Here is a 60,948-nt window from a genome sequence, read left to right on the forward strand (position 1 = left end):
CACCCAGGCAGGTGAGCAGGATTGGGCAGAATAAGTAGCAGGCCCTGGGTATGCTGTGGTGTGGGCTGGATGACGAATCCAAGAAACAGAAGGAAGGTGCTGAGGCCTGGGTGTGCCAAGGAATCCCTAAGCCATCTGTGCCTGCAGGACCGGGAGCTGAGACCAGAGGAGATTGAAGGTAAAGAAAGAATTCAAGGAGGGGCTAGTCGAGGTGGGGCATGGATGGAGATTAGAAGGGGAGGTTTGGGGCTGGGGCCTCTGCAGGGTCCAGGAAGGGTAAGAAGGTTATGGGGTGAGACTGGGCAGGGAGGGATGGCAAACCCTCCCTTCTTCGGCTGCCAACCCCTTGGTCTCAGTAACCACACTGGTCAAGGGCCTCTTTCATATTTGTCCTGGCTGTCCACTGTGGGCCTGGCCCTTCACTGAGAACCAGGAAGCACTGCTAACCAATAGATAAGGCCCCGCCTTCTGGAGATAGCTACAGTGGCAGCTGTGTGGGTCTGGAGAGGAAGAAATAGCAGAGAAGCCTCCCTGGAGTCGGTGACACTGAAGCCGAGGAGGGAAGAATGGAATCTCCCTGAGCTCATAGCTTTTCTAGCTTTCCTCCCCTCCCCCTCTCCCTCCTCTTTTTAATCACCTAGAGCAGAAACTGACACATAGTAGATGCTTCCCAAACATTCCATAAGAACAGAAATTTAAGATCATATGTGCAAAAGCCCTAAGACAGCAAATAGGAACTGAGGCTTAAGAGCAAGAAGGGACTGGAAGAAAGGGGACAGATGGGCTGGTCCCAGCTGGCAGCCAGGGAGAGTTTTGGAAAGGACTAAGCTCACTCTGCCTGGCAGAGCTGCAGGTCGCCTTCCAGGAGTTTGACCGAGACCGGGATGGCTACATCGGCTACCGGGAGCTGGGTGCCTGCATGCGGACGCTGGGCTACATGCCTACAGAGATGGAGCTCATTGAGATATCACAGCAGATCAGTAAGTGCCTCAGCCCGTGCCTCAGACCCACCCCACCCCCGCACTTCAGCCCCGGCCCAGACCTGAGGTAGCTGCATGCGCTGACCCAAGAGCACAGGGCATAACTGTCTTTAAAGGAGAGCTGCCTCCTAAGAATCTACTAGGAGAGTGGCGAGGATGACACGACCCCCTCCTGCCTCCCCCGACCCGTTTACCAATAGTGACTGAAGCTCAGAGAGGTGAAGTCTTTGTCCAGAGCAGGCTCGGGAAAGAACAGTGAGTCTTACGAGCCTGCTTGAGGATAATTCTCACCAGTAGCTGCAGATGACGCAGCCTCTGGTACCCAGGGATGAGAGCCCATCCAGTGCCATGAAGGAAGGGACCAGGAGCAAGAGGGAAGGCGGTGGGCTGGGGAAGGCAGGTCAGGTGCTAGGCCAGGGTCTTCATGGATGAATGCACCCTCAGGTGGTGGGAAGGTGGATTTTGAAGATTTTGTGGAGCTGATGGGTCCCAAGCTGTTGGCAGAGACTGCAGATATGATTGGCGTGAGGGAGCTTCGAGACGCCTTCCGGGAGGTGCGCCAGGGTGGGAGGGGTGGAGGGTGGGTGAGACTGTGAGATTGCAGGAGTTAAGGGCTGAGTGGATGTGGGACTCAGTCAGTGACCCCATGCCACTATCGATGCTGCCACAGTTTGACACCAATGGAGATGGCTGCATCAGTGTGGCAGAGCTGCGGGCAGCCCTCAAGGCTCTGCTGGGGGAACGCCTCAGCCAGAGGGAGGTAGATGAGATACTCCAAGACATCGATCTCAATGGAGATGGCTTGGTTGACTTTGAAGGTAACGCCTCCCCTGTTTAGCTGAATATGCCCTGAAGATTCCAAACCAGCAGTTCTTGACTTGTGGGCCTTGACCCCTTTGGGGTCAGATATTTATATTAGGATTCATAACAATAGTAAAATTAGTAACAATGGAAATAATTTTATGGTTGGGGTCCCCACAACATGAGGAATTGTATTAAAGGGTCACAGTGTCAGGAAGGTTGAGAAACTCTGATCTAAACAGACCCGGGTTAAACATTATTGGAGGATCAAGGAGGCAGGGCTATTATACTCCCTACTGGCGAGAGAAGAAATCTGTGTCAGTTCTCAGGATAGCTAAAGTACTTACTTAGGATAAGGAACTAGGGAGAGCCAAGATTGTAATCTGGGCAGCTGAGGTCCCTCCTCCTGGTTCTCAGATGCCTTTGAAGGTCTCCTCAAGCCCACTCTAGCCCACTCTTGAGCAGGCAGATCTGCCAACCGTGATGGGGTCAGGAGGGCAGACCTGAAACCTTGCACTTGTCCTGGCAGAATTTGTTCGGATGATGTCTCGGTGAGCTTATATAGAAGCTGGAGTGGACCAGCCTGGAGGACCACAGCCGCTGAGCCGCAGAGGATCCCATGTATTCCTGGAAACTCATTACGAATCAGACTGTGTGCCTCCTCCCACCCCTGCTGGGCATAGTGCCCTCTCCTGTCACCACCCTTAGCTCTCCCTGGTTCTCTGACAATAAAGCATTTTCCAGCTTGTGGAGAAAGAGTTTTTCCTACTCGTTTATCCTGGAAGTCTGGCATGTGACCCCAAAAGTCAACCCCTGGAGCTGGCCTTCAAACCACAGGTTACCTCAATTGTGAGTTCAGGGGGTATGGAGATCCCCTCTTCTTCCTCTCTGGATCCTGGATCCAGTCCAAAGGAAGTGATAAAAGGTATCGCTGAGCTAGGCATGGTGGTGCACACCTTTAATCCCAGCTCTCAGGAGACAGAAGCAGATGAGTCTCTGAGTTCGAGGCCAGATTGGTCTACAAAGTGAGTTCCAGACCAGCTAGGGCTTCCTAGGGAGACTTTGTCTCAAAAGCGAAAACAAAAACCACACACAGAGAGGAACACATGCAGGTGCACACACACACACACGTACATGCATACATCAGTGCTCTGAGTTCTGTGCTTGAAGATGTCCAGGACAGAGCCCTTCTCCAGTTCTGTCATGTATGTATTACTGCCACAGCCTGGGAGGAGCATTGCTCAGAGCTTTCAGGAGGATGGTAGCTAGCAGAAGCCCCCCACTCTGTGCCTCTGTCTGATAGCTAGGACTTCTTTTTTTGTTGTTTGTTTGATTGTTTTTGTTTTCCGAGACAGACCTGGCTGTCTTGTAACCAGGCTGGCCTTGAACTTCCCGAGCACAGTGGGAAGGGAATAGGACTGGTCAGCCCTGCCAATTCAAGGCCCATCTAATGGACAGTCTGGGTTGGGGGTCTTTTAGGTCAGCATAAAGCATAGGCCCTTCCTAGCAGGAATCAGGACCTTCCTGCCCTAACTAGCTGTCCTTTCCTTTACTAGTATCCCTAACCTAAATCTTCACTCTACTAGACACTCAGATCCCCACACAAGAGCCTTCACAGCTCTTGGATGCTGGGAAGCTGTAGGTCTCCATCCAATGCCATTTTTTGTTTGTTTGTTTTCGTTTTCTGAGACAGGGTTTCCTTCAATATACAATTACTGAAAATTGACTTTAGAGAATAAAACTGGGCCTAGTGTTAGTGGCACACACTTTTAAACCCAGCACTTAGGAGATAGAGGCAGACGGATCTCTGTGAGTTCAAGGCCAGTCTGGTCTACAATGTGAGTTCCAGGACAGCCAGGGCTACACAGAGAAACCCTTGTCTTTTTCTTTTCCTTTTTTAAAAAAAAAATATTTATTTATTCATTATGTATACAATAGTCTGTCTGTGTGTATGCCTGCAGGCCAGAAGAGGGCACCAGACCCCATTACAGATGGTTGTGAGCCACCATGTGGTTGCTGGGAATTGAACCTCAGAACCTTTGGAAGAGCAGGCAATGCCCTTAACCTCTGAGCCATCTCTCCACCCCCCCTTGTCTTTTTCTCCTTCCCATGTAGATTAGATCTATGTAAGTCTCTCTTAGTGTCCACATTGTTGGCTAAGTTCTCTGGGATTCTGGTTTGTAGGCTGGTTTTCTTTGCTTTATGTTTAAAAACCACCTATGAGTGAGTACATGTGATAATTGTCTTTCTGTGTCTGGGTTACCTCACTCAAAAAAATATTTTCTAGTTCCATTCATTTTCCTGCAAAATTCAAGATGTCATTATTTTTTTCTGCTGTGTAGTACTCCATTGTGTAAATGTACCACATTTTTCTTATCCATTCTTTGATTGCGGGGCATTCAGGTTGTTTCCAGGTTCTGGCTATGATAAACAAAGCTGCTATGAACGTAGTTGAGCACATGTCCTTGTGGCACGATTGGGCATCCTTTGGATATATACCCAAAAGTGATATTATTGGGCCTTGAGGAAGGTTGTTTCCTAATTTTTTGAGAAATCGCCACCCTGACATCCAAAGGGGTTGTACCAGCTTGCATTCCCACCAGCAATGCAGGAGTGTTCCCTTTTCCCCACAACCTCTCCAGCATAAGTTGTCATCAGTGTTTTTGATCTTGGCCATTCTTACAGGTATAAGATGGTATCTCAGAGTTGTTTGGATTTGCATTTCTCTGATGACTAAGGATGTTGAACATTTCCTTAAGTGTCTTTCAGCCATTTTAGATTCCTCTGTTGAGAAATCTCTGTTTAGGTCTGTACTCCATTTTTTTTTTGATTGTGTGATCTTTTGGTGTCTAATTTCTTGAGTTCTTTGTATAGTTTGGAGATCAGACCTCTGTCTGATGTGGAGTTAGTGAAGATCTTTTCCCATTCTGTAGGCTGTCGTTTTGTCTTGTTGACCATGTCCTTTGCTTTACAGAAGCTTTTCAGTTTCAGGAGGCCCCATTTATTAATTCTTTCTCTCAGTTCAGTGTCAATGTGTTCAAGTGTACTTCCCACTTTCTCTTCTATAAGGTTCAGTGTGGCTGGCTTTATATTGAGGTCTTTGATCCATTTGGACTTGACTGGAACTAGCTCTTGTAGACCAGGTTGGCCTCGAACATACAGAGATCCACCTGCTTCTGCCTCCTGAGTGATGGGCTTAAAGGTGTGTGCCACAGCAACCTGGTTTGTAGAGACATTTTAATTTAACACTCTCAGGTCGAGAAACTGAGAAGCCCAAGATCAAGATTCAGGCAGAGGCAGGAGTCTGAGGCTAGCCTCAGCTATATAGTGAGACCCTGACTCAAAAAGCGGAAGAAGAGCAGTGGGGGGGGGGGGGGGGCGCACCATTAATCCCAGCCAGCCTACCAAAACAGGGCTCCAAATTCAGTGAGAGAGCCAGGCAAGGTGGCACACGCCTTTAATCCCAGCACTTAGGAGACTGGGGCAGGAAAATCTCTGTGAGTGTGAGGCCAGTTTGGTCTACATAGGGAGTTCTAAGGCAGGATCACATAGAGTCTATAATGTTAATAATATTGAGGACGAGGAGTGTGATTGGGGAAGACATTGGCTGCCAACCTCTGACTCACACATCCAATAAATAAAATAAAGTACCAAGGCGTTGGGAGCACACTGGTCCTCGCAAGGTGGTCTCAGTGGAGCATGCAGGCACCCCAGTTCCCCAAGCAGCAGCCTGGAATCTGCACTCTGAGGTGCCAGGGCTGGCTTCAGCAGCCTCAGCACCACCCATCCGCAGATCCCAATTAATCCTTAATCCTCAATTAAGTGATCCCTGCTGCCAAGCCTATAGCCCCAGTCCCGTGGCTTTTCCAGACGCTGACACAGATGGCATCGCGCATGAGATGTCTCTGCAGGAACTGGGGGTGGCAACCACCAAAATTGAGGGGAAAGCAGGCAGGGTCCACTGCCCACTGTCCCCCAAGCCCCACCCAAGCCTCTGTGGGGGGATGGTGAAGGCCACCAGAGAAGCTCTTAGTCACAGCGTGTCTCCTAACACTAAAAGTGTTCATGGATCCCCCAGAGGTCATATGTGCCCCCACCACAAAAAGGCCTCTAGTCCAAATGTTCCGGTCCCAGTTGGAGTAGGTCTGGGTCAGGGTCAGGAGGGGAGCGAACATTAGGTCTAGGCCGCCCGCGTGGGGGTGGCCTGTTTGTGAGCCTGGGTTTCCCAGCTGCTAATTTATGTGTCCCTGGGAGCATGCTCACTGCCTTGGCCCTTGGCTTTCCAGGTCAGCAGTGGTCCACTCCCACTGTGCTCCTTCTGTGTCTGTGAAACAACTAGATTCTCGGCTTGCTGACTTCCTAGATGAACTTTGGTTTTTTTTTTTTTTTTGAGAGGTAGGGAGGGCTGAGGTTTCTCTGTGTAGCCCTGGATGTTTGGGAACTCTCTCTATAGACCAGGCTGGCCTTGAACTCAGATGTCCACCTGCCTGTGCCTCTGGAGTGCTGGGATTAAAGACTTGCGCCACCACTGCCCCGCTAGATGGACTTTTAAAATGTATGCACACTGAAGTCTGCCCATTGACAAATATTCAGTGTCTTCTAGTCACCCTGGTAGAATCTTATGAAATGGTTCACTCTCCTAAAAACACTGCCTAGACTTGCTGGCCCTGCCCCACCCCCAGACCCTCCTTAAGCCCAACAGCTAGTCTCCTGTCAGTCTTAGGGTACTTTCCCTTTTCTAGCATGCTGCACAATCGGAATCATCCATGCTGTAGCTTCTTCAGGCATTTCTTTCACTTAGCACCATGCACTTAAGATTTAGCTATGCCATTGTATGGGGCTGGAGAGAGATGGCTCAGCAGTTAAGAGCTCTCCCTGGCTACTCCTCTAGACGACCCAGGCTCAATCCTCAGCACCACGTGGAGGCTCACAGTGATCTGTAACTCCAGTCTCATCCCCGTTCACGCCCTCGGAGGGCATCAGGCAAGCATGTGGTGCACAAACACAGACATACATGTACGCAAAACACCAATAAATATAAAATAATTAAAATTAAAGAGATTTATCTATTTTATTTTATGCTAGATATATGATTTCCATTTGTTTCTGAATAATATTACATTTTATGAATACACCACAGTTAATTCATCTAGTTACTTTTTTTTTTTTTGAAACAGAGTCTGTCTATGTAGTTCTGGTTATCCTCAAACTTTCTGTATAGACCAGACTGGGTTCAAACTCAGAGTTCTGCCTGACTCTGCCTCCCGAGTGCTGGGATTAACGGTGTGTGCACTAAACCCAGCTGTTCCTGGTCACCGGGTGAAGGATGTTTTAGTTTGTAAATTATTCTTGAGACAGAGTCTGGCTGTGTAGCCCAGTTTAGCCTCAGACTCACAGCAATGATCCTCAGTCTCCTGCCGAGCTCTGGGATTACAGGAGTGTACCACACACCACCTCTAAAGTCTGAAGCTGGCTGCCTCCCCAAAGGGCCAGGTGTTTGTTGAAGGTTTGGTTCCCCAAACTCACAGCACTGCTCACCAGGAGTGACGGAAGTTCTAGGATGTGTCACCACCTAAGGTGAGGTCCTTAGTCCTTTTTTTTTTTTTAATATAATTTCCTTGTTGATTTTTTGGGAATGTCATATCATGCCTCCTAGTATTGTTTACCTCCCAGTCTCTCGCAAATCCTACCCTAATCCCCCAAGGAAAAGTTTAAAAACATTAAACTAAAACAAAACAAAGCAAGCAAGCAAGCAAACAAACAGAAACAAAACAAAACAAAACAAAAATCTCTTCGCTCCTCCATCTTTCCTGCCTCTCCAACACCTCTTTATTCGTCCTGGTGGCATTGGGAGCCATGTGTCACCCTTTTGTCCAATCAGCTCTACTAGCAAATGGTCATCACAGTGAGTCACTGGTCTGTTTCACCGTCACCACTAGATTCGCACCGGAACTCCTCTGGGATATCCCAAGGCTGCCCTAAGTCATGGAGAGCCTTCCACAACACCAGTCCCTTCACAAGCTCCCACAGGTCCTGGATAGGCAACCCAGGGCCATTGTGGCCACCGGCCTCAGGTGGGGGGGGCAGAGGGGTGGGGGGCAGTGACCCATGCCATCAGGATCAACTCCCTCAGCCTGGTGAGGGGTGAGGCCATTTCTCCCAAGTGCGGGGGGTCAGCTCTCTTGTGACAGGACCAGCTCTCTTCCTGTAGCGTCCAGCAAGAGGCAGGGAAGGGTGGGGCCAGCTCAGCAGGGCTCTCTGATTTCATCACACATGGTTCCTATGGCCCCATGGGATGACATGGGCCACAGACACCAGCTGCAGCTGGACAACACACCCTGACCCAGCTTGGGCCTGGGCGACACCATGGCCCTTGGTGGCAGCACAGGCCACCCAGATTAGCGTGGCTCCAGCGGTGACACGTGGACACCTACATGACCACAAGTGAAAGCCCAGACTCTGGCCATAGTTGTGGCCTTTGGTGGCAACACAAAGCCCCTGGCTGTGGCAGGACCATGGTCCCAGACATGTGGGCACTGTTCCTGAGCCATTAGCCTATTCGATTCTCCACCCAGGAAGTGAACAGGTGTCCTCTGACATCGGCCCCACCCAGGGTCAAACCACCAAGAACTGAAACCATGAAACACAGGAAGCCTTCCTCCTACCGACTGTCAGAGCAGTGGAAAGCTGATGAACAATGAACATTTGCCCGGCTGGAGGTCATAAACTGCCGTAGTCAGGTGCGCCTGCTTTGGGGACACAGACATGTTCAAGTCAGCTGGGTCAACACCCAGAAATACATTCTCTGGGTCATGTAGTACGACTATAATTTTGGAAGAAGTTGCCGACGGACCTTCTGCAGGGGCTGTGCTATTCTGCCTGCCCACCAACTGTGCGGAGAGCTGCTGCCGCCAACAGTTACAAGGGATGAGGGGCGATTCTCTAAGAGGCGGCTCCTTGCTCATCCATTCATTTTTTCAACATTATAAAACGTTACATGGCTGGGCAGGGGTGGCACACGCCTTTAATCCCAGCACTCAGGAGGCAGAGGCAGGTGGAACTATGTGAGTTTGAGGCCAGTCTTGTCTACAGAGCGAATTCCAGAACAGCCAGGGACACACAGAGAAAACCTGTCTCGAAAAACCAAAAAACAAACAAAACAAAAAATCTTTACAAACATAAGGTGGGTTGTAAGCCTAGCCTTTAATGTCCAAGCCAACTATCCATCCCTAAAACTTTACAAACATAAAATGGGAGAAATATACAGAAATACAAACCAGCAAAATGGCTCAGTGGGTGAAGGTACTTCCTGCCAAGCCTGACAACCTGAGCTTGTTCTCCGGGATACATAAGGTAGAAGATGAGAACAAATGCCTGCTCCCTCAAGCTGTCTTCCGATTGACCACACATGCCCCATAGCATGCGCACCCACACACACAATAAATAAACAAAATGTAATTTTAAAAAACTGATCCTAGCACTTGGAAGGCAGAGACAGGTGGATTGCTGTGAGTTGTGAGTTCAAGACCAGCCTGGTCTACAGAGCGGGTTCCAGGACAGGCTCTAAAGCTACACACAGAAACCCTGTCTCACAAAAGAAAAAAAAAAAATGAAAGGGACTTAGGGGTCAAGAGTACCCACTGCTCCAGAGGACCTGAGTTCAACCCCCAGCACCCACGTTGGATGACTCACAGCTACCCAGAATTCCAACTCTAGGGGATCTGACAGCCTCTTCTGACCTCCTCAGTCACTTGCTCTCACCTACACTTACACACACACACACGCACACATGCACATGCACATACAATTCCAGGCCTGGGGAAGGGTGCCCTTGACAAACTGGCCAAGGGGCTTTTCCATCTTCCCCCACGTGAGTAGAGTCTGCAATTTGGGTGAGCCACAACTGCCTGCTCTAATGTCCTTCAGACACTGTGTTCCTCAGCAAGGACCCCTCAGTCGAATTGTCACTGCCCCAAGCACAGATGTTAAAAGGACTGAATGTTTGTGTGTTCCCTGAAACTCATTGGCTGAACCCTTAGTCACCACTGAGGCCCCATTGTGACTGAACCTGGAGGTAGGTTTCTGAGGAAGTCATGAAAATTTAACGAGGTCAAAAGGCAGGGCTCTTATCTAGAAACAGTGTGGGGTCAGGAAGAAAGCCCACACCAGGAGCCCACGAGGCTGGTACCCTGACCTCAGACTTTTAGCCCCTAAACTGCACAGAATTAATCTGTGACTTAGACCACTCAGTCCATGGTATTTCCTTCTGTCGGATATTAGTCAGCCCAGCTGATGAACATATGGAGCAATGGAGAAGCAGGAAGTCTTAGCGTTTGAAAGGGGACTGGGACATTCATCAAAGGATATTTCACAGTGGCTCCTCTTCACACCCCCATCCACCCATTGGAGTCTGTCCCACAGGGCAGTCTTGCTGGCACACTTACGGGGGGCTCTTGGGTAACCTGATCAGCACTTTGTTTTTTAGGTTTTTTTTTTTGAGACAGGATTTAAGTAGGTCAGGCTGGCACTCAATTCATGATCCTCCAGCCTCAGTTGAGGTTACAAGCACTCACCGCCATGCCCAGTCCTTATTTTAATTATGTATTAGAGAATTCTTTGTTTGAGACAGGGTTTCTCTGTAGGAGTCTGTTCTGGAACTCGCTCTTGTAGACCGGGCTGGCCTCAAACTCACAGAGCTCCACCTGCCTCTGCCTCCGGAGTGCTGGGAATTCTGAAGAGGCATTCATTAAATGCCATTATTATTATTATTATTTTGTTTGTTTTGATTTTTTTCAAGACAGGGTTTCTCTGTAGCTTTGGAGCCTGTCCTGGAACTAGCTCTTGTAGACCAGGCTGGCCTCAAACTCACAGAGGTCCGCCTGCCTCTGCCTCCCGAGTGCTGGGATTGAAGGCGTGCGCTACCTCCGCCCAGCCCCCATTATTATTTTTAATTGGAAGTTTTGGGGTTGTTGGTTTGTTTGGTTTGGTTTTCTAGACAGGGTTTCTCTGTATAGCCTTGACTGTCCTGGAACTAGCTCTGGCTGGCCTCGAACTCGCAGAACTTCCACTGCCTTTGCCTCCTAAGTGCTGGAATTAAAAGCAATCACCAACACTGGTTTGTTTTTTAATAGTCTTTAAAAGGAAATGTAGTTGACTGGGAGTTGGGCGCATGCCTTTAATCCAAGCACTCAGGAGGCAGAGAAGATCTCTGAGTTCAAGGCCCATCTGGTCTATACAACAATTTTGGATTAGCCAGAAGTAAATAATGAGAACATCTCTCTCTCTCTAAAATAAAAAATTTTAAAGGATGTATTTTCATGTCTAGTGTGCTTTTCCTGAATGTATGCAAAACACATGCATAATTTTTAAATTTTCACTTGTTCGTTTGTTTATTTAGGTTTTTCGAGACAGGATTTCTCCGTGTAACAGCCCTAGCTGTTCTGGAACTCGCTCTGTAGACCAGGCTGACCTCAAACTCACAGAGATCCACATGCCTCTGCCTCCCAAGTGCTGGAATTAAAGGTGTGCACCACCACCGACCGGCCCATAAAGTATTTTTTGATTTAAAAATGAATCAATTTAAAGAAAATAGGACTAGATGGGACCCAGGTGGGAGTTTTATTAGCGGATGAAGTTAGAAGAATGGGTAGCACATAGCTCAGCTCCATCTACTCGAGGCCAACTCTCATCTCTCCTGCTCTGCCCACTTCCTAGTTTAATTTCCAGGGATCATTGTCTCCATGTCTCAGATAAGGAAACTGAGGCATGTTAAGGCAAGAAACTCTGGCACGTGCCTGTAAAGCCTAGCATTTGGGAGGTGGAGGATCAGGAGTTCAAGGCTATCCTCAGCTACACATGAGTTCGAGTTCAGACTGGGCTCAATCCCACCCAACCCTCCAAAAAGAGAGCCCCGGGAGAAATCGCTATTGAGGGGCTAAAATTCCAACCAAGGAAGGACCTTGACCCAGGTCCTGCTCGCCCCAAAGCAGTCCTTGATGCCGGGACGCCCTGCCATTGTCTGTGGAGGACTTAGGGTGCAGGTCTCGAGGGATGTCGTTGGCTGCCTTGCACCCAGGACCTGCCTAAACCTAAGACTCAAACCAACACAGAGCGATGACTTTGGCAAGGGACCCGTTGTCATAGGAACAAATGAAGGCCTGAGGCGCGCGCATGCGCACATCCAGAAAAGGGGTTGCTGAACCGGTGAAAGGTGACGTAAAGCGCCCGGGGTGGGGCGGAGGGCTCACACTGTAGGAGCTGCAGCCTTTCGTGCCCTCAGCAGAGGAAAGGCGCGAGACGGTGAGGACGGAGAGTGTCCGGCGCCCGGCCACACACCACCGGAGCGAACGGCGAGGACCACAGTGGCCCCGCTGCCGAGGCCCCGCCTCTCGGGCCTCGGGACTAATCGGATTGAAAGCGCGCCGGCCCCGGGCCCCGAACTCGCCAATTGAGGAGGGCGGCAGTCACCGCCCAATCCGGGGCAGACAGGTGCGAGGTCCGGAAGCTGGAGGCCAATCAGCAGCGGTTGCGGCCTGCGGGGGCTGGGCTCAGCCAATGAGGCGTCTCGAGTGACAGCTGAGCGCGCCAATCGAGAGTGAGGAGCGGTCGTGCCCGCCCGCCCTTCCGGCCGGAGCTCTATTTACCAGGGGCGTGCAGCCTGCTTGCCAATCAGAGAGCGGCTGAGCGGCCGGACAGCCAACCCCGGAGGAGCGGTCGGCTGGCGGCCGCCGTACCCAGGAGTTGGGATGTCCTACAAACCTATCGCGCCCGCCCCCAGCAGTACCCCCGGCTCCAGTACCCCCGGGCCAGGCACTCCGGTCCCTACAGGTGAGGCTCCAACTCCACCCTTGCTCCCCTTGCCCGGGCGGTCTAGGTCCCGAAGAGAAACGGCTCGAGTTTTGCAATACGCGGCCTGCTAGGCGAGCCTTGCTCGGCCTCAGTTTGCTGGCCTGAGAAGTGGGCGTGGTCACGTAGCGCTTGTAGGTGGAGCGCAGCGGGGAGGAGTGTGTCTCTGAAGTTGTTCGGCTTGGAATGAAGAAGCCTGCCTCTGGAGATAAGTCAGGCGAACGGTCCAGGCTTGGAAAGCTGTGACGAAGCCCTTGCCACACTCTGACCTCTTACTCTGCTTTTGCAGCCGGAAGTGTCCCATCGCCGTCGGGCTCAGTGCCCGGAGCTGCAGCACCCTTCAGGCCACTGTTTAACGACTTTGGACCGCCCTCCATGGGGTATGTACAGGTGAGTGTGGCCAAGAACTTGCTTTTGGTGGAGGACAGGAGATCCTCTCGGGGTCTGAGGTAACTTTTCTATTTTCTTTGGGCACAGGCGATGAAGCCTCCGGGTTCCCAGGGCTCTCAGAGTACCTACACGGACCTTCTGTCTGTCATCGAGGAGATGGGCAAAGAGATCCGGCCCACCTATGCTGGTAGCAAGAGTGCCATGGAGCGCCTGAAGAGAGGTGAGGGAAGCCATAGTCCCTCTGGTTCCCTGCCCAGGACACTGAACGCTAAGACGTTTCGTTGAGAGAGTTTATCTAGAGTCAGTGCGGACATCTGGGCTAGCCTAGATTAGATAGACCAGAACCTTTAGAAACAGACAGGTGCTTCAAAATGAACTTGAGTCTGTTTCCCAGAAGGTGCCAGGGAGCTCAGGATGAATGTGAGGGTTAGCTAAACCCTTAATCTCATCCTCGCTGAACCAGAAAGGGGGTGGGGGAGCGTCTGCTCTGAAGGGTGGGAGTGGTGGCTGTGGAAGGCTGCTGAGACCCTGTCTGTGACCTCTCTGTCCCCACCCCACCTCAGGCATCATCCATGCCCGGGCGCTGGTCAGAGAGTGCTTGGCAGAGACAGAACGCAACGCCCGCACGTAACAGGAAGCACCTTGGCCTTTCCGTCAGGACCTTTCCGGCCACCGCAGAGCACCTGCTTCTCCTTGGCCTTCACCCCAAGTTGCTTCCTATCCTGGGCTTCCTGTCCTGTGTCCCTCGGTGGGCCTCCTCCAGGAGCCAGGTAGCAGGTCTTCCTCCAGTTGGCTGTACAAGCTGGACTCCTCCTCTGCACGAGTGAGCAGAGAGGCCACCGTGAGTCCCACCCCTGACCTGCTCACAGTGCTGATCCAGCTGGAGCTTGCTTCTCTCTGCGGCCCCACCACATCGCACTTACTTCTTAAGTCTTAGTCCAGGCCTCCTCCCCCTCCAGCAGGAGTGCAGGTCTCCCTGCCTCGTCTCTGGGGCCACAGCCGACTTTTTTTGGTGTGTCTTTTACTAAATATGCCCTTTTTATATAAATAAAAAATGATTTGGAGTCATTCAGTTCTGAGCCTTTCCTCTGGGGAAGCCTGTGTGGACCAGGCAGGAGGGGAAGGGCAGAGCCGGAATCGGGGAGGCTGCTTGAACCTAGTTTTCCTTCCTACCCAGTCCATTCCACCTTCTCCGGCTCTCGCCCGCCTTCCAGCTGGGGGAGTAGCTGAAAGGCCAGAACCCCAGCGGAGGGGAAGCCTGCATCGTGCGGTGCCACCAGGGGGCAGCGCAGGACCTTGGCTGCCTTCACAGCTGGAGGCACTGTGGGGCAGCCACAGCCTGGAGGGCCCTTCCTCTGGATTGGCAGGCGTGCCTGGCAGGGTGAAATACCAGTTCACATAAGCCTCTCCCTTGAATGCCCTAATGCCCCTACGCTACCCTCCATTCTAAGTTGTCCTTGGAAGGCACGAACTACACCAGGCCTCTCAACTCCTCGGGGAGGCAGTTAGACGCTCCCTTCCCCCAGCACCTTGGCTTGGTGCTGCTATCCACTGTCCCGACAACTTCCACCAGGCTGGGTGTGGCTCCATGAGCCAGACGCGGTGTCTTGGCCTTTGTATAGAGTTGGGCAGCTCGGATGGGCGGCCAAATTTGAGAAGCTAGCAGCCATAAGTAGTGAAGGACTTGGGCTCCATTAAGAGGATGGCCAAGCGAATTGTAGTGATAGAGGCCTCTACCTGGGTGTGTAGCTGAGTGATCCTGAAATCCCAACCCTAGGCAGAAGCAAGTGAGAGCGATAAGTTTTTGGCTGACTTTGGGGTGCAGCGTTTCCTCTACCCTGGGACCCATTCATGTCAAATCCCACCTCTTCAACACACACACAAGGGCTGCCCTGGCTGGGCCAGGGTGGGAAATGAAACCGAGAATCTTTTGGGTGTCCAGACAGCACAGAAGTAAAGGACTGTGACTTTTGGGTACCGGCTTCTTCCTCACCTGGTCTACCTCTCGGAGAAGGAAGGCAGGGGCCTGTTCTGCTATGCCGCGGGCGGGGCTGCCCCGACCCTGCCGGGATGGGGAGGGCCTGCCGGGCCCAGGAAGGGGGCGGGGCGGCTGCAGTGACGCGGCGGGGAGGGACAGCAGGGGCGCCGGCGGGCAGACGGGGGAAAAAGGTCGGGGCTATGGGCCGGCTCTGCGCCTCCAGAGGGTCGGGCTCCCTCTGGAATCCGAGGCCGGGGCTGGGGGCCCAACGGACTCCCACCTTGGGGCCGGCCGCCCCTGCCCGGGCCGGGTGAGGGGCGCCCGCCTGAAGCTAGAGGTGAGTGGGGACGTCGGTGAGCGGGCGGGTCAGAGCGCGCCTGGAGACTGGGACGCAGGGGGAAGTGGGGACGAGGGCCTCTTGCCCGCCCGCCCGCTGGGTGAGGTGTGGGTAGGAGGGGTGTCTGCTACGGAACTGTGGCGCCGGGCCGGGACGCAGGTGGGTAGAGCGGGCCTCCCAGGGCCGAGGCCGGAGGGATACCAGTGGACCGTTCCTGCACCAGCCCGGAATGGGCAACCTCGTGGGAGGATGATGGGTGGCTGCAAGGACGAGTGGAGAGCCGGCGCGGACCGAGGGTACAGTTCAGGACCCGGGTATCCACTAGAGTGGTGAAGGCAGGTTTGGGGGGCGTAGAGGGGTTTATTTGGCACCGAAAGGTTAAGTTAACTTTGGCAGAGGCACATGGGGGCCGCTCCCAGAGAGACACCTTGGGGTTACAAGGGTTTAAGTGGATTTCTGGGAGTGGGGTACACGGAACCCCACCGACTTCGGGGATGAAGTGAAGGGGGCGGGTCCCTAAGGTTCTGGTCTTAGAAGGCGGGCGCGGCTCGTGGATGCTCTCTGGGGAGGGCGCTGGACACGGCCGCGGTGGAGACGCGAGGCTGGCCTTGCGGCGTGTCGGCCCGAGTCCGCCGCTGTAGGGGGCCAGCGTCAGTGCGCGGTTGCCATGACGACAGGCGGGCGGGGGGCGGGGGCTGCGTGGAAAAGAGGTCAGCTCTGAGCCTCGTTGCTGCTCTGGACTCCGGTGGCGCGGGAGGCAACACTGCGTTCGCCTCTGCCTCCCCCGCTGTGGGCTCGGGCATGGGGTTCCGCGACCCGAGCCCCTACGCGGGCGTGCAGGGCTCGGGACCGCGCATCACCACCCTGCACTGACGGGCGCGCGGTACCCTGCGCTAGGAGGAGAGGAGGCCGCACGCGGTCAGCCGAGCATCTTCAGGATGCTCATCAAGGAGTACCACATCCTGCTGCCCATGAGCTTGGACGAGTACCAGGTGGCCCAGCTCTACATGATCCAGGTGAGAACGGAGGGGAGGGCTGTGCCTCATGGTGGAGTGAAGCAAGAATTCGCAGGCCGCAGGGGGATAGTTCTGCTGGATCTCCCCCCCCCCCCCCAACACACACACACACCAGTTCCGTTAGTGGGTTCTGCCGCCCAGAAGAGGAAAACAGACATCCTTTGGATATTAAAGCGGAAGGGAGGGACAGAAGGGCAGAAGGGCAGGAAAGGCCAACGGGTGCTTTCCATCCATTAAATGCCCAGCCCGCACAGCCTGCATAAGGTCTCCTTTAATCCTAGGAATCTGTAATCCGGTGGGGGAAGGGAAAGCAGTCTATGAGGACACTGGGGAGCCAGGGACGCTAGGTGGTAGGTAGCTTAAGCGGGAAGGGGTTCTGGGAAGAAGTGTAGAATCCTAGCATTCCCAGGAGATCAGAAAGATGGCATGTAGATCAGGCCCCCAGGCTGTGGCAGGGACTAGATGGTGAGGAAGGGCATCTTCCTTGGGCTGTGAGAAAGATGCTGGATCAAGGCAAGCTATCAGGACTTCAGGGGGTCTGGGCCAGGTGTGTTTCCCAGACCGATGGAGTATGAGTCTAGGAGTAGAGAAGGCCACAGCCCACCTCGGTGGGGTTGACAGAGCTTTCAAAGGACAGCTGGAGGCTCTCTCACTGTGAAGGATGTCACAGGAGCTGGGAATAAGGTCCTGAAGGGAAGGGGACAAGTCGAGTCTGAGAGGAGGTGGTGTTGCTACTCCTGAGCACATTCGTCATGTTCTACTACCGAGCTGGCACAGACGTTTCTGCTTTAGCCTCCCGCCCTGTGCACACACACACCACATGTTCGAGCCGTGGTCATGCTGTCCTCTCGGTCAGATCTCCCGTGACCCATCTTCTCACATCCAGTTCCCTGCTCTTTACTCTTGGCCGCGCCTGCCTTTCTCAGAGCACACGCTTCCTTCCTGTTTCCTGTTTCCCTTTGCTAAGTTGTGGCAGGTGGAGGTTCTGTTTGTCAACAAATCCCAGTTCTCCATCCCAAACAATTAATGACCAGATCAAGTGTGAGGTTGCAGAGCCCTATGGGAAATGGCCAGAACCTATGATCTCAACCCCAGGAAGTTGCAGGGACCTGAAAAGACCATGCAGGCTGCAGAGATAAGAGCACTTGCTGCTCTTGCAAAGGACCTGGATTTTGCTCCCAGCACCCATATGGCAACTTACAATCAACTGCAACTCCAAATCCTGGAATCCAGCCCCCCTTTGGGGCACCAGACATGCATTGTTGCACATAAATACAGGCAGGCAAATGCTCATGCACTCAGAATAAAATAAACAAGCCTTTAAAAAAAAAAAAAGAACTATGCAAAGAACCAAGCTGAGGACCCCAGGATTTAAGCTAGAGGCTGAGTTCCCCATTCTCTGTCCTGGGCTGCAGAAAAAGAGCCGGGAGGAGTCTAGCGGTGAGGGGAGCGGTGTGGAGATCCTGGCCAACCGGCCCTACACAGATGGGCCCGGAGGCAGCGGACAGTACACACACAAGGTGTACCACGTGGGCTCCCACATCCCAGGCTGGTTCCGGGCACTGCTGCCCAAGGCTGCTCTGCAGGTAGAAGAGGAGTCCTGGAATGCTTACCCCTACACCCGAACACGGTGAGTGTGAGGTGGGCCAGGCTCAGGACTGTTAAGGAAACAGTGCTCGTGGGCACAGCCCTGACTTTCATTCTGCCCTCTGCCAGGTACACCTGCCCCTTTGTGGAGAAGTTCTCCATTGAGATAGAGACCTACTACCTGCCTGATGGGGGGCAGCAGCCTAATGTCTTCAACCTGAGTGGGGCTGAGAGGAGACAGAGAATCCTGGGTGAGGTCTTCTAGGGACCCCTGCTGTTGTTCCCTGGTGGGCAGTCTCGGACAAGCCCTATTTCTAACTCATCTTCCTGTCTCTGAAAGGCTTTCCTCCTAACCCTTGGGGTGAGGGTAGAGATTAGAAACGGGGCTTGATTTACTTAGTGTTGGCTGGAACCTCCTCAGATACCATTGACATTGTGCGGGATGCTGTGGCCCCCGGAGAGTACAAAGCAGAAGAGGACCCCCGGCTGTACCGCTCAGTCAAGACCGGCCGAGGGCCACTGGCTGATGACTGGGCACGGACGGCGGCCCAGACAGGACCTCTCATGTGTGCTTATAAGCTGTGCAAGGTTGAGTTCCGCTACTGGGGCATGCAGGCCAAGATTGAGCAGTTCATCCATGATGTTGGTGAGCATCCAGATGAGGAATACCCAGCATGCACTAGGCCTGTTTGGAACCAAGAATGCTCCCATCCACTGGGGACATGGCAACATGAAGCTGTCTAGGGTAAAACAGGTAGGGGAGGGGGCAGGGGCATAGTGTGGCCTGTCTAAGAGTCAAGGGAGCTTGCTTTGAGGTACCTGAAAGAATTAGGGGGCAAGAAGCGCTGGCAGCATGGTCTCCGAGGCCCATGCTGCCTCTGGTTCTCAAAGATGTAGTGGCCTTTGTGATGTTCTGAGTTTCTCAGGAGGCTCACCAGCCCTCACCGGGTTTGCTGAGGGATGCATGCGAGGAAGCACTGATCCAGGACCGTTCTCCTCAGGGTGCCCTCCTTTCCCCAGCACCCAGGGTCACAGATATGACCCTGATGTTGAAGACCCAGTTCTAAGCCTCTTCTGAACCGACCTCCACCCCACCAGAGCTGCTACCCAGCCCCGCTTACTTGTTAGGTCTGAGAGACCCCCAGGTGCGAGAGTTCTATAGCCTGGGTTCTGCTTCATCCACTGCTGACCCCCTAAGGCTGTCCCAGCAAGCTGTGAGCCATCTCAGCACCTTCGTGTTGCTTTCTGACGTAAGAAAGAGGTGAAGTTAGTGATAGCCAGTGCCTGAGTGTCAGCATATACCAGATCCTTGAAAGTCACTTTTACTGCGGGGCCTCCTTTGGCACCCATGGCATCCCTATAAGACAGGGGTTACTGCCATTCTCATTCGGCAGACAAGGGCACTGAATTTAGAGAGTGATTCAGACTCCCTGTAATGCACTTGGAAAAGACCAGAAAGCATAAATAAGAAAATGAGAATTACCAACATACAACTTCTATTAGGATACTAATGCATCTCCTTCCAGAGGTTTGTAATTCAACCATTATTACTTTACTTCCTAGATTCTTCCGAGTCTCTTAACTTTATTTTTCTCCTTAAGATGAAAATATCCCAGAATGAGTATTGCCTTTTGCTCCACCCTTTGAGGATAGCCAAAATTTCCATTAACTGCTAACACCTTCATTAACCATGACCATTTCATTAACTGTTACCACCTTAATTAACTGTTAGCTCCTCAGCAGATCAGCAGGAAGCTGCTGAAAGCCACAAGCCTTGGTCCTGTCTGCTAAAGTAAAGGGGTCAGTGCTCTGAGTGTCCAAAGAAACAGACAAGAAAGGGCAGGGAGACAAATGCCTGTTTCCTATCCTGCCCCCTACATAGCATAGACCCTCCTCTACTATGTGGAGGGTGGTTTGCCTAAGGGAGTCATTACCTAACCTTGAGGACTGGGCATGTGGCTGCAAGGGCAGGGAAGTAGTGGTGGGAGGCATGGTTCTGATGCCTGGGGCGTCTGCAGGTCTGCGCAGGGTGATGCTTCGGGCCCACCGCCAGGCCTGGTGTTGGCAGGATGAGTGGATAGAACTGAGCATGGCTGACATCCGGGCTCTGGAGGAGGAGACTGCACGCATGCTAGCTCAGCGCATGGCCAAGTGCAACACTGGCAGTGAGGGGCCTGAGGCCCAGACCCCTGGGAAACCCAGCACTGAGGCCCGGCCTGGGACTAGCAGTGCTGGCACCCCTGATGGGCCTGAGGCCCCTCCTGGCCCTGACGCCTCACCGGATGCCAGCTTTGGGAAGCAGTGGTCCTCATCCTCCCGTTCTTCCTACTCATCCCAACACGGAGGTGAGACTGGGGTTCCCGATCTGGGGATGGGAGGGAGCCACTCACCCCACCTGGTCACCTAAGCTGAAGCCCAGGTGGTCCGGCAGGTGGTGTGTCTCCACAGAGCTTGTCTGAGTGGCGCATGCAGAACATTGCCCGAGACTCGGAGAACAGCTCCGAGGAAGAATTCTTTGATGCCCACGGTCAGCAGAGAAACCATATTTGTGGAGGGTGGGAGTATTGGAGAGTTCTTAAGACACCCCATCCCATGACACAACCCCTTGTCCCCTCAGAAGGCTTCTCAGACAGCGATGAGGTCTTCCCCAAGGAAATGACCAAGTGGAACTCCAATGATTTTATCGATGCCTTTGCCTCCCCAACTGAGGTAGAGGGGGCACCAGGTAAAGACCCTTCCTCAGGGTACCACACACCAGCACCCAGTGTGCAGCAGGGACTCAGAACAGCCCTGAGTGAATGGGGCCTGAGGAGTGTCAGTCTGGGGGGCATCTCATCAGTATTCAAATGACAAATGGAGGGATAAAGGGTGGGATGATGGACGAGAGAAAAGCAGACAGGCCTGGTGGCGCCAGGGAAGTACTCCCTGGGTGTAGAGGAAGACTTTCCACTGGGTCCAGTGTCTACACTGGGTTTAAAGGTTTGAACCAATGCTGCCCAACAGAGCTGAGATAATGGAAATGTTCTAGGTCTGAGCCACTCACATAACCACTAGCACCATGTGACTTAAAATGGATTTTTGGGGTTTTGGTTTTGGTTTGTTTGTTTTTTGACAGGGTTTCTCTGTGTAGTCTTGGCTCTCCTGGAACTTACTCTGTAAACCAGGCTGGCCTCAAACTCAGAGATTCGCCTGCCTCTGTGCCACCACTGCCCGGCTCTTATATTGCATTTTAATTCATTTCAGTATAAATAGCCGTGTGTGGCTTGTGGTTGCAATGTTGTTTCCTTGAGATGGTTGTGGATATGTTTTGTTGATCTTCTGTGATTTTATTTGGAGGTAGGATCCTAAGCCCTTCCGCTTGCTAGGCAAGTGCTCTACCACTGAGCTAAGTCCCCAATCCTGTGATTTACTGTCATTATGGGTCAGGGTTAGCGTAAGGAAAAGCCTGGAATGTAAAATGACCTGCAGGTTTGGGTAAGATAGGGAGCATCAGGCAGTCATGACTGGGGTACCTGAAGTGCCCATGAGAGGATCCTAGTGGCCTCTGGTCCCCTCATTGGCTCCCCCTTCCCTTAGATCCTGTAATTATGGCTACGAAAGGCATTGAAGATGGGGCCCGAGCTCCCAGGGACTCAGAGGCAAGTATGTTTAGCTACCCTAGTCCATGCTCTGCTCACTTGCTGGCTGACCACTGATCTGATGCCTCATTCTCCATTGTGTCCCTCAGGGCCTGGATGGAGCAGGGGACCTGGGGGTTGGAGCATGCTCTGTGCATGCCCTCTTCCTCATCCTTCACAGCGGCAGCATCCTGGACTCCGGCCCCGGAGACACCAGCTCCAAACAGGCTGATGTGCAAACACTGAGCGCAGCCTTCGAGGCCGTCACCCGAGTCCATTTCCCCGAGGCCCTGGGTCATGTGGCGCTGCGGCTGGTGCCCTGCCCACCCATCTGTGCAGCTGCCTATGCCCTCGTCTCCAAGTACTGGCCAGGACTGGAAGGGTGGAGCACACACAGGGTCCCCAAGGGGCAGTCATCTATGGGGGGGCTCCCAAGATCGAGGAGGTCCTGGGGGTGGGAGAGGAATCACATTCTGCAACCAGTCCTGGTCATGAATGGACTAGTTCTATATTGGTTTGTTTGATTTTGATTCTATTGCTAGTTTGTGTGTGGGTGTTTTGTCTTCTGTGTCCCACGTATGTGGTTAGTGCCCAGAGGCCAGAAGAGGATGTCTGATCCCCTGGGACTGGAGTTACAGACAGTCGTGAGCTGCCATGTGGGTGCTGGGAATTGAACCCAGGTCCTCTGGAAGAGCAGCCAGTGCTCTTAACTGCTGAGACAATGTTCTAGCCCCTGGCTTTGCTTTTCTGAGACCTGGTTTCACTCCAGCCCAGGCTGGCTTAGAACTCATTGTGGTTGAGGTTGGCCTCAACTTGTGAGACTTCTCCTAGTTCAGCCTTCAGAGCAGTGGTTCTCAACCTGTGGGCTACGACCACCAAAAGACCACAGCAAACACTAATATTTATGATTCATAATGGTAGCAAAATTATTATGAATTATTATGAATTGACGACAAAAATAATTTTATGGTTGGGTTAGGAGTGTTGAGAACCCCTTCTCCAGAGTGCTGGGGTCACAGGGTACACCATCATGCCTGGATATGAAAAGACCTGATCAGTGGTGCCACCTCAAATGCCTCTCAGGTCTAACACCCCACAAAGGACGCTTGCTAGCAGGCCCAGGGGAGTTGGTGGCAGTGGTTAAACTGAAGGCCCTTACCCACCCACCACACCTTCTCCTCCTGCAGCCTGAGCCCCTACAGCCATGATGGTGATAGCCTGTCCCGCTCCCAGGACCACATTCCGCTGGCTGCCCTGCCACTGCTGGCCACCTCATCCGCCCGCTACCAGGGTGCTGTGGCCACTGTCATCGCTCGCACCAACCAGGCCTATGCAGCCTTCCTGCGCTCGTCGGAGGGCACAGGTTTCTGCGGGCAGGTCAGGGGTTAGACACGCTCCCAGGAAGCATCCAGTACCCCTGTAGCTGTGTTCCCATCTGGGTGGTGACAAAGCCTCTCAGTTGTCCCACCTTCTCACTCAGGTGGTGCTGATCGGAGACGGTGTTGGTGGCATCCTGGGCTTTGATGCGCTCTGCCACAGTGCCAGTGCAGGCACAGGGAGTCGGGGCAGCAGCCGCCGTGGGAGCATGGTCAGTGTGGCCAAACCCAGCCTCCTCAGGAGGGGGGTTGTCTCCATCTCTAGGTCTCTGCCCCCCTGGAATATGGATGGCCTCTTTGCATGTGGGCAGGGCCCCAGCTGCAAAGTTGAGTCTCTCTGGGACTCTGCCCAACCCAACCCCAAGTCTCTCTCACTTCCAAATTAAGTAGGAATCGGATAGTCTCAAGCTTAAGGATGCTTCTGTCCTTTGTTCCTTCTAGAACAATGAGATGCTTTCCCCAGAGGTTGGCCCAGTAAGAGATCCACTGGCAGATGGGGTGGAGGTACTAGGTCGTGCTAGCCCAGAACCCTCCACCCTACCTACTCAGCGTACCTCCGGTGACATGGCCAGTTCTGAGCCTGATGGCTCTCAGAACAGGTGACATTGCTGCCTAGTAACCCTTGCCCTAAGCATAGGCTGAACTTGAGAAGCAACACTGAGTTTCTCCTTTCTTCACAGCCTACAGGTAGCCTCCACAGCCTCCTCCACTGGGGAGCCCCGTCGGGCAAGCACAGCCTCCTGTCCACCTGCTGCCAGTTCTGAGGCTTCTGATGGCCCCACCAATGCTGCTCGCCTGGACTTCAAGGTCTCAGGCTTCTTCCTCTTTGGCTCCCCATTGGGCCTGGTGCTGGCTCTACGCAAAACCGTGATGCCCGCCTTGGAGGGTGAGCCCTCGGGGTAAAGGGGGTACCCTTCATCTGCTTTTGTTTGCTTCTTCCCCATCTCTGCTACCTTTGCTGGCTCACTTGAGATAGGGGCATTCTTACTGTTCTTCCTCACTTCAAAGTAATAGCTTGGCTAGAAAGGGAGAGGTGGAAGGCCCGAAAGGATGTGCCAAGGCTAGGTCCCAGAGTGGATCAGGAGGAACTTCTTTGTGTGAAAGGTATTCTATGTACGAACGGGCTCCCAAGGCTGGAAAGTTGGCTTGGTTATGAGTGCTTGTTGCTCTTACAGAGGACCTGGGTTCAATTCCCAGGACCCACATGGCAGCTTGTCACCATCGGTAGTAACTCAGTTCCAGAGAATCTGATGCCCCTTTCTTGACTTCCTGAGCTCCAGGCATGTACATGGTACACATACATACATGCAGACAAACACTCATACATATAAAGTAAATAAATCTAAAAGGAAATTTAAGAAACATAGCAGGCTGGGCAGTGGTGGCATGCATTTAATCCCAGCACTCAGGAGGCAGGGTCACGCAGATCTCTTGTGAGTTTGAGACCAGCCTGGTCTATAAGAGCTAGTTCCAGGACAGGCTCCAAAGCTACAGAGAAACCCTGTTTCGAGAAACAAAAACATAGCAGTCACTGAAGGCTTCTACTGCTGCTTGGCCAGGAGACCCATGCAATGCCTGGCTTAACCCCTCCCCAGGCCAGGTGGAGTGGCACACGTAGTACACACCTCTAATCTCAGCATCAAGAGACAGAGGCAGGCAGATCGCTTTGAATTATAGGTCAGCCTGGTCTACATAGTGAGCTCCAGGACAGCCAGGGCTATGTACAGAGACCCTGTTTCCAAACCAAACAAAAACCCTCTCCTTGTCTATCTCCTGGGTATCCAGTGGCTCAGATGCGCCCAGCCTGCGAGCAGATCTACAACCTCTTCCATGCTGCTGACCCCTGTGCCTCCCGCCTGGAGCCCCTGCTGGCCCCCAAGTTCCAGGCTATCGCCCCCCTGGCTGTGCCACGTTACCAGAAGTTTCCCCTAGGAGATGGCTCATCACTGCTGCTGGGTACAACTTCTCCCCTAGCCAAAATTAAGGGGAGACAGAAACTGTAAAAGATAGGCAGTAGCCCCTACCTCATAGGTAGTCTGTCATGTCACCCCTCCCAGGTGCAAGGACCCTTCCTTTTCCCCTTGTCACACAGGCAGTCAGGATTCCTAGGACTTTTGGATGTGAAGCCAGTGACTAATCTAGAGGAGACAGGGATATTGGCATGAGCACACATGACTGCACCATGTAAGGGTGCACCCTGGCTTCCATGTATACTTGGAGGGCATGTCTGAGAGGGGAGTGTATAGTATATGTTTGCATGTTTGGGGGATGGCAAGCATTCTGATAGGAGTGTAGTTGACTAGTGCGTACAACTGTCCCTCCCCTGAAAATCTTCAGCCTCAGTCAAACAAAGAGGCTAGAAGGGAAGACAATAGCGGCCCAGGAATTGAGTTATCTTGGGACCTCTAGAAGAGACATGGTGGGCCTGGCCCAGCCTGTGCTCAGGTTGGTCCTCTTTCCCTAGCTGATACTTTGCAGACCCACTCGGGCCTATTCCTGGAAGAGCTGGAGATGATGGTGCCCTCCACGCCCACCTCGGCCAGTGGTGCCTTCTGGAAGGGCAATGAATTAGGCAGTGAGCAAACAGCCCAGCCAGCAGCCCCCAGCACCACCAGCGAGGTGGTTAAGAGTAAGTCGGCCAGCTACTGGCCTGCACTGTCAGCCTGTCTGGAAGGGTATCACTTCATAAAGTACACACACATTCTCCTAGCTAGATGGAAAGGGGGGAGGGGAGAGTCCCCAAAGGCCAGGTAGATGGGCAGTGGGCAGCAGGCCACCCTGACCTGCTGCCCACCATGGCTGTGTAGTCCTGGAACGCTGGTGGGGAACCAAGCGGATCGACTATTCGCTGTACTGCCCCGAGGCACTCACCGCCTTTCCCACGGTCACGCTGCCCCACCTCTTCCACGCCAGCTACTGGGAGTCAGCCGATGTGGTGGCCTTCATTCTGCGCCAGGTGAGTGAAGCCAGGGATGTGGGCCAGAGGCAGGAAGCCTAGGACTATGGAAGAGGGCTAGTGTTTTCTGCTGGGTGTCCTGAGCAGGTCATAGAGAAGGAGCGGCCACAGTTGACAGAGTGTGAGGAGCCATCCATCTACAGCCCTGCCTTCCCCAGGGAGAAGTGGCAGCGTAAACGCACGCAGGTCAAGATCCGGGTATGTGCCCTGGTGCCAGAAACCAACTTGAGCATCTCCCCCCGCATCCTCGTAAGTCCTCCCCACATCTGCATCCTCACCCAGTCCCAGTGTCCCCTCTCTTTCCCACCAGAATGTCACTTCCAACCATCGGGCCAGTGACACTGTGGTATGTGAGGGCCGTCCCCAGGTGCTGAACGGGCGCTTCATGTATGGACCCTTGGATGTAGTCACACTCACTGGAGAGAAGGTCAGGACCGGATGCCATGCTCCTGGTGTTTCCTACATTGTTCTGTGGGGCCTGACCCCCCCTCCCTGCCCAGCCAGCCTCTGCTCTCACCCCCTGTGGAGCAGTGCTCAGAGCTCTGCCTCCATCGCCCTTGCCACCCCTTCCAGGTGGATGTCTATGTCATGACACAGCCCCTGTCAGGCAAGTGGATCCACTTTGGCACCGAGGTCACCAACAGCTCGGGCCGCCTCACCTTCCCAGTGCCCTCAGAACGTGCGCTGGGCATTGGTGTCTACCCTGTGCGCATGGTGGTCAGGTGAGCAGCAGGTATTTGGGCTCTGGTGGCACTGGGCTCTGCCAGCCTTCCCCACTCCACTCATGCCATGCCTCCCTGGGCCCTAGGGGCGACCACACCTATGCCGAGTGCTGTCTGACTGTGGTTGCCCGAGGCACCGAGGCCGTGGTCTTCAGCATTGATGGCTCTTTCACAGCCAGTGTCTCCATCATGGGCAGCGACCCCAAGGTGCGCGCTGGCGCTGTGGACGTGGTCAGGTAGGAACTGCAGCCCTCCTGGCCACGATGACTGGTCATCACTCTGGATTGTGGAGCTGAGTGGCTTCCATCTCACAGGCACTGGCAGGACTCGGGCTACCTGATTGTGTATGTAACTGGCCGGCCTGACATGCAAAAGCACCGTGTGGTAGCCTGGCTGTCGCAACACAACTTCCCCCATGGTGTTGTCTCCTTCTGTGACGGCCTCACCCATGACCCGCTGCGGCAGAAAGCTATGTTTCTGCAGAGCCTGGTGCAAGAGGTACTGTGACTGTGGGTGCTCCCAGCCTGCCCTCACCTCCTCCCATATGACAGTGGTCCCATTCCTATCAACTTGGGCCTAAAGAAGTCTTTGTGCTCCTTAGGGCCAACAGGGGAGACTGAGCTGTGTTCACTGGAACCTTGCCCCCATCTCACAAACAGTGCTGCCCCCAAACAGCAATTGGGGGTGCATGCCATGTCCCCAGCCCTATGGCTCCACCTGCAGGGCTGCTGACTGACTTCTTAACACAGGTAGAACTGAACATCGTGGCTGGATATGGGTCCCCAAAAGATGTTGCGGTGTACGCAGCTCTGGGACTGTCTCCAAACCAGACCTACATTGTGGGCCGTGCTGTACGTAAGCTTCAGGCACAGTGCCAGGTGAGACCCGAGAAAGCTGGGAACAGATTCCAGGGCCAAGGCTAACTTGTGCTGAGTCCTGCAAGTGAAGACCTGAGATAGGGGTCATAGTACAGCTGTAGCAAGTACAGCTGTGGACAGACTAGAAGTGATCACCAAGGCTGTGACTGCTCAACACCTCAGATACTGATCCTTTTATTGTGGCCTTGGGCAGGTGCTTGGCCTTGCTGAGCCTCTGCTGTGGATTGCGAATAATGCCAGCACTCAATACTCACTAGCTTATAACAAAGGTCTCATCATTCACTGCAGGTCAAAGGCTCAGGGCGAGGCCTGGTGCTCACTAAATGCTAACTGCTGTTATTTCCCCAAGATGCCAGCTTAAGGATGAGTCAGGGCCAGAGAGAGAGAGAGGCTGATTTGGGAGTAGAGCCAGGTGCTGTCTCACTGTCTGGGGGTATTGTCTGCTGGGAGGCAGCTTCCTGGCCAGGTTGAGCCATGCTGTCGCTTGCCACTATCCCTCAGTCTACCTATTCTGTGCAGGAGCCTAGTGAGAGCAGGGAAGGTGGAGTATGGGCGTAAGGTTGGCAGTACCCTCATCCCTGCCTCCTTTTACCCACAGTTCCTGTCAGATGGCTATGTGGCCCACTTGGGCCAGCTGGAGGCAGGCTCCCACTCCCATCCCCCCTCAGGACCTCCAAGAGCTGCCCTGGCCAAAAGCAGCTATGCTGTGGCTGCCCCCGTGGACTTCCTCCGCAAGCAGAGCCAGCTGCTTCGCTCCAGAGGCCCCAGCCAGGTGGACCGTGAGGGTCCAGGAACGCCTCCCACCACCCTGGCCAGGGGCAAGACCCGAAGCATCAGCCTCAAGCTGGACAGTGAAGAGTGAGGAAACTGTGGCTGGGCCTGGGTTATTTATTAATACTCAAGGGGCCTCAGTGACTGTGTGGGAAACTGGGGCCCAGACCTTTGACCCCAGTCCTGGCCTCACACCCTGTATAGCTACTCCTCAGTATTACTTCCATGGGAGGGGGGACCTAGCCCCCAGGGAAGGAAGGAGGGAGTGGGCTAGGGCCCAGCAGCTTTTCCAGTGTGTGAACCCATGAAAATAAACAACTGCACCTTACCAAGTGCCCACTTGTCTGGGCCACTGAAGTGCTGAAAGGGGCGAGGACTTGCTCAGGGTCACAAAGGAGGGCCAGGCTAAAGCCTTCACTTTCCTCACTGATCTTGGCTGTTTTCCCAAGGTCACTTCCTAGATAGTCTGCCTAGTCCTTCCCCCGTCCCCAACCTCAGACAATGTTTGAGTTTATAAGAGTCCTATGACTTCTGCTCTTCAGCCCTTCTCACCCCTGCCAAGGAAACCTCTGTCTCCAAAAGCCAAAGCCAGGGAACCATGGGACCTGAGGCTGGAATAGAGTGGCCTGTATGGGCCTGTGTTATCTACTACTTAATACTAGAGCTCCAGATGCCGCCCAGTACTGGCCAAAAAGAAACACTCCCAGAGACCTTAAAGCAGATTGGTGGGGAAGAAGGATGAGACCCTGATCTTTTGCCTTCCACTAAGCCAGTGATGACCAGCCTTTGGGACAGATTAGCTCTGCAAACCAGAGAGATAAATAAGGCCTTTATATACACAGAAGCGGGAGGTGGCAGTGGGGGTGGACAGGTGGTGGCAGCAATGGGCTGGGCAGGGCAGGGCAGGGCAGGGCGGACTGCCCTGTCAGTGGGAGAAGATGCCTCTGAAGCGAGCTTTGTCTTCCTCGTCCTTCTGCCGGATGCGTGTCTCCAGGGCCCGCAGTTCTCTGCTTACCACGGGTGCCAGGGCAGGGTCTAGCTCCAACACTTTGGCAAAGTCAGCTTGAGCTTCCTGGGCATTCCACACAGCAGCATGGGCCTTACCCCGCTTGAAGTAAGCTTTGACATTGTCTGCAGGGACACCAGAAAGCAGAAGGCTGGCAAAAGGCATGAGAGGAGACTGGCCAGCCTGTCTCCTGGCACCTGGGTCCGCCATCGGACACCTGCTCTACTCTGAACATCCCAACACTGCCCCACCCCATTCACCACTCACACTTCCTGGACACATCCCTTAGCCTCCTGGGATAAAGGCTCTGCTCAGGCGCTTGTGGGGAGCTCAGAATGGGGAAATGTCAAAGCTGAGAGCTAGACCCAGGAAGAGGCCACTCTGGACTGCCACGGGGTCTGGAGCTCACCGTCATACTTGTTGAGGATGGAGGAGCAGTGGTCCAGCACTTCGTAATACTCCTGGGCCACCAGCTTGCACTGGCAGTAGTTGAGGAGCAGTGGTGTGATCTGTAGGTCCAGCTGGATCCAGTCAGGTGACCCAGGCTGCTCCTGGGGTGTGTGGGGGCAAGGAAAGTGGAGACACTGAGACCTTGCCCTGGCTCTCCCCGTAACCCCCACACACACTGCAGCCTCTGGGGTATACCTTCATCTGCAGGTTCTTGAGGCAGGCAATGGCATCGTAGTACTTGGCAGCAGCTTCTTTCACCTGCCCCTCACGGTATAGCCGGTTACCCTCTTGGTGGATGAGTGGCACTGCCTTAGCTTTCTCCTCATCTGTCATTGCCCATGGGTCCTGCTGATATGTGCCAGGGCTCTCCACCTGCCAGGGCAGGGATAAATTCAAGGCAGAGCCCATGGGGCACCTCAGAGTCCTCTGCAGCAAACCTGATTGGCAGCAAACCCTAGGCTGGCCGGGTCTCTGACATCAGATGCTGGAAACCAAGTCATTTGTCCACTGGTCTCCAGCACACACTCATTGGGCACTAAGACCATAGCAATGAAGATGATGGCTAACACCCATGCCCTGGCAGAGCTTATGTTCCGTGGAAAATAACCTAGGTGGACAGAAGGAACTACCTAAACCCCTAATACCTTCAAAGCACGGCCAGCTATGGAGGAAAAGATGGGTCACAGACAAAGGATGAGAGTCAAGGTGGCTGTCAGTCCTCCCCAGAGAGGTGATCACTGAGGCCTGAGGGCAAGTGCGGGGCCCTAGGAGCTTCCACACTGTTTTCCTATCCTTCCCCTTTCCACAGCAGACCAACTCAGGACAGCAGGGTGTAGCAGCCAGCAGGGAGGTAGGCCCAGGGCTCATCTTCAGCATCAGCAGGGGGGGCCTTACCTTCAGCATCTCGATGTGGAAGATGAGGGGCTGAGGGTTCTGCTGCAGGGCGTCCAGGTCTGCATGACCCAGGGAGTTGTGCTCGTGCATCTGAGCAATTCCACAGCAGTGCCGCTGGCCCTCCAGGGGGTCTTTGCCCTCAGCGATGTTGCGCAGGCTCTTGGCCACCAGTGGGTAGAGGACTACGTGCTGCAGGAGGGCAGCAGAGGCTCTGTCAATGTGTGCACGTGGTCACTGGGCACAAAGAAGCCTCACCATCACCATTCAGACAAGGAAAACTGGTCGAGCCCCAGCCCTTGCCTGCTCAGAAACAGGAGGGTATTTCCCTCTGGTGCTTTTGTTTTTTGTTTTTCAAAACAGGGTTTCTTGCCAAGTGGTGGTGGAGCACGACTTTAATCTCAGAACTCGGGAGGCAGAGGCAGGCAGATCTCTGTTAGTTCAAGGCCAGCCTGGTCTACAAGAGCTAGTTCCAGGAAAACCAAAAAAAAAAACCCAAAAAACCAGGGTTTCTCTGTGCCACTTTGGCCTTCCTGGAACTCACTCTGTAGACCAAGCTGCCTTTTACCTCCTGAGTGCTGGGAGTAAAGGCGTGCACTGCCACTGCCCAGCTTCCTCTGGTGCCTTTCTACCCTCTCAGCGTAATCTCTAAGTAAAGTCCTCAGCTTTGCCATGATCTCTGGCCACCAAATCCAGCACCTGCCCAGCCCACAAACAGACAGACCCACAATTCACTTCTATCTCCTGTCCTAGATCCAATATTAGTCTCTCCTCTTTGTCCCTTCCCCCTTCTCTCCTTAGGGATGCATCCCACAAGCCAGCTCATTACCACATCCTATTCCCAGCACCACCTCTTCCTTCTCCCACCCCACTCCCATTCATGCCAAGGTTCATCTCAGAGCTGAGAGCAGGGCAGCAACTTCACATCCCCAGGACAACTGGGAGTGGTGGCACACACCTTGGCAGGCAAACCCAAGGCCTTCCTGGTCTACAGAGCGAGTTCCAGGACAGCCAGGACTACAGAAAGAGACCCTGTCTCCAAAAACAAAAACCAATCCTCGGAGGAGCTACCTTGTTGTGGAATATTAGTTTAAGATGTGTCTCATTCGTTTATGCTGGGGTATATTTCATGATGCAAAGAGGGGCTGCATTCTTTTATGTTGCATTTGTTTTAACTCTGTTAAACTGTGTTACTCCCCCTGTCTAAAAACACCCGATTGGTGTAATAAAGAGCTTATCAGCCAATAGCTAGGCAGGAAAGAGAAACAGGTGGGGCTGCCTGGTAGAGAGAATAAATAGGAGAAATCTAGGCTGGGGGTGGGGAGAGGGAGGAGGGAGAAAAGGAGAGGAGGATGCCAGGAGCCAGCCACTCAGCCACACAGTCAGCCATAGAGTAAGAAGTAAAGAGAGATATATAGAATTAAGAAAAGTAAAAAGTCCAGAGGCAAGAGAAACGGGATAATTTAAGTTAGAAAAGCTGGCTAGAAACAAGCCAAGCTAAGACCAGGCACTCGTAAGTAAGAATAAGTCTCCATATATTTATTGGGGAGCTGGGTGATGGTACACTACCTGGTACTTTGGTGTACCTATTATCCCATCTACTCAGGAAGCTGAGGCTGGAGGACCATGAGTCCAGGGGTTCAAGAGCATCTTGGGTAATACAGAGGTCCAAAATAACAAAACAACAAAAATCAGGGCTTGGGGAGACGGTTCAAAGGGTAAAGCGTGAGCACCTGCGTTTAGGTTCACTGTACTCATGTAAAAGCCGAGTGTGGGTCCCAGTGTGCTTGCAAATCCAACGCTGGGAGGTAGGGACAGGGGTATCCCTGGAGTTCCCAAGCCAGTCCAGGGCACACACACCCTAAAACAAACACCTGCTTCTGAAGAGTAGAGCAGGGCACCCATACACACACACACACACACACACACACACACACACACTAAAACAAAAAAACTTGCTTCTAAAGAGTGAGGCTGGGTATGTAGCTCAGAGGTAACATAACTTGCCTAGCATGTGCAATGACCTGGCTTCAATCCCCACCACAACAAACACAACTCCAGGAAGATGGGAACAGAAGACTTAACCTAGAATTCTTCCCTTGAGAAGGATGCAGAGATGGTGGAAATCACATAACGGACCCCCGTACTGTCCGCTGCTCTCTGCATGTGGTGGACTGATGAGCAGACATTCACATGCAGATGTTTCTGGACGTAGCACTCTTGGTTGGCTTCATTTGGAAGCAAGAGATAGGAGAGCCCAGTTCTCATCGGGTGTAGGTGCAACCAGACAGATCCTGACCATGCAGGTATGGGGCTGGAGGACCCAGAGGAGGCTCAAGGAAACCCCTAGCAGACAGGCTTCCCAGGGATGGTGACCAGGAATTGGGTTTGAAATGCAAGGCTACAGGAAATGAATGAAAAGGAAGGGCAAGGGGATGCACCTGAGGAGACATTACCAGGGACCAGACTCCAAAGGGATAGTGCACAGCCACACATGCTCCATCCTAATAGTGACCAAGAGCCACAGAAGTCTGAGGAAATGGGTCCTATGGGTCACTGCACTTAAGAAGGAGTTCCCTGGCTGGTGAGTCCCTGGCTGGTTCATGCACAGGAAAAGATGGAATAGTGGCCAGGATGCAAGTCAGGAGACTGGTGGCAGTTTAGAGAAAGTGCTGTGATTAAAGGCATGTGCCACCACCTCCCAGCTTTGTCTGGAGTGGCTAAGCCAGGGCAGGGGCTACAGGGCATGGCCAGACAAATGTACAGACCCCAAAACTGATACCTTGACATCACAGAGGAACTGGGCAATCTCCCCTTCACGCATGGTGCACACAATGGTCTCCCACACGGGCAACTTGAACTTCTTGCCAATGATGAGCTCCATGGGCTTGCCACGTGTTCGGCTGTCATCTAGTATGGCACCTTCGTCATCACTGTGCAGGGTCCGAAAGTGGAATGTGGCCTGCAGGACCACATGGGAAATCAGGCAAAGATATAAAACTTCAGCAAGGTCAAATCTAGCCCGGCTTCTAAAGATGGGACAAGGGATGAAGCTCTTCTCGGACTACCAGCTAGTTCTGCACCTGGCTTTATTCCACCATCTCAGTGAGAGCTAAGCCACGGGCAGAGAAGTAAGAGGCCCAGGCACAGGGCTACTGGGTGGCTCCTGGGTGACAGGGCTGAGACAAGAGCCTGTTTCCAACCATGCTTTCAACAAGGACTTACTGAGCTCCTGTTATCTGTGCGAGACACAAACACAGCAGTAAACCACACAGAAGCCACAGACCCGCTGAGCTCTCATTGTCTTTCTAGAATACAGAAAGAGTAAGACAGAGCTTATGCTATGAAAGATGAAGGGGATTTTTCTTATTTTCTTCCTTTTTTTTTTAAGCATCTTGAGCAAAAAAAAAAAAAAGTTAAACAACTGGGGGTGTGGTGGGGGTGAGGCTCTCCAAGGATGCAAATTTTAAGCAAAGCTCTGAAAGGAATAAAGAAAAGAGTGAGCTAGGCAGGGACTCAGGTAGGAATTTTCTAGGCCAAAGGAACAACAGGTACAAAAGCCACACAGTGGGGGCAACATGTGAGGTGTCCAAATGCAGCAAGGCCAGTGCCACACGGCAGAGTGAATGCTGAGTATAGACGCCATGGAGTCCCGGGATGAGCAGAGATGAACTCCAAGGGGCATAGAGGATATGGTAAGACCCTGAGTTTTACTCGGTTTTACTGAGTTTTACTGGGTGGCACCTGGCAGAAGTGAAACATAATCCAACTTAGGTTCTGTGGCTGCAATGTGATCACTTTTAAAAGCAACAAGGATAGGAGGAGGGGGCAAGATGGACGGTATGACCCAGGGAAAAAGGCAACTCTGCCTGAATTGATGTCGACTGGAATCAGCACAGATGGAGCAGATTAAGACTGTGGTGCAAGGAGGTGCACACCTTTAATCCCAGCACTCAGGAGGTAGAGGCAGACAGATCTCTGAGTTCAAGGCCAGCCTGGGCTACAGAAAGTTCCAGGACAACCAAAGCTACACAGAGAAAACCTGTCTTGAAAAACCAAACCAAACAAACACACAAAAAGATTGTGGTGCCATTCCAACATCAAGATCAGTGGGGCAAGGAGAGCCAGACCTCCACGCATGAGAGGAATCTGGGCAAGGAGTCATTTCAAACCGTTGACTCTAGATAAGATCAGGCTAGAGTGAGGGCAGACAGGAGGGAGCTTGACACGGAAATCTCAACAGGATATGGTTAGCTGAGCCCACACTCAACTGTTCCAAGGCTGTGCTGCCTCTCTGAAGTCAGTTTCCACATCAGTAAAATTGAATCAACAGTATCTGTTTAGCATCGTGGGAGATAAACCTATGAACATGTACCACAATGCTCACGGCTAGTTGGGCTTTTTTCCTTTTCCTTCCTTCTGGGCATGAAATCCAAGGCCTCGACATGTACTCTACCGCTAAGTTACATCCCTAACCCTGGTGATATTTTTAAATTACATTTATTTATTCAACTGGGGGCACATATGTGTATAGTGCACCATCTACCATCTGGGCCCTAGGGATCCAACTCAGGTCATCAGCAGTCTTGGCAGCAAGTGCCTTCCTTTACCCACTGAGCTAACTCACCAGGAGGAGATCGCCCCCACCTCCAAACCCCTCATGACGGTTTAACCTGACTGTTCCTGTTTACTGGGTACCCCCGCTCACAGATTTCTCTATCCTTTATTATTTTATTCTAGTCTGTTCCATCTAGAATCTGTAGAGTAAAAGGGCCAGCCAAAGAAACCCACCTGGTTCTGAAACTCAAGCCAGTGAAAGAAATGCTTTAGCCCTGATCCCAGACCCAAAGAAACACACAGTGACTCTGAAATCAGTGCCAAAGAAACACACTTTGACCCTAGAACCAGAGCCAGTGAAAGAAATACACCCTGGCCCCAAAACTAGAGTCAAAAAGCCAAAAATGGTCAGTGAGAGAAACACAGTTTGGCCTGGAAATCAGCCATCTGCCCCTGACCAACCAAACTAACCAGTCCCCTGAGCAGGGAAAACTAACCAATCCCTCTTCTCCCGGGGAAAACTCCACCCCTATATAAACCCTGCACCTGTTCAGTTTGCTACTCTTTTTCCACCCTGGAAGAGGCAGCCACTCTCCTGGATTCTTCCCTCCCAATAAATCTGTTGCATGCGGTTTGGGTGAAGACCCTTCGTAGGAGCAGAGCAGGGCTGTAACACTTTCACTGAGGGAGCCTTCCCTCTGGGAAAGTCAGAGACAGAGCAGAACACGGCTGTTACTCTTTGGTTGGAAAAAGCTTCCCCTAGCAGAGCAGAGTTGCTACACTCCGGAACACACGAGCCAAGCTGTAACAAGTTCGCTGGGGAAGTTCTCTCCTGCCAGGGCAGAGCTGTTACATTGGGGAAGCCTTTCACTTAATTCTTGCTTTGGTCTTCACTGGTATCAGCCCACAACAGTGATTAGAGATGACATCAACAGAGCAGGGACGCCTAGAGATGTGGAGTGGTTCAGGGAGGAAACATCTGAACTTGGTGCCTAGATAGAAACGCGATGCTACTATCAGAAAGTTGACAAAAGGGTTTGATCTGGAAAACTAGATCTCTGGGACTCTTTGGGTTTTCGAGTCCCAGGGTCTTCCCATCTAAATAATAACAGTTGTTCTTGATGGTTTCAGAAGGCCCTTTACTCATAAACTGCGTGAACTTTGAACCTGCAGGTCCCAGTAATAGCACTGAGCTCACACCCTCCCCCAAACCAGTCTGAGATGACTGACACCCACCCCTGTCCAATGCTGTACTAAAGCAAAGCCAAGAGGCGGGATAGACAGATCTGAATTTACTCCCACTTAAATCCAGACCAATCAGCGTCGAGCTCGGCATGTGAGAGGTAGGGTGACTGGCGGCTGCTCTCTGGGCATGCGCAACCTCTCACCTACGGCCTCCTCCCGCCTGGCATGCGCACTGCACCTCAGAAGAGAGATGGGGGGAAGGGGAGAAATGATGGACACGAACCTTAGTGCCATCCTGAAAGTCAGGCAACTCTCCTTGGCCCTCCTGTATCACACGCTTTTGGATCCCGTCCTCTCGAAGTCTTGCGATGAGATCCGCCATCCTCTTTCCCCGCTGCTCTCTTTCGGCAACTTCCGGACTCGTTCGGTAGCTTCCGGACCTGCTTCGGCAACTCCTATACCTTCGGCAGCTTCTGAGCAAGCGCCATTTTGGCTGAGGGCAGAAGCCAAAAAGGGAGGAAATGAAGAATAGAGCCGCGATTGGCTCTCTGCGCAGCGGCTTTAACGCAGCGCCGGGGCGGGACCCGAATCTGCCTAGGGGCGGGGCTTGATTGGCCAGTGGGGCGCGGTCGGGACCTCCCCCAGCAATTGTGCTGTTGGCTATACTGGGACTGAAGCTGGGTGCCATTCCATTTAAGTTGTAGATGCCCTAATAACGGCATTCCAGTTAGGAAAATGAAAAAAAAAATTCACCCGTGTGTTCCCTTTTGACCCGTTTATTTTGCGTACTTAGCATAAATTATGACTTATAAAGATTCTGGACTCTTTTTTCAGAAAAAGGGAAAGAAAGTCTAGTGTGGTGACACACACTTAAAATCCCAGCGCTTTGAAGGTGGCAAGCAAGAGAATCAGGAGATCAGGGTTATCCTTGTTTATACATAGCCGAACATGGGGTAGATGTTCTTAAAACAATGTCTTAAAAACAATAGGAAGAGCAAAAAAAAAAAAAAAAAAAAAAAACAAAAAACAATAGGAAGAGGACTGGACTGCGATGTAGCTCAGTGGTAGACCACTTGCTTGAACATGCTTAGCCCCTCCCCAACCCCACCTGTTCAAAGCGAGTTGAGGGTCAGTATCCCTATGAGAACCCCAACAGCTTGTGGGGTTGGGTGAGCCTATGGGTGATCGCACATAATAGGTGCCCATAAGTACCAAGGGAAAGAGCTACGTTAGGGAGTGAAAAGGTCTTTCTCTCCCCGCGGGAATCTAGCTGTAAACAACAGCTGTGAGACTTTCCTGCTCTCACAGGTAAGGGAGTCTCCAGGCCTCTGCAGCGTCTTCAGCCTGTTATCGTCTTTCTCATGAGTCCCAGGTGCTAAATGCTTCTCATATTTGTACTGGTTCATCTCCCAGTAAGAAGTCCTCAGAGATGGACAAGGCTTCTGAAGGGAAGGGGAAACATGCTTGTTTGTTTTTACCAACACAGAGAGCGTAGGCAAGCTATACCAAATTTTAGTAAAAAGTGGTCTGCTGTACTTATGTTCCAGAAAGTCAAACAGGAATGAAAGCTGACCAACACGGCTGATTTACTTTGATCCATGAGCCAAATAAGTATATGCCACAGCAGGAAAGAAAAATAGATAGATAGAAAAAGTAATGAAAGCCGGGCGGTGGTGGCGCACGCCTTTAATCCCAGCACTCGCGAGGCAGAGGCAGGTGGATCTCTGTGAATTCGAGGCCAGCCTGGTCTACAAGAGCTAGTTCCAGGACAGGCTCCAAAACCACAGAGAAACCCTGTCTCGAAAAACCAAAAAAAAAAAGAAAAAAAAAGAAAAAGTAATGAAATATTAATCTAGGGGCTGAGGATGTAGCCCAGAATTAAAAACTTGTCTAGCATGTGAGAGGCCCTGGGTTCTTTCTCGAGCATGCATATCCACAAATTAAGCTAACTGAGTACACTTTCCATAAACATATCAGTATTCTCAGAGAAATATAGTTGTGAAAAAATACTGTATGGACTGGAGGGATGGCTCAGCAGTTAAGAGCACTGGTTTCTCTTTCAGAGAGCAGGGGTTCGATTCTCAGCACCCACACAGCAGCTCATAACCTTTTGTGAATCCAGTTACAGAGCATTCTGGCCTCTGTAAGCACCAGATGTATGTAATACACATGCATACGTGTAGGCAAACACTCATACACATTCAAAAATACTGTACAATCATGATTACTGGGGTGTCTGAACAGCTAGTTTGTAGAGGGAAAGTAGAATTGTGGGGTGGTAATGGGGAAGATGTTATTTAAGGAAGAACTGAGTTTCTATTTTGCAGAATTACAAAGCTCTAAAGACTTGCTGCACAATATCGTGAATATATAACAGAACTGTACAGTTTGAAACTGAGCAGGGAGTGTTGATGTGATGTATACATAATGTGTATTTTACTTCAAGAACAAATTTTGTTTCCAGAATGAATTTTGTTCCATACACAGAAGACAATCTGAAGATCCAGTCAGGTTTTCCCCAACGATGTAAGACTGATTAACATGAGAAGTACTCATCACTAAGACCAGTGAGCTATGTCAATGGGAAAAGCTCTTGACAGGTAGGGCGATGCCTCCAAGGAAAAGAGCACCTGCTGCCCTTCCAGAAGACTGGGGTTTGGTTTCTACCACTTGCATGGCCACTCACAACCATCGATAACTTCAGTTCCAGGAGATCTGACGCCCTCTTCTGACCTCTACAGATAACAAGCACACGTGTGATGCACACGCATGCATGCAGGTAAAAGACTAATACACATAAATATCAATCTTAAAAAGAAGAAGGGGGAGGGAAGAGAGACGGGAGATCTGGTAAAGGCATCTGCCACAGAGCCTGACAACCCGAGGTAGACCCCCCTGAAGCCACACGGTGGACAAAAAGAGCCGACTTCCTTTGAGTTCTCCTCTGACCTACACGTGTGCCAAGGCATATGCATTCACAAACATGCTTGTGTGCACAAGCAGAATAAATAAGCAAATACATGAATAAATAAGAGAGGCCAAGAGGAAGGAGAGAAAGGAAGAGGGAAGAAAACTAAGGGTAGTGATGTAGGCCTGTATTCCCATCATCAAAGAGGCTGAGGGAGAAGAACCTGTAGCATTGTCTATGTGGAAAGTTCTAGCCCGGTAAGAGTTACAAAGACAGACACCAGTGCCAAAAAGGAAAAAAAAAAGCCCCAAACAAACAAACAAAAAAGCAAAGGAAGTTAGGGATGGAGAGAAGTACTGCCTTGTACTCATGAGACCTGCCAGCTCCTGGGAAACACAATGATACCAGGGCCTGAGAAAAAGCCAGAAGCCTCAAGATGGATGTCAACTCACCACAGCTCAGGAGAGCATCTGCAAGCTCTGTGAAGTTGCCAGGGTAAATTCCTATGGCCTGGACAGCCTTCTGCTGCAAGAGGAGTCCTCCCACCCTGCACAAGAGATAACAGTAATGGGTGCCTGAGGTCAAGCTGAGTGGGGTCCCTGTGGGGCTATGTGCTGGGAGCCCAACTGGTACCGTGCCTATGACTGGTAGAGACAGCATCAGGATGCATGTGGAAGCCATTATCACTGAGTGGAAAAACAGAAAAATGTAAACAACAGAGTGAGCTTGGTACGTGACACCATGTTTGTGAACTGCAAACACATCACACAGGAGACAGTGCCGTGTGTGGGACAGGACAGGCACGGTCGGCTGAAGCCCAGAGAGGCGAGGAGGAAGATGAGGGGAAAATGAACCACCATAACTGGATGGGAGCCTCTTTCACAGTAAGGAGGTGCATAAACTGAGAAATGGAATCGCCTAAGTTCTTTATAGGAGATCATAAAATGAGAGCGTGGGTGGGCATGGGGGACAAAAACTTTGTGAGCTAGGAAGATGTGGGTTCAGATCCCAGATGCTCCACTTTGGCAACCTGCCCACTCAGTCCTGCCACGTGTATTTATTTACTGAGCATGAACTCAGTTCCAAACACTCCTGGGCACTGAGGAGAGAGCAGTGAACAAAAACTAGGGGCTAGAGAAATAGTTCGGGAATTAAGAACAAGTACTGCTCCTACAGAGGACCTGGGTTCAATTCCAGCTCCAAGGGACATGGTCTTCTGGAGTCGGCTGGTACTCACTCACATGTGCACACGCACCACATACATAGAAGCCGCCACTCAAACACAGTGATGGGAGAATGAGGCAGAAGCATTGAAAGTCTGAGGCCAGCCTGGAACTCACACACACACACACACACACACACATACACACACACGCTTGTCTACGATTCAGTGACCCTAGGCTCAATTGCTGTCATGGAATAAACCAGACATGGTGATACAGATGGCAGCAGAAGCAGGAAAAGTTCCAGGTTATTATTCCATTACATATTGAGTTTGAGAGTTTGAGATCAGCTGCATGCACTACAAGAAATCTTGTTTTAAAACACACACGCACACACGCACACACGCACACACACACACACACACACACACAGAGACCATGGTGGTTGGTGTATGCCTGTAATCACAGTACTAGAAAAGCTGAGGCAGAAAGATTCAGAGTACAAGGCCAGTCTGAGCTACATAGACAGACCCTCTCCTAAGAAAAATTAAGATAGAAAGAAGTGCAAGCGTGGTGCGAGAAAGAATTAAAAAAAAAAAAACACTCTGCCTGCCTCGTGAATTCTGAATTCGAGGAAGCCATGTAAGTGCTGAGCTTCAGTTTCTATATCTGCAAAATGACAAGAACACCACCGGAAGCCATGGTGAGTAGCATGAAGGATAGGGTCCAAAAGTCTCAAGAAAGCACAGGACCGGTATTCAGGCCACACCTTGAGGCCTGAGCCGCTGGCGTGGGCACTCCTCCCTCCTTCCCGCCCCTGCAAGCAGGAATCTAAATTGTGTCAGGTCACAGTTCGGGTTGTCGCTCACCAAGGCAGCCTCTAGGTGGCGCCGCGGGTTCCGCCTCCCGCGAGACGCTGACGTGATCCCGAATCAATTCGGCGCTCCGCCGCTCAGGCCTGCGGAGAACGAGCGGGCAGGGCGGGGCCGTTGTAGAGGGCGGGACTTCTCGCCTAGAGCGACGGGGCGGGGCCTCCGGGGGCGGGACCTGTTTAGTGGGCGGGGCCGAGGCGAGCTCAGATGGCGGCGGCCCTGGGCGCCTAGGCGGGCGGGGGCCATGAGCGCCACCCGACCCCAGTTCAGTATCGATGACGCCTTCGAGCTGAGCCTGGAGGACGCGGGGCCTGGGCCCGAGTCCAGTGGGGTCGCCCGCTTCGGGCCGCTGCACTTCGACCGCCGGTCCAGGTTCGAGGTGGCTGATGAAGACAAGCAGTCCCGGCTGCGCTACCAGGTGAACGGCCCGGCCCATCTCACCCTCTTGTCCGGGATAGGGCGGGACTCCATGCCGGGCCCCGGAGAACCCTAATTCCAGAGACTCTGCCTAGAGACCCCAACGGAGCGGGAAACTTTTCCCCAGTCGTGTCTGCTCATCCAGAATTATGGCCTTGCCCTCTGAACTCGAGTTCGGTCCCCATGCAGCTTTGGAGAGCCACAAGCCCGGACCAAGAACTCAGAGCTCAGTAACAGTGGAGAGCCCACCCATCCTGGAGAGTGACACCCCAGTACCACCCCTCTGGGTTTGGGGAGCATTTTGTATCTAAACCAGACCTTGCCATTCCTTGCAGCATCCCTTGAGCCCCAGGCTACACGACCTAGGTAAAATCTGCATCCTGTTTTGAGACTCATCCTGGCAGTGGAGGACCGCCACACTTGACGTGTTTGCCCATCTCTTGACTCCAACTACACCATAAATCATTGTCCCAGATAGCCTCCCCCATCCCTAGCGCTCTTTGAAACATGGGAATTAGAGACCTGTGCTCTGCTACACCAATTCCAGAACCTCTCTGTTGGACCCCAGAAAAATCCCAAGAACCCCATTTGGGTGGTCACCTGCTCCTGGGATCCATGGTGAGAGTCAGCAGGAGCTCTCCACCCACTCCCGCTGACTTTTGTGCAAAGACCCCAGCAGACACCTACTTTCTATCTGGGTTTCAGTTTCTGTCATCAAACCGGTTGTGCTGGGAGGGCAGGGAGAGGCAGGAGAGCACCTGCCAGACATGCCAGGCAGCAGTTGTCTGGCTGGCACCTTTTCTCCTCTCCCCAGAGGGGAGTGAAAAGGCCCAAACCCAGCAACCTCTCTGAACCTTGTGTTCTGCAACAGAACCTGGAAAATGATGAGGACGGAGCCCAGGCCTCTTCAGAGCTCGATGGGGGAGTCAGCACAAGGTCAGGGCCAGGTGGGGACCCACCCTTCATCCCAAGCCCCATGTCTCTAACTCCTGTCTGCAAAAATCTGCCCAGTCCCCACCCCACTGTACTCATCTGTCCTATAAGGAGTCCCTCCTGGGATCCCCTGGCCAGCTGGGTCACCTTACCCTAGTGCCCAGTGCCTCCAACTTACCATCTCCTAGGAATCCTCAGTTTAACTCACCCCCTCCTTCCCTCTTTCATTTCTCTTACACCCCACTCTGTAATTCACTCTCGCCCCCAAGCTTGTCCCCCTTTGGGGCCCTCTATCCTGCAGGGTTTCGCCTCAGCCCCTGCACACACACCCATTTTATGTTGACTCTATCGTCTTCTTTCTCTCTCCCTCCCCATCCTTTTGTCCCTCAGGGATTCTGGGCGCATGTCCATCCGTAGCTCTCAGTGGTCCTTCAGCACCATCAGCAACACCACCCAGCGTTCCTACAATGCCTGCTGCAGGTGAGAGCCCCTCACTCGGAGTTCAGCTGCTTCTGCCTGCCAGCCAGCCCTGGCTCCCCACCTGCTTCCCCTCCTTGACATCTGTCCCTCTCTCCTACCACCCAGCTGGACCCAACATCCTTTGATCCAGAAAAACCGAAGGGTAGTTCTGGCCTCCTTTCTGCTCCTGCTGCTGGGGCTAGGTGAGTGTCCTGATGGCCTGTCTTCCCTCTCTCCCATAAGCAGGCTCTGTAGCCACCTAGCATTTTGGGCTTCCCTGTTAGAACTGAGCCCCAGAGTCCTGATCATCTGTCCCAAGAGTCACAAAGGGTGAGACTGGAACCTGACTTGGACTTTTTAAATTCTTTTTTATTTTATTTGGTTTTTTTTGAGACAAGGTTTCTCTGTAGTTTTGGAGGCCTGTCCTGGAACTAGCTCTTGTAGACCAGGCTGGCCTCGAACTCACAGAGATCTGCCTGCTTCTGCCTCCTGAGTGCTGGGATTAAAGGCGTGTGCCACCACCGCCCAGCTTAAATTCTTTTTTTAAAATTTATTTTTAATATTTATTTTGTCATCGCTTCTTGGCCTTTTGGCTAAGATTAAGTGTAATATTTATTTTTTATGTGTATGTACATGTACCATGTGCTTGCAGTCTCCAATGAAGTCAGAAAAGGGAATTGGTTGCCCTGGAACTAGAGTTGTAGAGGGTTGTGAGTCACTGTGTGGGTTCTAACCAAACCTGGGTCCTCTGCAAGAGCCATCTCTCTAGCTCCCCTACCCACTTTTAAGTTTTTTGAGGCAGAGTCTCTTGTAGCCCAGAAAGTGAAGTATGTTCTTGAACATTGTATCATCTTGACCCTGCCTCCCATGTTCTGGGATTCCAGGTGTGTACCACCGTGCCAGCTTACTCTCTTTTTGCTTTAATTAATAGATTTATTTATTTATTATTTTTTTGAGGCAGGGTTTATCTGTGTAGCTTTGAACTTGCTCTGTAGACCAAGCTGACCCGACTCCTGAGTGCTGGGACCAAAGGCGTGTGCCTCACCCCTCCTCCCAAGCCCCACCCCACCTCCTGGCTTATTTTCTTTTTAAATTTGACCTGTTTATAAATCTGTCAGAGGACCCGAGAATGGAGAGGTAACAGCTTCCATCTATTCTGTTACCTACTGGCAGGTTTATTTTCCCTGCCTTACAGAGGGGGCAAGTGAGAGGCAGGGTCCGGAGCCTGATCATGAAGTCATGTCCAGGGTCAGGATACTAGTGTCCCTGAGGTCAGGTATCAGGCCTGCTTCTTTTTCTCTGGGGTCTGTGATCTGACCAGGACCTTTCTCCACTCCACCTTGTTTAGTGGGGAAACTGAGACCCAACACAGGCAAGTTTCACAAATAGATATTTCTACTTCTTTATGGGAATGAGATGCGAAGTCCCCAGAATATCCAGGGTTGAGGTCAACAGGGGGCCATAAGGAAGGATCAACTATGGCTGCTACCCTAGGTCCCCTTCCCTTCCTTCTCCAGGAAGGTCAAAGACCCCAGCCAGCTAGGTCTCCTGGCCAGAAATCAAATCTCCACCTCTAGATATTTGAGTGCAGGGGACAGAGCTGCAGCTTACCAGCACCACTGCAGGCCAGGCACTGGTGACATCTACTGCCAGCTTCTCCCCAACCCAGCAAGGCAAGCATTGGTAGCATCCTGGCTTTGGAAGTAAGGACACAGGCTCGGACTGCAGAGGGGCTTCCTCAAGTGGCAGCTGGAGGAGGATGAGCTGGGATTTATACCCACACCTGTGACTGCCAAGCCTCGGGATCACCAGAAGGCCACCGAGAGCTCTAGGGAATTAGAAAAAGATGTTTACTCTAAGCAGAAGCCAAAGCCCTGAGCCAGGTGCAGGGAGTGAGTGTGAACCCCCTTCTGAGGGGTTCTTTGTGGAACATGGAGTCTACAGAAGTCCACAGTAGCTCCGTGGGCCCACCGGCTCTACCCTACCCCACCAGTTCTCAAGGACGGATACAAAAAACTGTGTCCAGGTCTGGCCTCTGCACCAAAGGCCGTATCCTTGCCGGGGACAACAGGCCATCCCAGACCTCCCCAGCCCAGGGTCCGCTTTAGTCTCATCCAGGGTTGAACTGTCACCTCTGTCCTGAATTCTTCCTCTGCTTGTATGATGGCAGCAGCTACAGCTTCCCCTGGGTCATGGTTTAGTCTATGAAGGCACCGCACAGAACACATAGCTCAGGGCCTGGCAGTGCCATGTTACTGCTCCCAGCTGACGTGAGGCAGTTGCTTCAGGCTCCCACAGACCTCTTTCTACACGTGGATCTTGTTGGTCCCTCCAGTAAGAAGGGCTGTTAGACAAGCATCTATCTGCCTTTCTATTACATTTCCTTAATTCTTTGTATGTGTGCAGGGATAGAAGGAGGGCGCGTGCATGCCACAGTCCAAGGGTGGAGGTGGGGGTCAGAGGATAATTGTAAGATTCAGTTCTCTGCTTCCACCACCTGGGCCCAAGGGCAAGCTCTTCTACCCACTGAGCCATCTTGCTGCCCCCCCATTTGCCCTTTTTTTTTTTTTGGCTGGGGGAAACAGCCCTGGTTGTCCTGGAACTCCATATGTAAACCAAGCTGGTCTCAAACTCACAGATCTGTCTGCCTCTCCCTCCTGAATACTGTGATTAAGAGCATCCATTACCATGCAAGGCCCCATCTGCCTTTTTATGATGGAATTCTTGGTACCTGGCATGCAGAGGGTGTTCTGCAAGTGGCTGTCGAGTGACTGAAAGTCACACCAAACAGCAGTAGAAACTCCCATTTCATAGCTACTTCCCAGGGTCTGCCAAGTATGCTGCCCTGAAAACAGCCTGGTAAGCATCCTGGGAAGATATTCTGCCAGGGGGCATCAGTTTAGGTAGGAGATACATCTGGTGGGAGCCGGGCTGAGAGTCGGGTGTGGAAGACCTTACCCTCACCCCTCCCTCCACAACCTCCTGTGTGTACAGTGCTTATCCTGGTCGGCGTGGGACTGGAGGTGGCCCCCTCTCCAGGTGAGCGCCCCTCCTGCCTGGGTCCTCGGCAAACCCTCCCAACTTCTAGCACAAATCAGCCACCTTCCAGGAGAGAGGGAGGCCTTCCCGGGCAGCCGTCGCCCCTAGGGACCCCTAGTCCTGAGCTGTCCGTTTCTTTCTGCTTCAGGTGTCTCCAGCGCCATTATCTTCGTGCCAGGTTTCCTGCTGCTAGTCCCGGGAGGTGAGAGAGTGACGTGAGGTGGGGCGGGGCATGGGTGGGGCGGGGCCAGATCCACTTACTGACAGACACCGCCCCTCAGTTTACCACGTGATCTTCATCTACTGCGCTGTCAAGGGCCACCGGGGCTTCCAATTCTTCTATCTGCCCTACTTTGAAAAGTGAGCTGCAGCTGGCCAGTGGGATACCAGAGCTCCACGGCCTCAGGCCGCCTCCACATGTCCCCGGGGCGGTTCTCCAACCTACGCCCGGATATGTCCCTTTCACTTGGAAGGAAAAGGCCTTCAGGGAGCCTCACAGCCACCAGCCCCTCTGGATTTGTTCAGGAAGCTTGGGGCATGCCAGTCTGGGGGCGTTGCCCCTTAACCTGGGCCCTGGACTCCTGGGTTGGTGTAATTTTGTGCTAATAAAAGGGTAATTAATCCCAGCGGGACAGTTGCAGTTTTCTCTCCCACCAGGTCTGGCCCAGCCCCTTCTACATAGGTTTAGTGGAGGACTCACCTGGGGTGTGGAGGACCACCAATCTCTAATGGCATCTAGGACAACCTGGTGATCTCAGATGTGCCAAGGTCACCATTATGTCCAGGGCAGAGCTGCATGGAGAAGTGGTCGGCCTTCCTGCCTTCAACCCTGAGGAGATTCAACTGTCCCCATCTGTGTAGCATGCCAGCACTTGTCCTGGTGGCCTCATCAAAGGGCACTGAGAGATGACGCAGGCCTGGGGCCTGGAGGCTGGTATCCCAGTTCCAGCCTGACTCTGGGGCCCTAGGCTGCCATATGCATCTCTAAATAAGGGTTATGTGGGACAGTGCTCCCCCACCCACTGCCCTACTTCCGAGACCCAGCGGCTGGGAGGACTAGAGAGCTGATGGGGGTGTGAGAGCACAGCTCCTCAGTGGCTGGGAGGACTAGGGAGCTGATGGGGGTGAGCTCCTCAGTGGCTGGGAGGACTAGGGAGCTGATGGAGGTGTGAGAGCACAGCTCCTCAGCAGAGCACCACACTGACAAAGACTTTTGTCACCAAATGTTTGAAACACCATCCTAGATTTTTGGAAAATCTGGGCCTCTAATAGTGTCTAAAAGTTAAACAAAACCTAAAACAAACAAAAAACCCAAACTCTGTATGGAAATCTGGGCTCATGGTAGTGCTCACAAAACAAGCTGTGTCAAGCACTTCCCTAAATCAAGTCTTAGAATCCTTACTGCGTCAGCGCCATCTCACACACGAGAAGCCCAAGGCCCCCGGTTTACAGGTGAGAACCAGCTCTTCAAGGACGAAACACAACCTGAGCTCCTTCTAAAACTCAGGGAGAGGGAGAAAAATGGAAGAAGGCTGGTGACCTCTGCAGGCCACCAAAAGAGCAGCTGAGTGGTGTTCCCTCCTCCAGACAAAAGCAGGAATGTCCACAGAGAGATCAGGCAGCTGGGCACCTAAGTCCTCTGCCTTTGCTGAATGAATGGACACCTAGTCTTTTCACCTGCTCCTCTCCCGACCCACCTAGACCTTTCACCCCAGACCTCCAGTCAGAACACCTTAAGTAACTTACCGTTCTGCAACCAGCCAAGGCAAGGACCGTAGAGGTCTGGTGAGATGGCACCATGGGTTAAGGCACTTGCTGCCAAGCCTGACAGCCCGAGTTCAATCCCTGGGACCCACAGGATGGAAAGAGAACAGACTCCCACAAGCTCTTTGCTGAGCTCCACATATGTTCCATGGGATGCTGGAGCACGCAAGCATGCACACACCATAAAGAGAAAACGGAGGGATGTACTGGAGAGATGACTCAGAGGTTACCAGCACAGGCTGCTCTTCCCGAGGTCCTGAGTTCAATTCTCAGAGACCACATGGTGGCTCACAAACCATCTGTAATGAGATCTGGCGCCCTCTTCTGTCATACAGACATACATGCAGGCAGAACATATTATACATAATAAATCAAATCTCTTAAAAAATGAAGGAACTGGGAGATGGAGCAGAGGATAAAGCATCTGCTATGCAGTCGTGAGAATCTGAGTTCGAATCTCCAGAATACACAAAGCCAGACACAGTGGATGTCTGTCATCCTAGCTTCTACAGAGGTGGAGGTGGAGGCAGGAAAGTCCTGGTATCTGAAGTTCCAAGACAGCAAGAGCCCTGCCTATCTCAGAGTGGAAGGTGAACAACTGAGATTTTCTTCCTTCCTTTCCTTTATTCTTTCTTTTTGTTTTTCAAGTCAGGGTTTCTCTCTGGTTGTCCTGGAACTCGCTTTGTAGACCAGGCTGGCCTCAAACTCACTGAGATCTGCCTGCTTCTGCCTCCCGAGTGCTGGGATTAAGGCTGTGTGCCACCACTACCCAACTCCGACTGAGACTTTCTTCTGAGCTCTATGTCTGTGTTATGGCATCCTCCTGCCCCACCCCTAGATTTTTTTAAATTTAGATTTATTATCTTGTGTGAATGAGTGTTTTGCCTGGGTGTATGTCTGTGGACCACATGTGTGCCTGGTACCCAGAGAGGTAGTGAGGCTCCATGTGGATACTGGGAATTAAACACAGGTTCATTTACAAGAACCACTGAGCCAACTCTCCAACCTGATTTTTTTTTTTAGAAAAGTGAAAAAGACAAAATCCAAGCCCACAGTTTGTATTATCAGTACATTCACACAGTTATCCTCCAACAAACATAACGAGAACATAGAAAAAAAGGGAAATTTCAAAACTGTTCATTGAAAAGAGAGCTGGCAAGATGGCTCATTGGGTCAAAGCACTATTGCCATTACACATCCCAGACAGCTTGAATCTGATCCCCAGATCTACTGTGGAGAGAGAACTGACTCCCCAAAACTGTCCTCTGTCCTCCACATGTGCACCATGGCAGGCACTCACAAACAACGTTAGCCTGTCCTAGAACTCACTCCATAGACCAGGCTGGCCTCGAACTCAGAGGCCCGCCTGTCTCTGCCTCTCAAGTGCTGGGATTAAAGGTGTGCACCACCACGGCCTGGCTATGATACTGTTTTTTAAAAAGACAATTGCACAGTGTACTCTGGCTGGCCTGGAACTCGCTCCATAGACCATATTGGCCTCAGATTCACAGAGATCTACCTGCCTCTGTCTCCCCAGGGCTGGAATTAAAGGTACCTGTCACCATGGCTTAAAAAAAAAAATAAGTAAATAGATTCAATTCCAATTCCATCCTTTGACCCAGCATATATCACTTAAAGCTGAAATGTGACCAGTGTGCTTTCTTCCTTTGTTAAAGGTACATCATTTAGGAGAGATTCTCACACGTGTGCGTGTCCGAGGGCAACTGTGGGCTCATTCTCCTGTGGCATGTGGAGCCCAGGGACTGAACTCAGTCTTCAGGCGTGGCACCTTTACCCGCTGAGCCATCTTGCTGATCTCGCTGGCCCTCCTCTCTCTCTCTCCCTCTCTTGCCTTTTTTAGTGAGGCTCTCAAGTCCAGGAACTTGCCAATGTTATGCAGGCACTCAGCCACCAAGTCACACTCCAGCCCAGAGCCCAGAGCTAGCCTCTTGCTGATTAACCCATCTCACCCAGATGACTCTGACCGTGACACTTCTCTACGATCTGAACAGACACGCAGACACAATAAACAGCATCTCATTCTCTCGAGGCACACTTATAGGAGAAACAAGTATTTCCTTAGCGGCTGTGGGTGGGTGGCGCACGTGCCTTTAATTCCAGCATTTGGGGGCGGGGCAGAGGCAAGAGGGTTTCTGTGAGTTCCAGGCCAGCCAGGCTGCCCAGTCTCAAAGGAGAAAAGCAAAAAAAACCAAAAAACAAAAAACTTATCTCTTCCTCAGCCTTCTCCTCTTTTAAATCAAAATTCTTCATTTTCCTCCTTGCCTCCTCTGTAATGGTATATTCTGTGTCCCTCATCCTCCAGGCTAAGCTTCAGTGAAGTCCACTGTCACTCATTCTACCCTTCTCTCCGACACTAGAAAAGGTCCAGGTCACATCTTTCCTTTGAGTTACTTTTGCCTCTGAAGAAACTTTTTTCCACTCAAGGCCCTGACCGCCCTCAACATGCCCCTTTCTCATCCCTGAGGCCTCTTTGCTGGGTTGCCTTTTCAGACTCTGGATGTAAGCAGGTGGTTCATCACCCCCCACCCCGCCAGACTCAAACGGGGGTCTATCACTCGGAAGTGTTAGAGCCCAGGCCCCCAAGCCTCAATCCAGGACTGAATCCCCCAGTGTCAGTTCCTCCAAGATCCCACACTGAGGTCAGCTTTGAGGACCTAAGAGCAGCCTCTCCTTTCCCGCACTTTCACTGTTGGAACTTCTACCCTCTTGCCTTGGCCTCCTGTACTGAGATTGCCAGCAGGTCTGCCACACCCAGATTCCAGTTCACTTTTCATTTATGGCAAGGGGTGCGTGGTGGGCGGTAGAGGGTGCGTGGTGGGTGGTAGAGGGCGGCGGGGGGGGGGGTGCATGGTGGGCGGCAGGGGGTGCGTGGTGGGCGGTAAAGGGTGTGTGGTGGGCGGCAGGGGTGCCTGGAGGGCGGCAGGGGGTGGGGATAGATAGAGCATGCACCTGCCAAAGAACAACTTTATGAAATTGGTTTTCTCCTTCCATCATGTGAATTTTTTGTTTGTTTGGGGGGTTGGTTTGTTGTTGTTGTTGTTGTTTTTCAAAGAGGGTTTCTCTCTGTATCCCTGGTTGTCCTGGAACTCACTCTGTAGACCAAGCTGGCCTGGAACTCATAAAGATCTACCTGTCTCTGCCTCTGCCTCCCAAATGCTAGAATTAAAGAAGGGTGCCACCACTGCCCGGCCCCCACCATGTGAATATCAAGGATTCTATACAGACTTGGTGACAAGAGCTTTTACCTGCTGAGCCATTTTTACCAGGCCCAAGTTGATTTCTCAGAAGAGCACTTTCTGCACACAAGTAGTGGGAAGTGGTTTGGCCACCCTCTCAATCCACCAGGTCCTAAGAATTCCCCACAATACACTCTGCCTGGTTTATTCAAAAGCAGCCAACGCTGGGGAACTCCCTACTTCTCCAGGGCCTGGAGAGATTTCAAATCTTGTTCTCTGCTGAGAATGCACCCAGCTGGGATTTTTCCCTCCACAGTTTAGGAGTGGGAGGAGAAGACAGCGCTGCAGACACGGGAGGCAGACCTACTCAGGGGTAGCCACAGCCTACAGTTGGGGAGGAGCTCCCAGCCTCGGGAAGGGCGTGGTTGTCTGGTTCTCGCAGGTATGTGGGCCTCAGGGGCAGTAGGTCGCCCTGCAGGTGCCTCAGCCAGTAGATAGCATCATTACAAATTCTGCAGGAGAGAGGGGTAGAGAAAGGCCAACCCAGGTCAGGGATTGAAGGAGATCCAAAGTGCCGGAGGCATGGGCAGGGTGTCTGTGAGGGTGACTCACCGTCAAAGTCTATGGTGCCATCCCCATTGAGGTCCATGTCTCGCAACATCTCATCCAGCTCAGTGCCCTCTAGTGGTTCCCCCAGCAGAGCTGGTGCTGCCTGTCGCAGCTCCGCCACTGTGATCAGTCCATCCCTGTCCTTGTCAAACTGTCAAGAGAGAGAGTCCAAGCATGGTTCCTACCCTGTTGTCTCTGTATGTGGCTCCATTCTGGTTTGGTTTCTTTCTTTTTTTATTTGAGATAGTGTCTCACTATGACATCCTGCCCAGGCTGGTCTCAAACTCACAGAGTCTCTCTTGCCTCTGTCTCCCAAGTACTGAAATTAAAAGTGTGGGCCAGGCCGGGCTGTGGTGATACATGCTTTTGACTCCAGTACTTGGGAGGCAGAGGCAGGCGGATCTCTGTGAGTTTGAGACCATCCTGGTCTACAAAGTGAGTTCCAGAACAGCCAGGGCTGTTACACAGAAAAACCCTGTCTCGAGAACCACCCCCCAAAAAAAGTATGAGCTAACATAACATGCTTAACCTCCTTGGGTTTGTTCGGTTTATATTGTTGAGACAGTGTCTCAACTCACTGTGTAGTGGATACAGCCTTGAACTCCTTATCCTTCTGCCTTCGCCATCTCCCAAATCCTTGGATTATATGTGTGCACCACCATGCCCTGGCTGTGCTTGGTGCTAAGGATTGAGCCCAGGGCTTTGTGCATACTGGATATGCACTATGCCAACTGAACTACACCCTGTTCTCTGTTCTGCTCTTGTCACTGCCTGACCCAGGGCCATGATGCTCCCCGCCAGGTATCTAAACCTCCCCATCCACAGAGATCAGTTTTCCTGACTGAAAACCTCACAGGAAATGAGCCACGCCCTCTCTATCTGTCCCTACACCCTAGTCTTGCCTCTCTGGACCCCCTGAAGGCAGGGATCCCAGTAAATGCTTGCACCGCTTGTACCCCTTACCTCTCGGAAGGCGATGCGTAGCTCTCGTACACCCAACATGTGAGCTGTCTCCTCTCTTAGCTTTGGGCTGATCAGCTCCACAAACTCTTCAAAATCCACAAAGCCGCCCACTGTGGACCCAGGCAGAGTGTCAGAATCTGTTCAGGGAGGATGCTGCGTTCTTCTGCCCTCCCTCCAGGGCTCTGAGCCCAAGAAGGCACATCTAGTTCCTCGCTCAAAGAGGGGTTTCTTGGCTACTGGGGGTCAGGGATGCTCCTCTTCTCCATGAAGCCCCAGTGGGCCAGAAAGAGAAGGCAGCCCAGGTTCAAATCCTGCTGTATGAGGTCTTGGGTGGTTTACCAATCCTCTTGCTCTCTGGGAGGGGCCTGGAAGGTGCTTCACGGAGCAGTGCTACAGGTGCTGGAAATCAGGGCTCAGCTGGGTGGAGCTGAGCAGGAAGCACAGATTGTTATGGGATATTTGTACGCTGTGTGAAGATGTATCATTGTGATTGGTTTAATAAAGAGCTGAATGGCCAATAGCCGGGCAGGAAGAGGTTAGTTGGGACTTCCAGGGATAGAGAGGACTCTGGGGAAAAGAAAGGTGCAGTCACCAGCCAGACGGAGAGGAAGCATTATGGGCAGTATAGAGAGATGAGGTAATGAGCCATGAGGCAGAACACAGACTAAAATAGATGAGTTAATTTAAGTTATAAGAGCTATTGTGGTAAGCCTAAGCTAAGACCGAGCTTTCATAATTAATAATAAGTCTCTGTGTCATTATTTGGGGCTGGCAGTGGGGAAAAAAGTCCATCTACACTGAATACCTTTAAAAAGCACAGCCATGTCCGTGTCATCCCTCAGTTCTAAGATGTCATTAGTCCCCTAAAATTCCAAGGATCAAGCAACAACTTTGGGGGAAAGAGACACACGGCCCTAGAATGAGCATTGCGCTTCTTGCTTGTGTTTGAGGCATGGACTGTGTTAATGTTAACCTGGAGCTCACTCTGCAGCCCAGGCTGGCCTTGAACTCACGGAGATCCTCTGCCTCTGCCTCCCCAGTTTGGGATTATAAGCATGTGCCACCACGCCTGGCTCTGGTTAATTTTTTTGTGTGTCAACTTGACATAAGGTCATTTAGGAAGAGGGAACTTCAATTGAGGAAATGCCCCCATTAGAGTAGCCCACAGGCAAAGCAAGTCCATGGGACATAATGATTGATATGAGAGGGTCCATTCCATTGAGACGGCCAACTCCTGGAAAGGTGGTCCTGGGAGGTATAAAAAAGGGAACTGAGGGGCTGGAGAGATGGCTCAGTGGTTGAGAGCACTGGCTTTTCTTCCAAGTGTCCTGAGTTCAATTCCCAGCAACCACATGTTAGCTCACAGCCTTTTGTAATGAGTTCTGGCACCCTCTTCTGGCCTGCAGGCATATGTGCAGACAGAACACTGTGTACATAATAAATAAATCTTTAAAAAAAAATAAGGAAGGTAGCTGGCCAGGAACCTGGAGATAAGCCAGAGAGCAGCAAATGTCTCCACAGTTTCTGTTTCAGTTCCTGCCTTCAGGTTCTTGACTTGAGTTCCTGCTCTGACTTCCCTCAATGGTAGATTATAAACTGTGATACATAATAACCCCCCCTTTTCTCTCCATGTTGCTTTTGGCCATGGTATTCATCACAGCAATAGAAAGCAAGCCAGGATGTGTGCATCAATGGCAAATCCCATGCTCGTCTTGAAATTGTGGTAAAACAAACCAGCAGATGGCTCCATGGACAAACATGCCTGTCACCAAACTGGATGACCTGAGTTTGAGCAGATCCCTGGGACCCACGCGATAGAAGAACTCAATCTTGACAGTTGGATTCTGACCTCCAGATGCACGCTATGGCACACACACACCCCACACACTAATAACTAAAATTAACAATAGCATGGATGTAGCCCACCCCTGCTCTAGGTAAGCAGTCTGGCTCCCAACCCAGTCACCCAGCAGGGCTCCGCCACTGACTGCGCATCTTCACGTGCTGTGACACTTCCAGGAGCTCCATCTCCGTGGGCATGTAGCCCAGCGTCCGCATGCAGTCACCCAGCTCCCGGTAGCCGATGCAGCCATCCTGGTCAGTGTCAAACTCCTCAAAGGCAGCCTGCAGCTCTGTAGGGGTTAGCGAAGTCAGAGCAGAAAGTCATACCCAGGGTCACCTTCCACCTCCCAGCAACGGTGAGAGACACTCACCCTCCAGCTCCTCAGGACACAGTTCCCGATCCTGTATAGGAATAAGGCAACATGTCCCCACTTGCCACAGCTCCTCCAACCTCCCACCCCAAGTGCACTGTGCAGGGCTGGCCCCACCAAAGCAGCTGAAGAAGGCTGAGATCCTACAGACCCCATGAGTAGACAGCTACCTTCTCCCATGCTCTTGGAGCTCCAAATGGGTTCTCCAAGATGCCTGGTGTGAGGAGGTCTTCTGCTCCCTATGCCAGTTGGTCAGAAGCCAACCTTGTCTCGCATTCACTTCCCCTCTTGTGGGTACAAGAAGCCACAACTGTGCCCTGTCCTGTCTTTCCCAGTCTGGGACAGGAGGCCCAGACAGTAGGGTCAGGAAGGGATAAAGATAAGGAGAGTTAGCCTCAACCCCCCCACAACCCTTTACCCCTGACCTTTCCGAAGATGCGGTTGAGCAGGGGCCCATAAGTCCTTTGGGCAGCATCCTGCTGGGGGTCAGAACGATGTCGGTGGGACTGTCGGTGAGAGGCTTGCCTGGGCGGTGCTGAAGGTGGCTCGCCCTGCCCCACTTTGGTCTTTGGGGTGTTCCTGCTGCTTCCTGAGGCCTCAGAGCCTTGGCCAGAGGACTGCTTCCCAGAACTGGCCTTCTGGGACCCTGGCAGTCGCCTCTCCTTCTTGCTCCTTCTTCTGGTCAAGGTGGGACCCTCAGAAGCACTCCCCGGAGATACAACTCCTTCAGGGGTCTTCTGGTGGCCAGGAACCCTCTGAGAGCCATGCTCTGTTGCCATGCAGAGGATAACGGGACTCAGCGATGCAGCTCCCTGAAGTGCCCTTGGTTCTCGGGGCCCAGAAAACTGCTTAGGGGCCCCGCAGGCTTGAGATGATCACCTGGGATCCACAGTGAGGGGGATTAGGGTAAACGAAGCAGGCAGCAAGCCTAATCTGTGCCCTCTGCCCTAGGGTGTCCTGGCAGCACCAGATGGGTCTTGAAAGCTGTTCTTAGGAGTGAGGGTACCAGGACACAGCAGCTGCAGTGGGCTCATACTTAAACTCAACCACTTCTTACGTAGTAGAAGCAGCCAATTCATCCTTCCAAGTCTCAGTTTATCCATATATGAAATGGGAGCACACTACTGCAAAGTTAAGCACTCATCCCAGAGTGTGACATGGCTAAATTTAGTGTATTAAAGACCAGTGAAGGCCCCTGAGGCAGGATGAGGACTACTGGAAAAGACTGAGAGTTGTCACCTTGGGTGTGCAATGGAGTGACATCCTAGTTGGAGCAGAGGGCATTTGAAACTCTAGAAAGGAGGCCTTGGATGCTGACAGAGGGGTGGGATTGACATAGTGTGCCCTGGGCTAGAGGAGTCCCAAGCAAAGGGTCTCTGTTACCTAACCTTGGGATGGGGGGCCCTGGCTGGTGACTTAGCCCTATGGGGCCACGGTTAGGGTTTCCCAGAGAGCAGACCCATGAATGATTGATGCTCCCTCAGCTTGGGTTTCCTGCCTGTCCGCCTTCATATCTCCACTGGGCGCCATGCGGCAGGCCCCATCGTGGGGCTGGTTGGTGGCGGACCTTGGGCAATCAGGCAGCACCCTGCTCCTTCTACCTGGCCTGCATCTCCCAGGTAAGCCAGGAAATGCTACAGGCCCTGAGGGAGGGGCATCCAGGCTCTGAAGCCATCAGAGCTAGAACTCATACAGGAAACTCTGCCAAGAAAGAGGCAGTGGGAAGCTGTGGGGATAGTGGCTGCACCGTGGGTTCCAGGCATGATCCAGGCGTGTTCGGTATGTAGCTGGTAGCTAGTCCCTCTCAACCCTCAAAGGGACGGGGCGCTGGGGGAGGTAGAGTAAGGACAGCAGAAGGCACTGGGGACTCATGCCTGGGCGCCCCTCACCCACTTCATTGTCAGCATCCCACTGAGCCCACTGCCTCCTCTCCATAGTAGCTCCAGGGACAAACACGGGAGCAGCACGGGTGGCAATGCAAGACACTGAAGAATCCTAAGCTGCTCTCAGGACACTCGGGCCAGCCTGCCAGGGTCTGAAGGCACAGACCTCACCTGGCGTCCTGAGGAGGGCACTAACGGCACTGTCTCTCTGGGAATTCTAAGCATTTGAAACCCCATATCAGGATCATGTGAAAGGATAATCCAATAGTTTTCTTTTTCTTTCTTCCTGTTTTGAGATGATGTCTCATGTATCCCAGGCTGCCTTCAAAACCCCAACTATCAAAGGCTAACCTTGAACTCCTGATCCTCTTGCTCCACTCTTCAATGCTTTGGGTGTGCACCAGTTGCTGCTTTTGTTTGAGAGGTTTTAAAACCCTGTTGTTGTCTAGGCTGACCTTGAACTCATGGCATTCTCCTGCCTCTGCCTCCCACGTACTGAGGTTACCAGCATTGCTACCTTTAAACGGTTTTCAAACCCTGTCTTCACGCACATTAGGGGGTTGCTCCTGCACCTTTAAGGGGAGCACCCCTTCTCCATCCATGGAGATGGTCCACTCCAGAGCTTTACCTTAGAACAAGACTTGGAGCTGCAGGAAAAGAGCTAGGCTGGGCCTGATGGTGCACTCCTTAGAATTCCAACACTCAACAAGCAGAGGCAGGAGGATCATTTAAACTTTGAGACGAGCCTGCTCTACATAGTGACAACTTGTCTCAAAGAAACAAGAGGCAGGGTCAGGGGATGTGAGTCAGTTGGTAGAAGGCATGCCAGGCACACACAAGGCCTTCGGTCTAATCCTCTCAAGCCTGCATAAGGTGAACACAGTGATGCATGGCTGTAATCCGAGCGCCAGGTAGCGAATACAGGAGGACCAGGAGTTCAAGGCTACCCTCAGCTCTGTAATGAATCTGAGGCCAGTTTGAGCTACGTGGGATCTTGTCTCACGCCACTGTCCCCCGGCTTGTCTCAAAAATTGAAAAACTGGGCTGGAGAGATGAGATGGCTCAGCTGTTAAGGCATTTGCTGCTCTTGTAGCGGAACCAGGTTCAGTTCCCAGCATTTGCATGATAGCTCCCGACTGCCATGTAACTCCAGTTCTAGGGGACCCGATGCCCCTTTTTGGGCTCCACAGGCACCATCACACACAAAGTGCATATATATACATTCAGGTAAACACTCATACCCATAAAATAATAAATAATTCTTTTCTTTTTTGAGACAGAGTCTCACTATGTAGCCCCTAGCTGGCCTGAAACTTGCTATGTAGACCAGGCTAGCCTTGAATTCAGTCCCCTATGTCTGTGCTTCCCAAGTGCCAGAATTAAAGGCATTTGTCACCATGACTGGCCCCAAAAATTAAATTAAAAAAAAGAAGTCAAAGCTGGCATGGTAGTATATGTTGGTAATCCCAGCATTTAAAAGGCTAAGACAAGGATGGTCTCAAGTTTGAGGCAGTCCTGATCTACACAGAAAGTGCCAGGCCAGCCAGGGTTCCACATCAAGACCTTATTTCAAGACAATATTTATCAGCCTCCTCAATAAACTTGAAAACCTCTGATTTAGTCCACTTCGGCATGTGTAATCCATGTGGCAAGATGGTTAAGTCTAGACTGAGTTGCTGACCATATCTGGAACCTTCACCAAGTCACAGAGTTAGTGGACAATCGTCTCCTCGCTGGTAACATTGATTAGAGGGGGACCACATGAGATTATGTATGTGAGTGCCGGGCACGGGCTAACTGCTGGCCCAGAGAGGAGCAGTGCCTGGTCGGGTGGCCAGCACCACGTCTCACCCAGCCATCACATTTGTTGATTCAGCAGACTGGCAGTCCATGTCCAGCGCTACCCTGAGGACCCGGAATGGACACTGCTGTGGAAGCCAACCTGGGCGCTGCTGGCCACGGTCCCCGCACAGAGCTCAATGACGAGGACTACTACCCCCAGGGCAGCTGGGACACTGTCTTTCTGGTAGCTTTACTGCTCCTGGGACTACCAGCCAATGGGCTGATGGCATGGCTGGCTGGCTCGCAGGCCCGACACGGGGCTGGCACGAGACTAGCCCTGCTCCTGCTCAGCCTGGCCCTCTCTGACTTCTTATTCCTGGCAGCAGCGACTTTCCAAATCCTGGAGATCCAGCACGGAGGGCACTGGCCACTGGGCACTGCCGCCTGCCGTCTCTACTACTTCCTATGGGGTGTGTCCTACTCCTCCGGCCTCTTCCTATTGACAGCCCTCAGCCTGGACCGCTGCTTGCTGGCGCTATGCCCACGCTGGTACCCAGGGCACCGCCCAGCCCGCCTGCCCCTCTGGGTGTGCGCTGGGGTCTGGGTGCTGGCCACACTTTTCAGTGTGCCCTGGTTGGTCTTCCCTGAGGCTGCTGTCTGGTGGTACGACTTGGTCATCTGCCTGGACTTCTGGGACAGCGAGGAGCTGCCTCTGCGGATGCTTGAGATCTTGGGGGGCTTCCTGCCCTTCCTCTTGCTGCTGGTCTGCCACGTGCTTACCCAGGCCACCGCTTGCAGGACCTGTTGTAGGCACCAGCCTAGGCCTATGGTCTGCCATGGCTTTGCCCGTGTGGCCAAGACCATTCTGTCTGCCTATGTGATTCTGAGGCTGCCCTACCAGTTGGCGCAGCTGCTCTATCTGGCTTTTTTATGGGATGTCTACCCTGGATACCTGCTCTGGGAAGCCCTGGTCTATTCCGACTACCTGATCCTGCTCAACAGCTGCCTGAGCCCCTTCCTGTGCCTAGCAGCCAGTGCTGACCTCCGCGCCCTGCTGCGCGCTGTACTTTCCTCCTTCGCAGCTGCTGCCTGTGAGGAACAGCCTGGCAGTTTCACACCAACTGAGCCACAGACCCAGGTGGTCTCTGTGAGCCTGACTCCGCCAGGACAGACAGCTGAAGGCCTGCCACGGTTGGATCCTGTGGGCCAGCCTCAGGAGAATCCCTCTGTTCAGCTACAGTCTGAATCTGTGGTCCAGCCTGAGGTGAGCCCCTCAGTACAGCCACGGTCAAACTCTGTGGTCCAGCCTGAGGTGAGCCCCTCAGTACAGCCACGGTCCAATTCTGTGGTCCAGCCTGAAGTGAGCCCCTCAGTACAGGCACAATCAAACTCTGTGGTCCAGCCTGAGGTGAGCCCCTCAATACAGCCACGGTCCAATTCTGTGGTCCAGCCTGAAGTGAGCCCCTCAGTACAGGCACAATCAAACTCTGTGGTCCAGCCTGAGGTGAGCCCCTCAGTACAGCCACAGTCAGACTCTGTGGTCCAGCCTGAGGTGGAATCCCTAATCCAGCCACCATTGGATCCTGTAGTTCAACCTGAGGTGAACCCTTTAACCCAGTCACAGTTGGAACCCATGGATCAACTTCAAGTGAATCCTTCAGTCCAACCACAGTCAAATTCTGTGGTCCAGACTCAAGTGGACTCCATGACCCAGGCACAGTTGGATCCTGTGGCCCAGCCACAAACAAGCATGGAGGCCCAGACCCCTGCCTATGGGGCTGAGTCAGCCTCTAACCCTGGTGAGGAGAGCTCCCCCAGTCCATCCCCAGATCCCAAGCTTGGGGCCCCTGAGAGCCTAGATGAGCCGGCTGTTCTTGAGGGAGAAGGCCCGAGTAGTGTCCCACCACAAGAGGCCCCCAGCGCCGGTCCTACTTGAGTGACCTGGAAGCCCAGGCTTGCCAGGGCGGAGAGAGTCAGAGAGAGCCAGCTGGGCGAGAGGGGGAGCATGAAGAAACAGTGAAAAACCCCATTGATTCCCTTGAGCCTGCCGGGGGTGGGGGGCTGAGGAGAAGTGAAACCCGTTAGCCAAAGGTCTAAGCTAGGGTGTTGTATCTCCACCCTGGCCTCACCAGGCTTTCCCGTTACGACCCCCCACACTCACAGCCACCCCGCATCCTTGTCCTGCTGGGTTCCAGTGACCCCGGATCCATGCTTCCCCTTCATGCCTCCATCCTGGTGGAGGAAGACAGCAGGGGGCACTTCCTCTGATGGCCTTCTAACCTTTCCCTCACTGTCCCCATCCCTGTCCGGTTCTCTAGCTTGGGCATCAAACAGAAAAGCCCCTGTAGAGAGGGGAGGCTTCTAGGAGCCCACAGCCCAAAGCAGGAACCAGTTGGCCGAGCC

General features: G+C 52.5%; 8 protein-coding genes across 13 annotated transcripts in view; 5 read left to right on the forward strand and 3 right to left on the reverse strand.

Moving 5' to 3' along the window:
* LOC142850003 (glutathione S-transferase P-like) overlaps positions 1-1,453 on the reverse strand; it is an 11,977-nt gene extending 10,524 nt beyond the window's left edge. Inside the window, exon 1 of one of the 2 annotated variants that reach the window (XM_075972998.1) lies at positions 1,272-1,453. In XM_075972998.1, the coding sequence (XP_075829113.1) occupies positions 1,272-1,330 (59 nt within the window). In that variant the 5' untranslated portion in view covers positions 1,331-1,453. Of the gene's footprint in view, positions 1-1,174; positions 1,228-1,271 lie in introns of those variants that run through there. The other variant, XM_075973001.1, reaches the window with a different exon arrangement.
* Positions 1-2,537, forward strand: part of LOC142850005 (calcium-binding protein 2) — a 4,631-nt gene extending 2,094 nt beyond the window's left edge. For both annotated transcript variants that reach the window (XM_075973003.1, XM_075973002.1), the window contains 5 exons: positions 148-178; positions 846-980; positions 1,425-1,534; positions 1,651-1,798; positions 2,311-2,537. In XM_075973003.1, the coding sequence (XP_075829118.1) occupies positions 148-178; positions 846-980; positions 1,425-1,534; positions 1,651-1,798; positions 2,311-2,336 (450 nt within the window). In that variant the 3' untranslated portion in view covers positions 2,337-2,537. The remainder of the gene's footprint in view (positions 1-147; positions 179-845; positions 981-1,424; positions 1,535-1,650; positions 1,799-2,310) is intronic.
* Positions 2,538-11,993: 9,456 nt separating this feature from the next.
* Cdk2ap2 (cyclin dependent kinase 2 associated protein 2) lies at positions 11,994-14,088 on the forward strand. Its single transcript, XM_075973004.1, has 4 exons — positions 11,994-12,608; positions 12,916-13,016; positions 13,104-13,236; positions 13,580-14,088. The coding sequence occupies exons 1-4, from the start codon at positions 12,527-12,529 to the stop codon at positions 13,645-13,647; spliced, it is 384 nt and encodes a 127-aa protein (XP_075829119.1). The 5' UTR covers positions 11,994-12,526; the 3' UTR covers positions 13,648-14,088.
* Positions 14,089-15,146: 1,058 nt separating this feature from the next.
* On the forward strand, positions 15,147-28,582 carry Pitpnm1 (phosphatidylinositol transfer protein membrane associated 1). 2 transcript variants are annotated; one of them, XM_075973007.1, is made up of 24 exons: positions 15,147-15,331; positions 16,229-16,347; positions 17,763-17,977; positions 18,064-18,185; positions 18,356-18,580; positions 19,953-20,279; positions 20,366-20,461; positions 20,552-20,659; positions 21,511-21,572; positions 21,662-21,912; positions 22,739-22,928; positions 23,032-23,139; positions 23,369-23,526; positions 23,608-23,813; positions 24,713-24,883; positions 25,392-25,556; positions 25,735-25,883; positions 25,971-26,081; positions 26,194-26,310; positions 26,457-26,605; positions 26,692-26,841; positions 26,920-27,103; positions 27,355-27,483; positions 28,082-28,582. In XM_075973007.1, the coding sequence occupies exons 2-24, from the start codon at positions 16,270-16,272 to the stop codon at positions 28,343-28,345; spliced, it is 3,735 nt and encodes a 1,244-aa protein (XP_075829122.1). In that variant the 5' UTR covers positions 15,147-15,331; positions 16,229-16,269; the 3' UTR covers positions 28,346-28,582. The 2 variants fall into 2 exon arrangements, with proteins under 2 accessions (XP_075829122.1, XP_075829120.1); XM_075973005.1 differs by lacking the exon at positions 15,147-15,331 and adding an exon at positions 15,373-15,627.
* A 482-nt stretch (positions 28,583-29,064) lies between these two features.
* Aip (AHR interacting HSP90 co-chaperone) lies at positions 29,065-41,391 on the reverse strand. Of its 2 annotated transcripts, XM_075973009.1 has the most exons (8): positions 41,284-41,391; positions 39,704-39,798; positions 36,627-36,836; positions 33,384-33,563; positions 30,605-30,793; positions 29,906-30,082; positions 29,670-29,811; positions 29,065-29,385 (listed from the first exon to the last, which is right to left on the reverse strand). In XM_075973009.1, the coding sequence occupies exons 3-8, from the start codon at positions 36,723-36,725 to the stop codon at positions 29,180-29,182; spliced, it is 993 nt and encodes a 330-aa protein (XP_075829124.1). In that variant the 5' UTR covers positions 36,726-36,836; positions 39,704-39,798; positions 41,284-41,391; the 3' UTR covers positions 29,065-29,179. The 2 variants fall into 2 exon arrangements, with proteins under 2 accessions (XP_075829124.1, XP_075829123.1); XM_075973008.1 differs by lacking the exons at positions 39,704-39,798; positions 41,284-41,391 and having other exon boundaries at positions 36,627-36,934.
* A 75-nt stretch (positions 41,392-41,466) lies between these two features.
* On the forward strand, positions 41,467-46,763 carry Tmem134 (transmembrane protein 134). 2 transcript variants are annotated; one of them, XM_075973010.1, is made up of 7 exons: positions 41,467-41,704; positions 42,575-42,639; positions 43,027-43,116; positions 43,222-43,298; positions 46,090-46,134; positions 46,283-46,336; positions 46,416-46,763. In XM_075973010.1, exons 1-7 carry the CDS (start codon positions 41,531-41,533, stop codon positions 46,496-46,498), a joined length of 588 nt encoding a protein of 195 aa, XP_075829125.1. In that variant the 5' UTR covers positions 41,467-41,530; the 3' UTR covers positions 46,499-46,763. The 2 variants fall into 2 exon arrangements, with proteins under 2 accessions (XP_075829125.1, XP_075829126.1); XM_075973011.1 differs by lacking the exon at positions 46,090-46,134.
* Positions 46,764-50,825: 4,062 nt separating this feature from the next.
* On the reverse strand, positions 50,826-55,659 carry LOC142851054 (calcium-binding protein 4). Its single transcript, XM_075974947.1, has 6 exons — positions 55,306-55,659; positions 54,881-54,911; positions 54,656-54,799; positions 52,668-52,777; positions 51,708-51,855; positions 50,826-51,607 (listed from the first exon to the last, which is right to left on the reverse strand). The coding sequence occupies exons 1-6, from the start codon at positions 55,657-55,659 to the stop codon at positions 51,579-51,581; spliced, it is 816 nt and encodes a 271-aa protein (XP_075831062.1). The 3' UTR covers positions 50,826-51,578.
* A 3,022-nt stretch (positions 55,660-58,681) lies between these two features.
* On the forward strand, positions 58,682-60,481 carry Gpr152 (G protein-coupled receptor 152). The gene is made up of 2 exons (XM_075974949.1): positions 58,682-59,917; positions 60,302-60,481. Exons 1-2 carry the CDS (start codon positions 58,682-58,684, stop codon positions 60,479-60,481), a joined length of 1,416 nt encoding a protein of 471 aa, XP_075831064.1.
* The last annotated feature ends 467 nt before the right edge of the window (positions 60,482-60,948 follow it).

Source organism: Microtus pennsylvanicus, chromosome 5 (assembly GCF_037038515.1).
Source record: "Microtus pennsylvanicus isolate mMicPen1 chromosome 5, mMicPen1.hap1, whole genome shotgun sequence".
Classification (NCBI taxonomy): domain Eukaryota; kingdom Metazoa; phylum Chordata; class Mammalia; order Rodentia; family Cricetidae; genus Microtus; species Microtus pennsylvanicus.

What these genes read in the sequence shown, in the direction of transcription:
- Cdk2ap2 (XM_075973004.1), top strand. Translation starts at nt 12,527, where the DNA reads ATGTCCTACAAACCTATCGCGCCCGCCCCCAGCAGTACCCCCGGCTCC. An exon ending in AGGCACTCCGGTCCCTACAG is followed by an intron (nt 12,609 to 12,915) that starts GTGAGGCTCCAA and finishes CTGCTTTTGCAG; the next exon opens with CCGGAAGTGTCCCATCGCCG. An exon ending in CATGGAGCGCCTGAAGAGAG is followed by an intron (nt 13,237 to 13,579) that starts GTGAGGGAAGCC and finishes ACCCCACCTCAG; the next exon opens with GCATCATCCATGCCCGGGCG.
- Pitpnm1 (XM_075973007.1), top strand. Translation starts at nt 16,270, where the DNA reads ATGCTCATCAAGGAGTACCACATCCTGCTGCCCATGAGCTTGGACGAG. An exon ending in GAGGAGACAGAGAATCCTGG is followed by an intron (nt 18,186 to 18,355) that starts GTGAGGTCTTCT and finishes GAACCTCCTCAG; the next exon opens with ATACCATTGACATTGTGCGG. An exon ending in GCACGCAGGTCAAGATCCGG is followed by an intron (nt 26,082 to 26,193) that starts GTATGTGCCCTG and finishes CTTTCCCACCAG; the next exon opens with AATGTCACTTCCAACCATCG.
- Aip (XM_075973009.1), bottom strand. Translation starts at nt 36,725, where the DNA reads ATGGCGGATCTCATCGCAAGACTTCGAGAGGACGGGATCCAAAAGCGT. An exon ending in ACTTTCAGGATGGCACTAAG is followed by an intron (nt 33,564 to 36,626) that starts GTTCGTGTCCAT and finishes GTGGTCCTGCAG; the next exon opens with GCCACATTCCACTTTCGGAC. An exon ending in AGTTCCTCTGTGATGTCAAG is followed by an intron (nt 30,794 to 33,383) that starts GTATCAGTTTTG and finishes GCCCTCCTGCAG; the next exon opens with CACGTAGTCCTCTACCCACT.
- Tmem134 (XM_075973010.1), top strand. Translation starts at nt 41,531, where the DNA reads ATGAGCGCCACCCGACCCCAGTTCAGTATCGATGACGCCTTCGAGCTG. An exon ending in GCTCCTGCTGCTGGGGCTAG is followed by an intron (nt 43,299 to 46,089) that starts GTGAGTGTCCTG and finishes CTGTGTGTACAG; the next exon opens with TGCTTATCCTGGTCGGCGTG. An exon ending in CCTGCTGCTAGTCCCGGGAG is followed by an intron (nt 46,337 to 46,415) that starts GTGAGAGAGTGA and finishes ACCGCCCCTCAG; the next exon opens with TTTACCACGTGATCTTCATC.
- LOC142851054 (XM_075974947.1), bottom strand. Translation starts at nt 55,659, where the DNA reads ATGGCAACAGAGCATGGCTCTCAGAGGGTTCCTGGCCACCAGAAGACC. An exon ending in ACAGCACGTGAAGATGCGCA is followed by an intron (nt 52,778 to 54,655) that starts GTCAGTGGCGGA and finishes CTGGGTCCACAG; the next exon opens with TGGGCGGCTTTGTGGATTTT. An exon ending in TACGCATCGCCTTCCGAGAG is followed by an intron (nt 51,856 to 52,667) that starts GTAAGGGGTACA and finishes CTCTCTTGACAG; the next exon opens with TTTGACAAGGACAGGGATGG.
- Gpr152 (XM_075974949.1), top strand. Translation starts at nt 58,682, where the DNA reads ATGGACACTGCTGTGGAAGCCAACCTGGGCGCTGCTGGCCACGGTCCC. An exon ending in AGCCTGAAGTGAGCCCCTCA is followed by an intron (nt 59,918 to 60,301) that starts GTACAGGCACAA and finishes ACAAGCATGGAG; the next exon opens with GCCCAGACCCCTGCCTATGG.